The 72,089-nt window shown below is 43.9% G+C and overlaps 3 protein-coding genes, 1 long non-coding RNA gene and 2 other non-coding genes across 9 annotated transcripts in view; 3 read left to right on the top strand and 3 right to left on the bottom strand.

Annotated features, from left to right (window-relative positions):
• Positions 1-3,566: 3,566 nt before the first annotated feature.
• LOC136351586 (uncharacterized) lies at positions 3,567-10,439 on the top strand. Its single transcript, XM_066303768.1, has 6 exons — positions 3,567-3,657; positions 3,829-3,962; positions 4,548-4,853; positions 5,067-6,061; positions 6,245-6,527; positions 10,080-10,439. Exons 1-6 carry the CDS (start codon positions 3,567-3,569, stop codon positions 10,437-10,439), a joined length of 2,169 nt encoding a protein of 722 aa, XP_066159865.1.
• A 16,370-nt stretch (positions 10,440-26,809) lies between these two features.
• Positions 26,810-28,674, bottom strand: LOC136351466 (uncharacterized). Of its 4 annotated transcripts, XR_010734631.1 has the most exons (5): positions 28,313-28,567; positions 27,900-27,982; positions 27,547-27,800; positions 27,285-27,433; positions 26,810-26,978 (listed from the first exon to the last, which is right to left on the bottom strand). It is a non-coding gene; the product is annotated as an uncharacterized lncRNA (long non-coding RNA). The 4 variants fall into 4 exon arrangements; XR_010734629.1 differs by lacking the exon at positions 27,547-27,800 and having other exon boundaries at positions 27,285-27,454; positions 28,313-28,674; XR_010734630.1 differs by lacking the exon at positions 27,547-27,800 and having other exon boundaries at positions 28,313-28,557.
• Positions 28,675-48,567: 19,893 nt separating this feature from the next.
• Positions 48,568-50,862, bottom strand: LOC136351585 (uncharacterized). The gene is made up of 3 exons (XM_066303767.1): positions 50,650-50,862; positions 49,983-50,550; positions 48,568-49,883 (listed from the first exon to the last, which is right to left on the bottom strand). The coding sequence occupies exons 1-3, from the start codon at positions 50,860-50,862 to the stop codon at positions 48,568-48,570; spliced, it is 2,097 nt and encodes a 698-aa protein (XP_066159864.1).
• Positions 50,390-50,496, top strand: LOC112936244 (small nucleolar RNA R71). Its single transcript, XR_003238371.1, has one exon. It is a non-coding gene; the product is annotated as a small nucleolar RNA R71 (small nucleolar RNA).
• Positions 50,863-67,091: 16,229 nt separating the features above from the next.
• Positions 67,092-69,750, top strand: LOC9268342 (uncharacterized). Its single transcript, XR_010734757.1, has 3 exons — positions 67,092-67,281; positions 67,353-67,733; positions 67,815-69,750. It is a non-coding gene; the product is annotated as an uncharacterized protein (transcript).
• A 537-nt stretch (positions 69,751-70,287) lies between these two features.
• Positions 70,288-72,089, bottom strand: part of LOC9272625 (very-long-chain (3R)-3-hydroxyacyl-CoA dehydratase PASTICCINO 2A-like) — a 2,600-nt gene continuing 798 nt past the window's right edge. Inside the window, exons 4-9 of the mRNA XM_015793607.3 lie at positions 72,087-72,089; positions 71,687-71,740; positions 71,383-71,453; positions 71,202-71,283; positions 71,015-71,111; positions 70,288-70,646 (exon numbers count right to left, since the gene is read on the bottom strand). The exon at positions 72,087-72,089 is cut by the window's right edge and continues 86 nt beyond it. Of these exons, the coding sequence (XP_015649093.1) occupies positions 70,576-70,646; positions 71,015-71,111; positions 71,202-71,283; positions 71,383-71,453; positions 71,687-71,740; positions 72,087-72,089 (378 nt within the window). The 3' untranslated portion in view covers positions 70,288-70,575. The remainder of the gene's footprint in view (positions 70,647-71,014; positions 71,112-71,201; positions 71,284-71,382; positions 71,454-71,686; positions 71,741-72,086) is intronic.

Here is a 72,089-nt window from a genome sequence, read left to right as displayed (position 1 = left end):
AATTAAGGACTGGTTCGCGGGATGCCCTAGAAGAACTTATTGTACTTACCACAAACCAGCGTGGGCAACGGCTGGGCTTGTAGTGTAGCTTTCCTCTAGCTGATGTACCCAGGTAAGGGTGGGCGTTATGGAGTTGGGTCGGCCGGGGTGTTCGGTTGATCGGCTTTTAGATTCACCGTGGCACGAGAGAGGGGCTGCCCGTTGCCTGCTGGGGACGGGGGCGAACCCTGAGGTGTGGTGCGATCGGTTAGAGGGGGTTATGCGAAGGGTCATGTCACGGCCTCTTTCCGGTATGTTGTGGTGGCATGTCGGCACACGGAAATGTGTCGTGGGGCTGTGTCTTGTGGGTACAGTTGTACACCTCTAATCAGAGTAAAACTATTCGAATAGCCGTGCCCGCGGTTATGGGCGGTCGACTAGATTCACCGTGATTAGTCCCACCTTAATAAATCAACTCAATGCACCGTAGTTCAGGTGGGTTAGTTGGGCCTGTTCAATGTGGTATAGCGTTGATCAGTGGAGATTTAATATTACCTTAATTACTCTATTGTTTTACTGTTTGCTCAATAAAATGTTTTACAACCGCCTTTATGCAAATAGCCACAAACCGTCCTTGTATTCCCATGCACGTCTGCATCATTGGTGTGGCTTGCTGAGTACGGTGGTTGTACTCAGCCTTGCTATTATTCCCCCTTTTCAGAAGTGTAGTGCTTCTGAGCTGAAGACGAAGTTAGAGGACCAAGGCTCAGACCCCAGTTGAGTTTTGCCTGTGGAGTGGAGCTGAAGCCCCGCTAGGATCGCCTTTTTCCACTGCTGCTGCTTTCGTTTCGGTGTGTGGACTAAGCGCCTCTTCTGTAAGTATTTTACGCTTTATTTACGTTTGGAACTGTATATTACTTATCGTTTTGTGTACCCTGGCTGGTCCTGGACAGAGATTTAGTCTGGAAATTTGGGCTAAATTTCTGGGTGTGACATGGCTCCTTTTGGTGGAAGGATGTTTTCTAATATGATGTCTTATTCAGAGGAATTGCCAAACCTGTCTTGGATTCGGGAAATGACGTGCTTTATTGGGATGATTTATGGGAAGGAGTGATTCGGTCCTCTAAATATCCAAGATTATTTTCCTATGCTAAGCACAAAGATGACTCCGTAGCCCAGCATCTGGCTCGAGATCCACAAGATCAGTTCTTCCTCCCTCTCTCCCAACAAGCCTTTGATGAGTACAATGATATGAAGAGAGAACTCTAGGACTTTTCTCTTCAGGATACAACTGACTCTTGGACTTATATATGGGGATCGGCAAAGTACACTTCAAGACTCTGCTATAAACTCAGTTTCTGGTCTTTATCCCCTCCCATCAATTTTAAATGGATCTAGCAGAGTAAGGTTAATATGAAAATAAAGGTTTTCGGCTGGCTGTTGTTTTTGGACAGAGTGAATACTAGGGATCTGCTGGAGAGGAAACACTGTGCTCCTTTGAATGCCTCAGACATCTGCCCTTCTTGCTCAACCAATGCTAGAGAAAACAGGGAGCACCTGTTTTTTCTTTGCCCTTTCAGCTCAGCCTGTTGGAATAAGTTGGGTTGGTGCTGTGATACTACTCTGCAGTTTCATCAAATGATTCAAGCCCAACTGGCAGTGGTATCGCACCAATGCTTCATGGAATTGTTCTTAATTGCAGCTTGGAATATTTGGAAGGAGAGGAATGGGCTTATCTTTCAGGGTATCCAACCTTCAGTGCGTAACTGGTTAAGAAACTTGAAGGATGACTTGAGTATACATTTAGGTATCCATCCTTCAGTGCGTAACTGGTTAAGAAACTTGAAGGATGACTTGAGTATACATTTAATTAGGCTCATGGATAGAGCAACTGTAATTTTTGTTTAGTTTTCCGTTTTCTTCTTCTCGTTTGTCTTCTATACATATACTCTATGGAAATTAATATACCGTGGGGGCATCCCTCACTGTTTTCTGGTAAAGAAAAATATAATGGATTTTGACTTTTTCTTGCACTGTTAGACCACTCGTCTTATTAAAAAAATTTGGAATTATTATTTATTTTATTTGTGACTTACTTTATTATCCAAAGTACTTTAAGCACAACTTTTCATTTTTTAATATTTGGACAATTTTTTTTAAATAAGACGAGTGGTTAAACAGTGCAAAGCAAAAAATCAAAATCCCTTATATTACGGGATGGAGGGAGCATGTAGGATGGCCATGCCATGTGCACAATGTTCCCTAATATCCCAATTCCTAGGGAACCTTTCTATCCCTAGGATTTTACAGGAGAAAACGTAGGGCACTTTCAATTTCCCCCACATTGTTTTCCCTTGGAATTGTGTTCTCTATGAATCTCTTTAGGACTGTGTGCCTTTTTTCCGACGCCACCCATTCTCAGATAAATCAACTTTGGTAGCAAGTGATGCTGCAGGCCCTGCAGCATGTGTATGAATTTACCATCTATCGTTGCATTTGGTAAAACCTACAATGGGAGGCACGATGGTTGCATGATTTTTGTGCAGTGGATGAACCAGATGAGCGATCATGGATTGCAAAATGAACAAAACCTATCCAGGAAGCATATATAAATAGTGGTTGTGCCCGCGGGGGAGAGGGAGGGGGGGGGGGTGTAAGACGTAGTAAGTACTTTCTTAATAAAATGAAGTCAAAGATGCTGATCGATGACTACAACAACATAGGTCACAGAAAGTAAACTAAACAAGGAGGCCCTAGTACAGATCCTCTCATCTGTGACGGCCCATCACATGCCTGGGCAACGTAGGCCATCAGAACGAAGTCATCCCAATCGGGCCTAAATTTTTGCCGTTGTAGATGTACTCGTCGGGGTGCATATTCCTATAGCTCGTCACCGATGACACTCATCTGTGACAGACTCGAAGTTTGGCCCGATTGAGATGACCTCCACTATCTCAATTGGGCCCAAATACTGAGCCCGTCACAGATGAGTGTCATCGGTGACGGGCTCCAAAGAAGGCCCGATTGAGATGGCCTTAATGCCCGTCACCGATGACTCTTATCGGTGTCGGGCTTCTATTTCTGCCCGTTAGAGATTAGTGTGCGCCCGTTAGAGATGACATTTTTTTGGCCCGATTGTGATATACTTTGCACACTATATATACTCCAGCAGTCTGTTGTCTGTAGTTATCCCACTGTTCACTATTTTGGTGGGAGGTTGAAGGGGTGAATTTTTTTGCAAACAAAAACAGGAAAATCATAAAAGTAAGTAAAAGGGTACTAATCATTTCCTATTAATTTAGTAGTACTTATGTTATGAGATGTTAACTAATATTTTGTTCATTGTTCAACGATGGATAGAAGTTGGATGTACACGACTGGCTTGAGGTGTCAGTACAAGGAGTATAGAGATGGCGTATTAAGTTTTATGAAAGCCGCAGTGGAGGATAGGATAAGAAGAAATGACAAGTACATGTGTTGTCCATGTAACGATTGCAGGAATGAGATTTGGTTGGACGATGAAAAGGAAGTACACGCTCACTTGATACGCCGGGGATTCATGGAGAGATACACATGTTGGGTGAAGCATGGAGAGCAAGATCTGGGTACTGATGGTGCAGCTGCAGACGGAAGTGGTGCAGACAATCATGAAGAAGGACATGAAGAAGAGCATGACATGTTTGTCCCATCTCCATTGGGCGGTGAAATGGTTGATGTGGAACTGATATGCTGCAAGACATATTACGTGACGTTGATGACCCAGCTATGAACGAGAGAGATTCCATGAAGTTCAGCAGGTTGGTCAGTGACTCGGAGACTCAATGAAGTTGAAGCACACCAAATTATCAGCAACATTAGACCTAATGAAGTTGAAGGCTAGTAGTGGATGGTCAGACAAGAGTTTTACAGAACTTTTGGGAATACTGAAGGACATGCTTCCTCAGGAGAACACATTGCCCGAGACGACATATGAAGCAAAACAGGTTCTGTGTCTCCTAGGGTTAGAGGTCCGGAGAATTCACGCATGTCCAAACGATTGCATATTGTACCACAAGCAATAGGCGGACTTAGATGTTTGTCCTGTCTGCAAAGCTTCTCGATACAAGCGAAAAAAGAGCGCGGGGGAGGGAAAGAAGTCAAAGCGGGGTGGTCTGGCGAAGGTTGTGTGGTATCTACCAATCATTGATCGTTTCAAGAGAATATTTGCCAACCCCAATGAAGAAAAGTTAGTACGTTAGCATGCCATAGAGAGAAGGAATGACGGTTTGCTAAGACACCTTGCGGATTCGATCCAATGGAGGAATATTGATCGAAAGCACAAAGACTTTGCTGTCGACCCCAGAAACATGAGGATATGTTTGTGTACGGATGGCATGAATCCTTTCGGAGACATGAGCAGTTCTCACAGCACTTGGCCAGTTCTTATTGCGAACTATAACTTCCCGCCATGGTTGTGCTTCAAAAGGAAATATATTATGTTGTGCTTGTTAATCCAAGGTCCGAGACAACCCGGCAATGATATCGATGTGTTCTTGGAGCCTGTTATTGATGACCTTGAGATTTTGTAGAAAGAGGGTGTGGAAACTTGGGATGCATATGGTCAGGAGAACTTCACGCTACGAGTTCTATTGTTCTGCACCATTAATGATTATCCCGCGCTGGGTAATCTTTCTGGACAAACCGTGAAAGGAAAGAAGGCATGCTCTGACTGTATGGAACATACACGCAGTAGGTGGCTGAAGAAATCAAGAAAGATGGTTTACATGGGTCATAGGAGATGGCTCCCCCTACGGCACGCCTTTAGAAGAACGAAGAAAATTTTCAATGGTAAGAAAGAACTAGGGTCTGCCCCTGCGGATTTGTCCGGAGATCAGGTACACAACATGGTGAAGGACATTACTAATGAGTTTGGGAAGAAAAGAAAACGTAGCAAGGAGGACAAGAAGAGGATGTGGAAGAAAAAATCCATATTTTGGCGGCTACCTCACTAGGAAGTTCTTAAGGTCCGTCATTGCATTGATCTGATCCACGTAGAGAAGAATGTGTGCGATAGCTTGCTGGGGCTATTACTGAATATGCCTGGCAAGACAAAGGACGGGTTGAATGCGCGTCTCGATCTACAGGAGATGAACATTCGCAGTGAACTTCAGCCTGTTACAGATGAGAAGACAGGAAGAGTGTACCTCCCACCAGCTAGCCATACATTGTCGAAGGATGAGAAGATCGCAATGCTATCATGTCTGGTAGATATTAAAGTTCCTTCGGGCTATTGCGCGAGAATAAGTAAGTACGTTAAATTGGAGGATCTAAAGCTGGTTGGAATGAAGTCTCACGATTGCCACGTGCTAATCACACAGATCTTGCCAGTTGCTATCAGAGGCATTCTACCACCACAAGTCCATCACATGATCCAACGGCTTTGTGCCTTCTTCAATACAATTGGTCAGAAGATTATAGATCCAGAAGACCTAGATGGTTTGCAGGCCGATATTGTCAGTACCCTGTGTCACTTGGAGATGTATTTTCCACTGGCTTTCTTCGATATCATGGTTCATCTCACTGTTCACCTAGTGAAGCAAACAAAAATATGTGGGCCAGCTTTTATGAGAGAAATGTGGCCATTCGAGAGGTACATTGGAATTCTGAAGTCCTACGTTCGGAACAGAGCAAAACCAGAGGGGAGCATCATTGAAGGTTACATGACCGAGGAAGCCATTGAGTTCTGTATCGATTACATGGCCGAGACTGATCCTATTGGAGTTCCTTCGTCTCGCCACAAAGGAAGGTTGGCAGGTGTCGGCACAACTGGCAGAAAAAGAATTGTTCTAGATCAAGCTTCCTACGCGCAGGCTCATTTCGCAGTGCTGCAACATATGGCTGAAGTAACCCCATACTTTGAGGAGCATTTAGCGAAGGTCCGACAGGACAATATTGGTCGATCAGATATTTGGATCAACAGAGAACATGGTGCTCGTTTCAACGAATGGTTCAAGGATCGTGTAGTACGGTCGACCGATGGCCCAAGTGAGATATTACAAAGGTTGGCAAGGGGTCCATCTTGGGATGTTGACACATGGCATGGGTACGATATCAATGGATACACATTTTACACCGTCACATAAGATGAGAAAAGCACAGTGCAAAACAGTGGAGTCCGTATAGATGCATATCAGGATCAGGCTGGATCGAGCACATACTACGGCCGCATAGAGCAGATATGGGAGCTGAACTATCTAAACTTCAAAGTCCCTTTGTTTCATTGCAGTTGGGTGAATATCCGCACAGGTGTCAAGGTCGACAAGGAAGGCTTCACATTAGTGGACCTGGCCAAGGTTGGATACGCAGACGAACCATTCGTACTAACGAAGCAGGTTGAACAAATTTTCTACATAAAAGACCCCGCAAACAAGAAGATGCACATCGTTAGGGATGGCAAGAGAAGAATTGTGGGGGTGGACAACATCGTCGATGAAGAAGAATACAACAAGAATCTTCATGTCAGACCTCAAATCGACCTTGACGATGATCCCAAAGACGAAGTGGCTTACGTTCGTTCAGACCATTCGGAAGGCATATCACTGTGAATGATGTATTTAATTTGTATTGGAGCCTTAATGAATGAATTGCATATGTTTCATGCCATTCTAGTTAAAACTCTTTGAAGAAATGGATTTGTTAATTATATGGTTTTAAAAAATTATACTTGTTATTTTAAACTATATGTGAGAAAGCCAATTGTTAATTGTATGAATTTAAAAAAGTAATATGAATTTTAAACTATATGTGAGAAAGGCATTTGTCAATTAGATGATTTTAAAAAATTAATAGGAATTTTAAACTATATGTGAGAAAGGCAATTGTAGATTATATGATTTTAAAAAATTAATAGGAATTTTAAACTATGTAAATAAGACATTTGTTAATTATATGTGATAAATAAAATGTAATAGAAATTTTAAATCGGGTAGAAGTTAATTATAAATGATTTTTATAACTTAAAAATATTTTAATAAGTCATCTGTGATGGGCTTTAGTACTATGCCCGATAGAGATTATTCCATCTCTATCGGGCTTAGTGCTAATGCCCGTCACAGATGACTTTCATCCTTATCGGGCAGAGTACTAACGCCCGTCACGGATGAGTGTCATCCGCATCGGGCATAGTAGTCTGCCCGATAGAGATGAGGATTGACTAGGGTTTATTTAGTCAATCCTCATCCCGACGCCGCCTCTCACTCTCTCACACTCTCACTCTCTCAGATCCACCGCCGTCGGCGCCTCCCTCCACGCCTCCCGGTTCAAGATCCACCGCCGCCTCCTCCTCCTCGACGCCGCCACCTCCTCCCGGTTCAACATCCACCGCTGCCTCCTCCCTCGTCGTGGATACCGCCTCCCCGACTGCCGCCGCCGTCTCCCGGTTCAAGATCTGGCCTCCCCGACCGCCAGCGCCTCCTCCGCACCCAAGACCGCCGCCGCCGCCGGCCTCTTCTCCAAGTCCGTGTCCTCCATGCCCAAGATCCCGCCGCCGGCTTCCTCTCCGCCTAGTCCTCAAGACCGACGCCGTGGCCGTTTCACCGACCGCCGCCGCCTCCTCGTCCTCAACGCTGCCGCCTCCTCCTCCCTCGAAGATCCGGCCTCACTGACCACGGCCGCCTCATATCCTCCTCTCTAGATCTACGCCCAGCGGCCGTCGACCTCGTCCTAGCCGCCGCGTCGACCTCCTTCACGCCGCTGCCTCCCTCTACTGATTGCCGACCGCCGCCGTTGCGCAAGACCGCCGTTCCCGAGGCCGGGGCCGCTCAAGATCCGGCCTCCCCGACGGCCACCGCCTCCCTCCACGCCGTCCCCGAGCCCGGCACCGCCCAAGACCAGCGTCCCCGAGCCCGACGCCTCCCTCCACGGCGTCCCTGAGCCCGGCGCCGCCCAAGACCGCCGTCCCCAAGCGAGGTAGGTACTCCTCACCGATGATGATGCATAATGTGATGATTTGCTGTGTACATGTTATATGTGATGATTTGATGATTCGATGATAATGTTTAAATTCGATAATGTGATAGTGCGATTATTTGTTGATTCAATGTTTAGATGCTAATGTCTACATATGAATTGTGCTAGTGATGAATTTTTGTATGGCTGTGATGACTTGTGCATTTTTATATGTGTTAGCTAATGATGAATTTTTATATGGCTGTGATGACTTGTGCATTTTTATATGTGTTAGCTAGTGGTGAATTTTTATATGGCTGTGATGACTTGTGCATTTTTATATGTGTTAGCTAGTGATGAATTTTTATATGGCTGTGATGGATGAATTTGGGGGAGAATGGGATGTTGGGAAAAATGTTTAGATGTGGGCTGTGATGATGAAATATTGTGGGCTATGATGGATGAATGGCCAGTGATGATTGCTCAAGAACATACCATTTTTGGGATGAATTGTTGTGGGCTGTTTTTCTATGTCTATTTTTTTACTGCATAAGGACAGACTTGTTCTTATATAGTTGTTTGCAAAATATTTAGGGTATTTTGGGTCCAATGGGATGGATGAATTGATGTGGGCTATGATGGTTGAATTATTTTGGGGGAAATGTGAGTTTTGGTATGTGACCTGTGTTTTTTATGGCTGTTTTTATATGGCTGTTTTTTTTTGCATGACAGACCCTCTACACTTGTTCTTATATGGTTGTTTGCAAAATTTTTGGGATATTTTGGGTCTAATGGGATGGATGAATTGGTGTGGGCTGTGATGGTTGACTTATTTTGGGGGAAATGTGAATTTTGGTATGTGACCTGTGTTTTTTATGGCTATTTTTATATGACTGTTTTTTTTTTCATAAGAACAGACCCTCTAGACTTGTTCTTATATAGTTCTTTGCAAAATTTTTGGGATATTTTGGGTCCAATGGGATGGATGAATTGATGTCGGCTGTGATGGTTGAATTATTATGGCTGTTTTTATATGGATGTTTCTTTTTTGCATGAGGATAGACCATCTACAATTGTTCTTAATTTCTTTTGGGGGTGGGGGCAGTTGCAAATGATGGTAATTGATGCATAATTTCTTAGCAAAACTGAGGCCAAACTTATTATATGTCATGACTTTTGTTTTTTTAGGTACAAAAAATAATATATATGTGACTTGTGTAGTATGGGCTGTTTTGGGTGATTTTGAGGGAAATGGGATGGATATGCATAGAAATCTGTTATCAAATGAAGTTACTGAAATTATGGCATTTAGGAGAATACGAAGTGTCCCAGTTGCCAAATCTGGTTTGGTCGGGTTACTGCCTGCACGGTACTGACCAAGACAAATTGGTAAACAGAACATTTCATTCAAATACAACATTTCTAGAAATCTGTTATCGTTACCAATATCCTAGATTGCTTTCAAGGTCATTTCTTTAGGAAACCCCATTCCCATAAATTCAGTATCCAAAGATGGTTGTTGTATCTATGGGAATAAGGGTTCCCTAACGAAATGATCTTGGACGCAATCTAGGAGTTTGCTGATAATAACGTTAGGGATCTTGGATAGGAAAGGTTTTGGTTGCCTGTGTATTCTATCTGCGTCCGCCTCGTCAGCAGATATGTAGCATCCATGTTCCTTAGGGCCGGACCAGACGGGATCTCGACCTGGACATCCATATCCCACTAGAACTTGCTACCGTTGCCACTATCTTATGGTAGTGACATTGATAGCAAGTTCGAGTGGGATACTGATGTCGAGGTCGAGTTTTCGGCTGCTCCGGCCTTATTGAGCATGGATGCTATGGTTCCGTCGACGAGGCGAACACAGGTAGGAGATAGAGGTATATCAAACCATCAGAGAATGTGTGTAGATGCAATTTTGTGTTTAAAAAGTACTTTCTCCCCGTACAACAGTGACATAGGACATGTTGTAGCAAGGCGAACCAATGTCGACGACCACTACTGGGACTACTTCGAGCCGGAATCCTAGGACCCAGAATAAGATTCCTAAGGAAGTCTACACCATAACAGAGGTGGATGATGTTTGATATCCGACGGCTCCGACGAAAGCTGTCAAAAAGTTCCCTACGATATGCGGAGTCCTAGGGAGGCGAAACTTCACTATTCTGAAGGACCACATCGATCTGGTCCCTCAAGAAGAAGAAGAAGAGGCCTGGAGGCAGTTCAAGGAAAGCTTCCGATACCCTACAGAGGCCGAGGCAGGACTCAAGCGGCAGACTATCCGCAAGATGGGGAATTGTTGGAAAAATTTCAAGACAACGTTGGTCATGGAGTACGTCCTCAACCCCGCCCAGCCAAAACCATTTGGGAAATACCCATTCATCACCCGACCCATGTGGGATGAGTTCCATGCCTCCAAATCAACGAAAGAGTCTCGGGCAAAAAGCCAGGCCTACCGTGATCTGCAGGCAAGGAACCTTCACCCGCACCGGCTTGGCACCGGAGGCTACGCGGGGAAACAGTCTGAATAGGACAAGGAGGATGAAGCTGCAGCGGAATCTAACACCCCGCAAGTGCTTGCTGATATCCCGGTCCAGCGGGCAAGGAACTGGGCAAGGGCATGGGTGAAGAAGAATAGTGACGAAACTCTTTCGTTCCCAAATCCCGAAGATCAAGCGGTGTACCAGAAAATTGTAAGTTGAACACATAGAATAAGTTTCATTATGTTGTATCGTATTCTTCGTTTAACGCGTCCTAACTGTACCGCAGGTCGAACTGAATGCTGAGAGACAGGCCTCCCAAGAGGTCTGCTCACAAAAACGCGAGGATGACATCTTCACGAAAGCGTTGGGAAACGAAGAACACCGTGGACGAACAAGGGGCATTGGCTCCAATGTTCCATGAAAGTTTGGGTTTCCCCAATACGTGTGGCAGTACAAGAAGCACAAGCTTTCCAAGGCGTAGAAAGCTGCACGCATTAAGGCCCAACTTCGGGAGGAGCTTAAAGAAGAGCTTAGAGAAGAGCTCACTGCCGAGCTGTTAGGTATGGAGGCTCGGATGGAGGCACGCATCAGGGATAGGTCGACCGATGCCACTCCCGGTCCCATAGTACAAGTGAGCCCCACGCAGAGGCGTAGCAGCTGCACATCAACTGAGGCTCCTGCAGAACAGCTTGAAGGCCCTGCCGCGGTGGTCCACATAATGGTAAAAACAACTTAATAACGCATATACTGTATTAGCACCACAATACATTGCAACATATACTAAGGACACTAATGAATCTATCGCAGGAACCCACATCGTGTACCCTAGTCATTAGGATGACACCAGGATTTGCAATTCCTGCCGCAGAGGGTCAAGCATTCAAGCCTACCCCGGAGACCTGAGTGCATGGGGCGCAGCTGCTAGCCAGCAATGCCGAAGTTCAGGTGGACTTAGTGAAGCCCAATTGGGTTGGCTACACTATCCCACACCCACCTAATGATGAGATTCTGACCCTTGGGGCTGCACGTGGGACCTTTATTCAATGGCCCAAGCACAACATTGAGATCAATATAACTCCAAGCAAGAGGGCGAAATCTTCTCCACCCAAGCTTGACACACGCAGAAAAGCTGCTGGAACGGGGAGAGGAAAAGTAAAGGTGCCATTAGCCCCAAATAAGCTTGATCTTGGCAAGGCGTCAGGAGCTCCTCCAAAGCCTCCAGCCGAATTCACATTGGGCATGCCATTGGTCGGAGACGATGCCTTATTCTAGATGGGCCTTTCATGCAAGGAGTTGCATGGGTACTACATGGAGAAGTCCAACGCAAGGAGGAATAATAGAGAGACCTCCATGGTAGGCCAGCACGGTGGTCAGCCGTTCCTCAGGCCTACTGCCTTCATCGCCGTAGACTTCAAAGATCTATGAGACCTCTATAGGGTGCGAGCGATCGATACCAACCTCCTTAAGTGCTACTCCTTGTAAGTATTTCTTGGTACGCGATATGGTAGTGACTGTCCATAAATTACACTTACCGTGACTCTTGTCTTGCTCGTAGGTTAACCTGGAAGCATGTCCATCGTAAAGCACCCCATGTTGCCTTACTCGATCCAGCTGTCATCAATGAGACAACGCTGAAAAACGATCGAGCAAACATAGTGGGCTATATCAAGGACTGCTTATTTGCCCATCAAGACAAGGACTTCACTATGTGTGCCTACAATCAACAGTAAGCGTGTACCGTACTTATACTCAAATACTCGACGCGTACAACTGTAGTATGTAACTGGCAATTTAATAATTTCGCAGGCAATATTGGATTCTTCTGGTAATAACGCCGAAGTGGAGTTTGATACACTAGCTTAACTCCAATATCAAGCCAGAAATATACGATTGGTCGGCCATCGAATCTACCTTGAATGAGGCATGGGACCAATACGTGGCAAGAGGCGGGAGGCATAAGGATGGGCATCCCAAACTCGGTCACAAGAAAGACTTCCCAATACGCCAACAAGTTGGCGACCAGTGCGGGTTTCATGTCTGCCATAACATGAGGAGCTTTGCAGACAAAGTGACATTGCTCGACCCTGAGGTGTGTAATTCAATTGTTTATACACACATAGGATGACAAATTTACAAGTATGTAGACTAACTTGGCGCTGAACATTCAGGAATTTATTTCAAGGATTTCGGAAATCAACATCGAAATCATTAGAGAGGAGATAGCACAATTCATACTAGATGATATCTTGTCACCGAAAGGGATGTTTAGAGTGAAGTCCTAGGTAGCTCGTCTCGGAATGGCAGAACATTTGCAATGCATATGCGACAAACATTTGATTTTTGTAAATATTCTTTGTAATACGATTATATTCTTTAGAGTAATGTCCTAGGTAGCTCGTCTCTGTATATACTTGCATTTCTACTTACATATAAAATTGTTCCAATTTATAACTTAGTTTTGCAGGTTTTGATGCATGTCGGCGGTTTGGAGAGAAAAATGGATGTGAATGACATATATATGTGAATGGGTTGTGGATGTGAATGTATATGTGTTTGATTTTGTGAATTGGCTATGCTGTGATGGAATATGAATGTGAATTGGCTGATGTGATGCTGGGAATGGATCTATATGAATTGGCTGTGAATTGGCTGTGATGGTATATGTGAATTGATGCTGGGAATGGGGTTGCTGGGAATGGGACTATGTATATATATGCTTCTGTCATTTTTGCAGCGGGCATGGCTAGCAAAGGCCTGAGGCTAGCCAAAAAGACAAATTTTATTTATTTTTTGGTTCTAAACTCATCCCTGACGGGCATTTAGCTAATGCCCGAAAGAGATAACTCATCCGTGACGGGCTATAGAGTCAAGCCTGTTAGAGATTAGTCATCCGTGACGGGCTTTTAGAATACACCCGATAGAGATAAGTCATCCGAACCGGGACTAGTTTGACTCAACACGTAGGGTCAAACCTATCGGTGACGAGCTCTGGCTAAATGCCCGATGGAGATGACTACTTATCCGTGACGGGCTTAGTGGTGTGCCCGATTGAGATTAGTTATCCATGACGGGTTCCTAACTATGGTGGTTTGACTGGTCATACTCATCTATGACGGGCTTGGTTGTCAGCCCGATTGAGATAGCATCCATCCGTGACGGGCTTTAGCCCGATTGAGATATTTTCTCACATCAGTGACCTGTGCCCACTGACGGGGGCCTTACCCGATAGTGATGAGGCTTTCAGCCCGTTAGAGATAAGCGATCCCGTTCTAGTGAGGTTGGATTTCCTTACGTTTCCCTCGTTTGAACTTACAAATGTACAACCCAACTCGTATGCAATATATAAACTTGAAATACAAAAGTTGTCTCGTTCAGTTTTTTGTTCCATTTATAATTTGCTGTCTTTGTGAGTTCACACATATATGTTTATACTTAAACATTGTTATCCTTTTATGCTTATAATACTTGGGGTTTCCGTTAGCCCGTAGTACCAAATGCCTAGTGGCACTACTACAAAAAAAGCTCATAGAGATCGGCACTGTAGGTGCCGGACCAGCTAAAACCGGCACCTATAATGCTTTTCCCTCCTCTATAGACTGAAAATACATAAAACCGACACCTTTAAACAACAATAGGTGCCCGTTCTAAAGAAGAACCTACACCTATAATATAAGTGCCAGTTTTCTTTAATATAATATAGGTGCCGGTTTTTTAAAGAAAACCGACACCTATACCATAGGTATCGGTTCTTCTTTAGAACCAACACCTATAATAAGTTATAGGTTTCGACTTATTTAAAAAAAAGGCACCTTTCTAAACCAAGCCGAGCCGAGCCGAGCCAATCCATGCCGACGCCCTATATGAGTCAAACTTATCGGCCTCATCTCTATCTCCCTCTCTCTCGCCTTCTCTCGCCTCCTCTCTTGGTTCTCGTCTCTCTCTCGTCTTCTCTCTGCGGCGGGCGACGGGCTTCGGCGGCGGCGTGATGGAAGGCGGCGGGCAACGGCCGGCGGCGTGATGGGAGGCGGCGGGCGGTGGCAGCGCCCTCCCCTCCACAGGATCTAGCCAGAGGGGAGGCGGCGGGCGGCGGCGTGATGGGAGGCACCGGGCGATGGCCGGCAGCGGCGCCCTCCCCTCCGCCGGATCTGGCGGGAGGGAGGCGGCGGGCAGCGGCAGCGCCCTTCCCTCCACCGGATCTGGCCGGAGGGGAGGCGGCGGGCGGCGGCACAAGAGGGGCCCACCGGCGGCCAGCCCCTCTTCCTCCCTCATCTCTTCTTTGTAGATTTTTGATTAGATGTTTTGATCAATTTTGGTGACGGTTTGTGAATGATTATATGTGATGTCAATCAATTTTGGTGACGATTTGTGGATAATTTGGGGATTTGGGTTTGGGCACATGGCTACGGTGCTCAGTGAGTTCGGCTCGATTCGAGCCGGCTCTTTTTTTTTTCTCGAGCAAAGCTAAAGGTGCCGGTTTATATTATTGGTGCCGACCAATAGGTGCCGGTTGGAAAACCGGTACTTATAGTCGATTCCCAACCGGCCCCAATAACCCTTTTTGTAGTAGTGTGGACAACACTTTAAATTGCCGGGGAGCAATGAACTACCTCCGGCGAAAACTCACACGAGAGCATGCACACAAGAAATAAATTTTGAGGATTATTAACACACAACGGGATATGATGACAAACACCAGCCACGCACACTTTTTCTTATTGCAATTCACACACTTGGTGACAACCAAGTGATACACGGCGGCTTAAGGTTGCGTTCGTTTGTGCCGGTTGAGAGTTTATCCCTCCGGCATAAAAAACGGAACAGCTTATTAGCACATAATTAATTAAGGATTAGCTAAAATTAACTTAAAAAATGGATTAATATGATTTTTTAAACAACTTTCCTATATAATGTTTTTTTTACAAAAAGCAAAACGTTTATTAGTTTGAAAAGCGTGTACGTGGAAAACGAAGGAGAGGGGTTGGAAACAAAGGGTGCCGAACAAAGCCTAAGTAGCCTCGTGTACATGCATTCTGCAGCTTCAACGACTTGGCTAACTCATACGAATGCATCAGCCATCCTCGCAAGTCATGCTACGTGCTCCACTCATATATATGCATGCAGCTACGGATTCTACTGCACCACTTGCTGATCCTATATATAATCTAGCTATAACAGCCTGAGACTTACTCCTACTAACACATACAGCACACGCACGTGCAGTTACTAATTGAGCCATCTACACTTGCACGCTAGTCCAGTACATGACATACATGAATCCTATTAGATGTCTAATACGTGAACACCCATAACATATATCTAGCTAACATAAACCTTGTCAAGATTAGTGCTAACAGATCATGGACACTATGGACTGGGGCATGGTGTATATGTGGTGTACTCGAATCTTAGACGATGGTCCTATCTTGTTCAACCTTGGCTTCTAGTTTTCTCCTTTACAAGTTTGAATTCATGTGAGCTTAGTAGTGATGCTGCTCACGCCTGTTTGTGTTGGAAACACGCTCGCAGGCCTGTGTTTTTCCTGCTTCGTCGTGCCGTGCTCGTCGATCGTGACCTGAACGTCTGTGGGACGGCACGGATAGTGATGACCATGACACGTGTTTAGGGTGGCTTGACCACATCATGATAATGTGTTTCGGATTTGTAAGCATGCAGCGAGAGAATCTCGGAGAAGAGCGCTGCGATGTTTTTGGCAGCACACCAACTTGATGTGTCGTCCATTTTGGAGTTTCACGTGTGTGTTGAATTCGACCAGGAGAGCTGATTTAATACAACTTGGAAGAGATCGAGCTTTCCGCGGTTCAAGTTGCGCCGATATGTTAGCGTTGGAGAAGGATGCATAGAATGCATACAAAATCTTGTAAAATCGAGAAACTTGGAGGAATGGATGCTATTTTTTTCAATTGAGAATGTTCCATTGGAATCAAATCCATGTCTAATTTCCTGCAAAACACACTACCAATTTTCATCCAAGTGCACAAACTGGGATCGCTGGGGTAGAAAATGTTTAAGCAGACTATCCGTATCCCTGTCTCCATGGCTGTATGCTTGAGCTTTGGAAGCCCTACTAAACCCATGATGCATCCACATGGAAAAACCAGCCCTTATATATCTGAATAAGAATCATGTCTGAACTCTGACGAGAGGATCGATGATGAAAAAAGAAGTACATAAGTAACCACGTACGCGAAAATTTAATTCATGATTCAGCCATGTCTCTGTGGAAGGCAACAACTAGCTAGCTAGCTGCACTCTCAGTCCAAGGGCTTGGGCCCAACCACCTCCATCGTCGCACAAATAATCCATGGCTGCCTGACACAGTGAGCCCAGGGCCCTAGCCCGAAGCCCAGGGTCGTCAGACATTGGCTCCGACGCTTGCTAGAGTAACGTAAGAGGTAGGCAGATCATGCAGTATGTTTCTTTTCCAATGCCATCCATTCTCAAGTAAACTGATGTAACAGTGTTGCTGTAGTACGTGTATATGTTACAAACACGAACAGTGCTAAATAGAAAGCATTACCTATCACTTGCCAGGGATAGATCTAGAGTCTGGACAGACGTACGACAGGAGGAAAATCACTTACTTGGATGGGATGATAGTTTGCTTCCTGCAAAGGATGAAGTAGATGGATAGAAAGGATGAAGTAGATGGATAGAAAAAGCTTATGAATACGAGAGTGGAAGTAGCCACGGGACATATAAGAAGAATCAATACTCGGTTGGTGGTTGTAGTAAGTATACTCCCTTCAGACTGATAATACTTGTCATTTTAGATAAGGGTGAGGTCAAACTTTACAATCTTTGATTATGAATCATTTTTAAAATATTTATCTTTCATATATGGTGATTACATGTATAGATTAGTCTTAAAAAGTACTTTAATAAAATCATATATTTTTTAACATTCTTATACATATTATAATGAAAAATAATGGTCAAAGTTGTTTTTTTGAGACCATGCTCTTGTCCAAAATGACAAGAATTATCAACCCGGAGGGAGTACTTTCTTAACTTTGAAGAAAGCACGGCTAGAAAAGCAAATTTCCAGACGATGACATTTTTTTCAGGTAGGTAGGCCTCTCCGAGCTAAATGACCACCTGCGAAAATGACAACCGTGAGGTGAAATCGTTGTCCACCTGCAAAAATACACTTAAGTTGATCAGAAGTTGATAACTATATATACCATGTAGGCCATATAAAGGAAACTGAACGAGATGGTCTTTGTTTTTTTTTAACGAATCGCACTAGAGAGTGTAAAGTTCTACTGATAGAGTAGGAAAAAATAACAAAATTACAACCCTTGAAGATGGTAACCAGGAAAAAGAAAAAAAAAGTATACTACCACTCACACACCCACAACGCCAACACATAGACTCAGGAGAAGGCTAGCATCAGACCAGCCACCGCTAAGTGTAACCGACAGCCACTAAGCCGTACAACGGAACACAGCCGACATCGCCCAAAACCCGACCATTACAACTGACACAAAACACAGCTCTATCTAAATCTTTGGGATTGAGGGTGAGAGGGTGAGAGAGAAGAATGCAGCCATTCTCCCCCTAAGCCCTCCAACGTGGCCAACTTGCGGAAGCTAGGATGCCGACATAAGAGAATATGAATTAGAGAGAGCTTGCACCAATTGCTTGGGAGATTTTGGCAAGGGGGTGCCTACACGGCATCTCTAACGAGAGGAGCGATGGATACACCGCCGCCGTTGTCCGTCAAGGCCTCAAGAGGGCCAAGACTGGGTTTTCACCCGATAGCCCCACTGGAGGTGAAGGGGCGGCACGACAACGCCCTCAAGAAGGGTAAAGACGTTCGAAAATGCCGTCGTTGCTAGCCCGGCCAAGGCCAAGGCCGGGCTAGGTTTTTACCCGTCGCCTACCGCCTGCGAGTCTACAAATGATGCCCCGTTGCTCCACCACCGTCAAGCCTCCACAGGCGCGTGGGCTTCACTGCACCGGCTCTCCCCACCGGTTAGCCTTTGCGTGCCGCGCCAGCCTCCACCACCTGCCGACCGCGCCTCGACGTGCTGCGCCGGCCTCCGTTGCCACCGGTGGCATCTCCTCGCGCCGTGTCGGCCTCCATCGCCATCGTCCGCGCCTCCTCGCGCCGTGTCAGCCTCCGGCCTTGCTCCGCAGCCATCAAACTGCTCACGCCGTCGCTGTCGCCCACAACCCACCATGCCCGCATGCGGCCGTCGCTCTCCTTCTTCCCCATTGCCGGTCACCTCCTTCCTCGCCTCCTCTCTGGCTATCGCCGTCGTCGACACGCCAGTCCACCGCATCCTCCTCCCGTGCGCCGGCCGTGTCCCATCTCCCTGCATGCCAGCGCAGCTCCAGCCGGCTTCGCGCCCGCCGCTGCTAGCAGCCACCGTCGCTGCCGCCAGCACCACTGGTCGCCGCCACCAAAACCACTCAAGCCCGGCTGCCATCGCCAGCCGCCATCCCCGCCAGATCCGACCGGCGCAGCGCGGATCTGGTCGGGGTGCTCTGCCGCCGCCGCTGCCACCACTCAGCCCAACCGCCAGCCTCCACCCCACGAGATCCGGCCAGAATGGCGCGGATCTGGACGGTTGCCACCACCGCCGCCCCGAGCAATTGCCCCGACCACCGGACGCACGCTGGGCGCAGCCCCGCCGCCGCCGTCCTTGCGGCCACGCGGCTTTGCCTACGCCCGCTCAGGCGGCGGCGAGGCAGAGAAGGAAGAAGGGGGAGGAGGGAGTTGGCGGTGGCGTCACCTCTCGTGTTGCCCATGTGGAGAGCGACACGAGATCTTATGGTCTTTCTATTACATCCACAAATGTTTTCTTTTCAAGTAATGTTAATTACTGATCTTTCCTCCAATTTTTTTTTCACTCACTAACATATATATGCACGTAGAATATGTAGTTTATACTTGTAGCACATATTATTAGTGATTTTCTCTTACCACTTTGTTTCTTTTTTGTCACCAAGAGATCATCTCTAAAGCTTTGTGGTCTGTATGGAGTCGTCAAGTACCTTCATTTTGAGAAGATACTAATCATTTCTCATGTTTACTAGTCCCAAAAAAAAAAGTACGATCGTTACGGCAGATCGGAATTGTATCACTGTTTGCATGCACAGTTGCCCTTCACTCGCAAGCTCGTAAGAGAATCCCAGCGCATTCTTGTCATCAACGCATGCCCAAGTTAGGGACTTGGCTATCTACCAGCTTCGGGGACAAAATTGTACTGCCAGCTACACACTGAGCCAAATTCAGTCACTGAGATCAAGAGAGAGGTCCACGATATTTCATCCTTTTGCCTTAATTCCAACTCAATGAGCTCAGTGTCCCGACTCCCGAGCCACCGCCCGGGATCGCCAGCTGGTGGTTCTGCTGGTGCATGAACTGTCATGCATCCTAAAGTGAACATCCAGTCCTCTTCTTCTCCAATGCTACCCGTTCTTAAAATGAAATCTTTTAGCAAGCTCTTTACAAGGTACATGTTTCAGAACTAAAAAATTACATGTAAATAGCATGAGTTGTTTTATATGGCAGACTGATATATATGAGTTGATTTTTTTTTTTTTGCACGCGAGAGCATGTACCCACAGTTACACCATGTATATATACACCTTGCACGAATCCTAGGGCAGTTACATTAAGGTGCTAACAAAATATACCTCGCATGATGTTTCCTTTATACTATATTTTTTCAAATGTAAAACATCTTGTTTATGTGTTTTTTTTATTTCTTGTATTTTATATGGTTGCCCTATTAATTTTATATGTTTAATTGCTTGAGATGTTTTTCCTTAATATGTTTGATGAACTGTAAAACATGGTAGCATATATATATCATTTCGGGAGTATCATTTTTGTAAGATGTTAACCTGGTGAAAAATATATTATGCAATTTTTCATGCGACGCTTCTGTTGTATATATATGATTCGTACCTGGGACCCATCTGTCGACGTGTAACATCCTTTCTGTATGAAAATAATATTATTCTGATGTCTCACTATAAAAAACAGGTAATTCATATTTGGCATTGTAGATATAACTTCAAATGAAAAAAAAAGCATTAACTATAATGTTGTAGATATTGCCGGGCAGTCCAAATTTCATATATAGCTTTTCCCCATACGACGTCATTTGAAAATTTTAAACATTCTTCCGTGGAAATAGATCCCAACACTTTGAACATCTAAATAAAAAAAATACATGGTTCAATCTTTCGTTTTCGGTATTTGTATTAGGGGTGCCGATATGGTGATATTTCCGAAATTTTGGTCCGAAATTTCAAACAAAATTTAGTTAAATTTAAACAAATATTGCTAAAATTCATGAGAATTTTTTTTAAAAAATAAAATCGTATCGGTGGGGGTGGGGTCCGATATGACCAAATCTTTTGAAATTTCGTTCGGAAATTTTGAACCCTGACACAAATGGATCCAAGGAAGTTGTAGAACTCGTCGAACTCTACGATTTTGCCATAAAGTTTTTCATAAAAGGAAAAAACTATCATTTGAATATGTCGGCCTTTTCCAATATTCAATGGATAGGTCCGAACTGTCCGGTCAATTGAGTATAAATGCTGGTTCATGTTATGAAGAACCAGTGATGCTTGTTTCCTATCACTGCCGATTTATAACAAGAACAACTAGCAGTGATACAATAGTAATGGTTCATAACAAGAACCAAGAGTGATATTCAAGTATCACTGCTGGTTCAGAGTAGTATCAGTGACTGTTCTAAGGAACCAACAATCATGGGCCGGTTTGATTTATTTGAAATGATAAAGTATGTCCTAGAAAGAAAACTAAACTGGAAGATGGAATCTGTCAACAAATTTATTTTCTCGATATACAGGAGAACTACATAGATGCATTAAGAATTGTCAGTAAAATACAATAGCTGCTTTTACTTCCTGCCTACTATACTTTTATGGTGGTGTTTACTAGTAGTAGAAATGATTGACAATTGATCTCTCTTTTATTTAGTAAACCATATCAATTTAATAACAAATATTATAGTGAACAGGATATAGTTGTGCAATAAAGCAAGAGCCTCATAACCAATGCCACGAATCGTTTCTACTTGCGGTAAAGACCATTATAAAAGTGGCCATAATGGAATACATATGGATTCAAAATAGAAATCAACATATTTTTCTTTTATAGTCATACTGACAACCTACTTAAAGTCGAGCTATTGACGAACCCGTATTCTTCATGGAGAGCTCATGTGAATAATTAACCAAAATGTATATATGGGGTGTGTCTGCAAATTTTCAACTGCCGATCGTTACTGCGTGGCTCTTGTGGCAGCCATCACATACAGAGCACAATTCAAAAAAGCACACCCTTAAACAAAGTTATGCTTATTTGCCATATGCAGAACTCACGCAAATTAAACCTTATCCAGTATTGTGCTCATGCTCGGACGCAGGCACCTCCACTCCATGGATTTGATCATCGCTCTGATACTGGCTTCAGTACTAGTGCACATAATGACCTGAAAGTACATAATGACTTGAAGGGTGCATTATGCTCCTTTCCCGATGCCACACATTCTGAAATGATGATTCAACTCGATCCATCAGGTAAGGGCAAGTGCTATAATAGATGTGACTACCACCTCTAAATTTATCTATTTTATTCACTCATAAAATAAGAGACAACCTATACAATGTATCACCTCTAGTACTAAAAATACCAATATATCTAATACTCTCACACTCTTCTTGAAATTTGTGTAGAGGTTACCTCTTGATTTAGGGGTGGCTCATCATCTCTCTCCTCACTTCTCTCCTCCATCTCATCATTCAATCCAATGTGACACTCTTAGAGGCAATATATGAAGTATTATATTACTTGCCCTAGCTAGCTGAGCAAAGGAGCAGGAAGCGGCGGTGCGCGCGTGCATCCAAGACGCAAAGCAGGCGCTGCACCGGCCCCCTTGACATAGCAGCTGCACTGTGAATCTCTGCTACTTTAAAAGCCAGCGGTGATGGTAGTGTCTGCCTCCACCACTTATAGTTTAATATAATATATGTTAGTACAACAAATTAGAATGAAAGAAATGAGAGAATAGGATAGTAGTATAATATGGATAATTTTGATCCATTCTTCGTGTATATTATAATATACGCTTTACAATATATAATTAAGTTATCTTTCTTTAACTTACGTACGATTGCAAGGTATGGACATTTAATTAGCTAGTTTGAATAAATGTCAATATCTACAGTTTTTTCACTGGCTTATTGCTAAGTGCTAAGTTTCTTTTAGATAATGGATAATATCTGAGCTTTACTTTAACGGAAGCTACAACCACATATATAGTTCTTAGCTGAAAACCAAGTATAATAATTTTTAATAAAGGATAAAGAAACGATACAATAATAAATGCCACGGTAAAAAAAGAGAGACACTTATTCAAGAACAATCCTATTGTTAAATCTCCATCCAAAGTTAACAAAAATTTGCATAGCGGTTGTCTCCAATTTTCGACATACAGCGTGAATAACCACCAATGTCCTCTTCACACCTTTGTAGTTGGGTCAAAACCGAACCAGTATATTGCTCTGATGAGTACATGCATATAAACTTTAGTTGGTATTTTATTAAAAACCATATCATTCCTATTTAACCATATAGCCAACATAAAAGGCAGATGCTCTAATTGAAATATGTTTTTTGGTCTTTGAGTAAATCCCAATCAGCCAATTATAAAACATATGAGTATTGTAAACCAAATTAAAAGACATAAAAATGGTTCTAAAAAAATTAGCCATTTGACAATCAAAGAATAGATGTTGGACATAAAAAACAACATCTAGTACTACCATTCTAATTTCTTCTTACTAAATTATCATTGATTAATTAGAACTACCCTTTAGCTAGATAACACATGAAAATCTTAAGTTTGATAGGAATCTTCAATTTCCGTAACACTTTATTCCTATCAATATACCCACTGTTGATCATAGCAAGATACATGGATCAAACAGAAAAGATACCATTTTGATGAAGGTTCCACCTAAACATATATTTATTATCATTAAGGTTAATACGTACAATTCGAGCAACAAAATTTTGCCAATTAACTATATTCTGGCCCACTAGTTCCCTATGGAAAGAAACATTCAAAGGAACTGTATTCATGATAGTTGCAACTGACGCACTTTTCCGACGCACAATATTATATAAAGATAGATACCACCCTTTAAAAGAAGAGTTTCCAATCCACTTGTCCTCCCAAAATCTACATTGAGGACAAAAGATTCAAAACCTAGAAATTTATTTTTAACTTTTATTAGACCCGGCTAGAAATGAGAGTCACCTGTTTTTTTAACCACTTGAGTAATTGTCTAATTATGTAGTTATTTCCTTCAGAGCATTTACTGCCAAACACCATCCTCATTAATCAATTTAGACAAGCATTTACTAAGAAAATATTGTACCTTTTGCTCTTGTTTTGTGGGTGCAGAACTGCATAGTATTTGAAGACCAAATTTAGCCATGGTCCAGTGGTAGATAGTGATATTTTTTGAATGCTTGCTTCTTCTTATGCATGTTTACAAATGGGTTGTTAAATATTGACTTGTTGAGTCTAATTACTAAACTATAATATCAATATCAATGCCATTAAAGATAACTCATTTTAAATTTGCAAGCATGGCCATGGGCCATTTGGCCACACCTCATTATCTTTTCGTCATCTGTCTCTGGTTTCATGTGATGGATGAACTAGATGACCTATCATAGAAGACCTATCTACGAAGTATATAAATAGGGTGAGGTTATGCGAGATTGAAAAATATTATGGCAATCTAGGTCTTCGGAGAATTAAAGCTAAAAGGAAGAGATGGCATTTGTGTCCTAAGATACAATGAATGTTTTTTTAATACCTTGCCTCTAAAAACTGTGTTGCAATGTATGAAATAAGTAAATAGATCGTGGATCAATATTTATGGATGAGAATCTTACATTTAGGAGAGGTAAAGGGATCTTCTTAAACAAAGGGAAGACGCGGGGCGGGGAGCGGACATAGTAGGTGCACTAGTATTATTATCTAGTACTCTCTTAACCAACTATGAAAGCTAAAACAGAGGTTGACACTCCCATCATTCACAAATGAAAGGAAATTAAGTGCATGTTTAAAAGTAAAGATGATTGCTATCTCTAATTTAGTGTACATCATCTACTTATCCAATAAAAGGTAACATATACAATAGACTACCTCTAATACACAAGCTCCAAAATATAATAAATCTTCATTTATTCATTTCCATCTAATCCACTACTATGTTGATTTTAACTCTTTTGGAGTTATATACAGGTTGGCGCTCCTTTTTCCTCTCCTCCCTTCTCTTCTCCACCAGGGGCGGATCCATCATGTTAGCTATGGTGTCAGCTGACACCAATACCTTTTGGTCCATCCCATCACTACAAGATAATTGAGCTATTCCCCCCAAATTATTACAACAAAAAATAATTCGTAGCAATATATTATACTATTGCAATGATAATTTTTCTGTGGCAAATAATTATATTTTTTTGCAACAATCTACAATCGTTGTTTTATTTAGTATTTTTGTTGCAATAAAAAATGAGATATCGCCACAAAAAGTCTTACTGTTGCAAAAAAAAACATGTTCTATCGCCACAATTTTAATTTTTGTGGCAATTTACATAGTACATGGTACTTTTCACTATTTTTTGTTGCCACGATCAACAAATTCGTTGCAATAAAAAAATTATCGTCTCATAATTTAACTTATTTTTTTCATATGGACACAAATTGAGACAAATTTTATATGGGAATTATAGCTGTCGATGAGATCTACAATTTTATAGGTGACAACATTTTCATTTGAAATCTTTTAGATATTTAAATCTATGATTCAAATCTCAGTTAGGTAAGGTTCAAATGGAACGATATGTATTTTCCAAAAGAATTGATGCGTGTGTGAGTTGGTAAAGGAAAGCACGCGTGAAGAATAGATCTTGGGTTCGAATCCTAGCCAAGACACAATATCAAAAAAATAAATAGATAGGATGATAAATTAATATTTGAACCTTTAATTTGGTACGTAGAACTAATGCCAAATATGGAGTGGTGGCAATAGCTTTTATTATAACGATGTGAAGTGTTGCAATATGATTTTTTGTTACATCCATTCCGTGGCAACATCGAAATTTATTACCACTAAATAAAAATCGTTGCAATAACCTATTACCACGCTATTTATTACAACGGCTAGCAACAATTTTAAAATTGTGGTAACATATATCTATTGCCATAATTTTAGTATTGATACCATGATTTTTTTCGTGGTAACAAATAATTTTTCTAGTAGTGCATGTAACCTGTTCTAGTCTACGATGAGTGACACCAGTGCACCTTACCAATTAACGCCATACTCACACGAAAACAGCAGTAACCACTAATTGAGCACCATTTGTTCTGCCCATAAATTACCCTTACTAATTTAGTTGGCCACATGCCCACATCGGCAGGCGGCCGCAGCTAGCAGTTCTACTGTTTGCAACTGCCAGCCAAGGCCCTGAGCTTCTAATTTTCTTCCATGCATCAGGTTCAGTAAAACAAATTAGTGGCGGTGCTATTATTTACATGTGTATCTAATAAATTTAGTTCATAGTAGTATAATTTAATTTCACCAATTGGACATGCGGTATATATAGAAACTGTTGTTGAAAATATTTTTTTAAACATGGTATTTAGATATAAATTGATATAAAATATTCATTTATCTATTTTTAGGCTACTACTTCTCATGTTTGACGTCAACTTTGAATTGCATGTAGACATATGATTGCTAAATTATCTCTCTATTGCTTGATTTCTAGATTAATAGGTGGGTTCATCTCATTTCTCTATTGTTTACCATTAATTTTAAACTTTTCATATGTATTATTGACTGTACTTAGAAACCAAGCTTCTTAGTAGAGTTGATGATGACACACCATCGATCAAAAATCCTGGATCCCCCCCTGTTCTCCGCCTCACATAATCTAGCTTGTGTGACATCACTACTAGAGAAATCATTATTAACGACAGAAAATATGGTCGTTGAAAGTCCAAATGTGGTCGTTAAAGGTCATTAACGACCATATTTTTTGTGATCGTCAGTGGTCGTTAAAGGCTCCGTCGTTAATAATATTAACGAGCACGCTAACTTTTTTTCTGTCGTTATTGTACTAACGACGGAGTTTCTCTGCCATCGTCATTTCTTTAACGACTGTGACATTGTGACATCGTTATATTCATTAACGACCATGATTTGTGTCGTTATTTTTTTTTAACGATGACAACACTGTGTGGTCTTTATTTTATTAATGACGATATCACATTTTTTACTAGTAATGGTAATGTATTTAGATTAACGAGATGTTAATAGACCAATAAACGAAATTATTGACCACTCTTTATTAATCAAATGCAAATAATTTAATTCGTTCATTACATATAATTTGGAAATGTACGTCCATAATGTACTATACATCTACAACTACATGAAAGGTCTTCAACCCAGTCGTAGAACTCTTGGCTTGTTTCATCCATGTTGTGAACACTGCAAAATCCAAGGTTTAAACCAATCAATACACAAATGAATTGTAATAGCGATATGTGGAGTTATAGGAGAACATATAATTCAGCCTGTATAATAGAGCAGTCTGAATGCTTATGTTATGAACTAGATACTACTTTTACACCAAGCTATGGTAAGTGTAAACCTAACAATATCTAAGTTAGGGTCAACATTAATAGTCCATTAGTCTGTTGATTATTCTTATTGATTTCTCCAAAGCATTACAAGTTGGGGATGTATGCTATCTTATTGAACTTGGAAAAAAAAAGGAAGTGGCAAGCCATATACCAGACTATCAGTGCATATCATATTGATGTTGATCAAATCCAAGAATGTTGATCAACATATATAAATCATCCTGCAGGAACCATTGGAAATAATAACATCTGGGCACACAAAATAAGTTTCTTTGCACTTTAGCTATGTCACACTGGAATCTGTCCATGAAGAGAAGGGAGCTGTAATATGAGAAACTAAACACATTTTAATAAATCCAAATGGAAGCAAGTGTGCTCTGCTACTGATAACATAGAGCAGGGCAAATTCATACCAATAAGTAGAATATGTTAAATAAACTATCAACTGCCTGCAAGAAGCCATGAATTGCAGTACGGGAAGATAAATGATTGATTGAAAATGAAATTATCGTTTTGTCAGCGGTATCAGGGCCATGCTATATCTTGTTACTGAACTGTAAACATTAAACAATATGCCAAGATGCCTCCACAAATTTGCGTGTTCACAGAAGAAGAATCCCGTAATTTTAGATAAATAAACCAATCATTGTATATTGACTAGATTATCCTGCAAGAAAAATTGACTTTCCTCTCAAGTATTATGATCAAACTCAAAATCATTCAGAAAGAAAAAAGAAGTTATGCGCCATGTTGAAAAAAAATATACCTTGTTGAGACTTCATGGATGAATGGACATGAGAGCATGAATGGAGGTCACACTGCCATCTATAACAAATTCTAAGTTCAAATCTACAAGAGTAGTACAAATCACAAGCTCACTCAGTATAACTGGTAAATTAAACTGCAATGGGCAATTGGGCATAGTTACAAATTGTTCCTTTGAAAAACTAGCCTGACAGATCAGCAAGAAAAAATGGCTATGTACTACAGGTCTTATATATTCCTTCATCTCATGGAAGGAACATATCATAATCCTCAAGTTAAACAATTAAACCCAGCCGTAATTTGGAAAATAGAATTACAGGACGACAAGGGATATCATGGAACGAACATATCATAATCCTCAAGCCACAACGCTAAAACAAGGCAGAGAAAAAGTTACAAGGGATATCATCTGACCTAGTTCTGCCGTTCACGCCTCGCCGCTGTTCCATGCCCAACTGCTAAGCCGCCGTTTTCGGCGAGTCAGAGCTGCCCCAACTGGGCAGGCGCTAGGGCTTGGGGCTTATTGGCGGCCAAATCTTGTCCTCGGGAAAAGCCTGGAGCGGGAGCAGGCGCGCAGGGATGGCCGGCGACCGCTGGGTGCAGCGGCAGTGGTGACCATGTAGGGGGCGTCGGTGCTGGTGCACCAGTGCAGCGGATCTAAGCCGGCGGGGAAGGGGATCGGTCCACCAATTTCGTTATCTATAGAAAATTCTGAACTGACGCCTTATTAGCGACCACATACACGCACGTAGTAACGACCAGCGATTACATGGCCGTCGGAGGGCCTACCGCGGCTTCTTTGACTATCAACGATCAGATGTTTGTTAAGGTTGGTCGTGAATAATCTAAGTTCTAGCAGTGCATCTGGGCGTGACCGATGTATATTTAGCTAACTATGACCCATGGAGCAAACAAAAAAAAGAGAGGAAGGATTGTCGAATCGAAGCAGTATGTTCCTTCACGTACGAATAGCCAGATTTGTTCCAAGGCATGCAACGGCATCATTGTCCGCACAATTGCCCTTGCACTCAGGCAAGCTAGCGAAATTCTGCGGGCATTCGTGTCATCCGCACATGCCCAAGTTTGGGATTATGCTTTCGACTGATCATGGTCAAGGATCATTCCGTAGATCGCTTTCTCCACACACCAGCTTCAGGCACAAAATGCTAGTGGCTGCACACTGGGCCAAATTTGGTGCTAGACCATGCGAAATGTCAGTGTCAAAGACATGCCCTAGCCCCTTTCCATCCCTTGACCTCAATTGCAACTCAATCATTCCATGGCTGCATTCTGATGAGCTCATTGTCTCGAGCCACTGATCGGGTTCACAGATAGTGGGTCAGTTGTTCCGTGGATTGGTGAATTGATGTGCATGATAGTGTGTATATCTGCTGTGCTACTTTTCCGACGCCACCCATTCTTAAAATAAAAATCTTCTAACATGCTCTGTGTAGCGTACATGCAGACATGCTACATAACTGTAAGAATCGTAGAGATAGTTGTATTGTTTTATATGGTAGAGAGATATAGGAATCAACCCCTGCTTATTGATCAACATAAATATATATAAGATGAGAAGAGAGGTGAAGTATATGAAAACAAGGTTTGGTGGTTGTAGTAAAGTATATACAGAGGTATAAAATGGACACAGATAACTAGACCAGACAAAGTAGATCCTAGAAAGAAAACAAAATTAACTAGAAGATGAAATTTGTCAAGTAAAATGCAACCGCTCCTACGTCTTGCGTACTAACACCGATATGGAATAATAGCTTTTATGGTGGTATTTAGTAATAGTAAATGTAGAGTTCCTATTTTTTAATTAACCATATCTATTTACACTACCAAATCAATTACTTATAATAGAACGAAGGGAGTACAGTTGTCTAATAAGGTAGAAAGTGTTAGATCAAGGTGTTTTGATTCTTATTCTGTGATGAACAATTAGCATCGGTGATTATTAGTTTTGATATTTGGAATTAATCTTCGAAGTGGTTTTGGAGATGTTTGGATTTACAAGTGTTGCTGGATATGTGGTCCGGTCAGACCGGCGGTATCCGTGCAGTCAGACCGGCCGACGCTGTGTCGGTTTCGGTTTCGGTTTCGGGTTGTTTCTTTGGATATCCGAGTTTGTTTCATATTTATGACTTCTAGATGGATACTATACGTATGTGATACTGTTGTTTGCTAACAATGAGTCAAGTTGGTGATAGCTTGGTCTCGGAATATGATTTCTTTTTTGGTTCATGTGTAGGTGACTCGACGCCTCGGGATAGTATTTTGCGGTGATGGACCGGGAGTCGGCTTGGTGGTAAGACGATGTCCGTGGTGGTTAGAGATCATGCGGGATACTCAGGCTAGAGTTGATGCATGTGGTTGGTGAAGATTCCATATGGCATACGATGGAGGTATTGTGTGCGTATGGGATGCGGAGTCGAATTTGGATGGAGTCCAAATTTGGTATGATTGGTTATGTTAAGTTTGTTTTTTGTACTAGAAGGTTTCCTAGGTGGATTAGGACATCTAGTATGAGTTTGGTTCGTGGCTTTGGGCTGCTTACCTCATGTATAAATAGAGGGGGAGCGTGAGGCTTCCTGGTATCTCTTTTGTGTTGCTTTTCATAGCGCTGTGTTTTAGGGTTTCGAGTTTAGTCGAGATTTTGTAAGGAGTGCTGTTGTTGCACTTTGTAAACAAAGAGAGAAGTAATAAAGTTGTCATCTACTTCGAGAGTTCTTCGATTTGTGTTTCATCGGCAAGGCGGCGGTCAGACCGGCGGAGCGACAACGGTCAGACTGGCGGCGTCAGGCAGGCGCGGCAGGCAATCTCGGCGGTTCGACTGGAGCTTCTACCTCGGTCAGACCGGAGGCATCTCGACGGTCAGACCGGTACAACATCTTCGGTCAAACCGCGATCCATCGATTCGAGGGTAACTTTTATTTTCCGCTAAAAGTTTTTGGGTCTTTGGGTATACCAACCATTCACCCCCCCTCTGGTTAGCTTAGTTCTTGTGATTCGGTCCTACAAAAAGTTGTTACAAAATCATTCTTACCGGTAGTGTATATAAGACCATATTATAAAGTAGTGATAATAAAATATGTATGTCATATAATGAGGATCAGCGTTATTCTTATGATAAGAAATGGTTCATTACTTCAATAAACTGAGAATTATGTCACATTTCAAAATCTATGAAGTTCATGTAACGGAAATTCGTTTATCACCTAAAATGCGTCCCTAATCATGTTTTGTACCGAAAATGTATTTTTCTCATCATTAATTTAGTGATGATCCTTCTTTCGTTATTAACTTTATGATGCTCATCTTTTCTTCCAATATAATTGGTATCCATTAAAGATCATTTAGTGCTATAAAGCTCAAATTCTGTGAAGCTACGTCATCCACTAAAAATCAACCGTTAGATCATTCGAGGGAGTTATTCTCAACCATCTGATCATCTCCAATATGCTCCTTTCCGTGGCCCATTCACTTGATTAGGAGCATTGGAAATTCTTCTCAGCCCACCAGGCAATGAGGCATGGAGACCTTCAACCTTCCCCTGCAGACGTCACCAAGTCATGCGGAACCCTTCCAATCGTCTGCTGCGTCATCTCCGTATTAGAGGAACGGCTGCCATCTAACACGGCATACGAATCGACGGCAATAGCTATTTGTATGCTGAGTAAATCGCTCATTCTTTTTCACGCTAATTAACTTTCCATCTGTTACATCACCTTTTGCTAAACACCACGATGGGAGCTGAAGCAGCCCGCGGCGGATGCATACACACCGCTGGCTATGGCGAAACCTCAGCGAACATGTCTTGGCTTCAGGAACTGACGGAGCTGCTGTTGCAGCAACACAGTAAGTAATAGAGAGATTGATCAATCTTTTTTCTTTATGACTTTTGCCTAATTGGTCGCAGCTGTGGCGGTTCTAGGGACTGAATGCAAGCTTTATAGATTGTAGACTCATTCTATTCAATCCACGGTACATCGCTGAAATATGAATTTCTGTCTTGGAATTAATGTTTGGCTTATTTTTGTTTTTGATGGCGAAATATATGGTTGATTTAACCTTACAGCACGCAGGAAAATATTATTGGTAGAAATGATTTTGTTTTTTCAATTCATATTCAGGGTATCACATAACTCTGGCTTCTTGACATATACAAGTCTCTAGCGGAGTGTGTTCTCGATATATCAGCACAGTTAGTCTATCCTTACTTCTTTTTAGAAAAATCTTATTGCTTTAATTGTTTGATTTGATATTCGTGCTTCCAAATAACTGTCTACGAAACATGTCTATAGAAATCGAATGGACTGCAAAAATTAAGTTCCTCCGCTCTCTTTTTTTTTTTGCTGTTTAGTTTATCTTTTACAATGTCAGAGGAATTTTATTATTAAAGAATGTAAGACCAGGCATGGAAATATGCGTGTATTCGGTAAAAGAACAATGATCACTAGCATCATTTTCCATTACATTACAAGATATTGTGCCTAAGGTTCAGCGCTGTGGGTCTTGCTACCTGAGTGGCAGTGCACTGGACATCTGACCAACCCTACTTGAGTCTTTTTTTTCCTTTCTATTTACTTAGTTATTTTTTTACTAAGACTTACAACTGCTATATATTAAAATATATAGTAATATGTACATGAATATCCCGCAGCAACGCGCGGGGTGTCATCTAGTTTCATCATTATCTAAGACAAAGAATATCCCAAAATGGCTTATGGCCTATCAAGGTCCCTATAGTGAGCAACTTGTTTATGGGCTAAGCCCAATTATATGCAGGCCTGGCTCATTTAAGGAGTAGCACTTTACTCATGATTTTCAGCTCAATTGTATTATATCTATTTGTATTAGTATGAAATAACAAAAGGGCCAAGCCCCTCGCGCAGGCTCCATCATGCTAAAATATGCTTAATAAACATTGATGTGCTTATTTATTAAGATCTTGTATAGGATCGCATCTATTCCCCTTGAAACCTGTTTGGCATGTTTATGCAACTTCTGATTTCTTATAGTAAATAAATAAGTTTATAGGCAAAAATAAAATGATTTATAATCATCTAGTTTTAGACTTGTGTTAACAGTATCGCACGCTTATACAACCATAGAATATGATATATCCTCAGGTCCAACTTCTCGATTTTAACGTATCCCAACCCCAAATTATGCAAAAATGGGCACTATATGGATAAGAACCATCTTCATACAGAATAGTGCACAAGTCCTCCGCTTCGGTCAAGTATTTACTATGTTTCGAGTTAATATGCCAAGGGGGCAATGCATGCCATATGTTACAGATTTAGGCCCCATTAATTGCAAACTAGACTGTATGAATTTTAGAACACTTTTTTTTAGGAATTAGTTTAGTTTGCACAAAATTTACCAAGAATTCTCTCCATTGAAATAAGGCCTCGCATGTTGGGAAAACAATTTGCAGTTAAGTCTATGGAATGTCCTATATTGCATCGGCTATATGTCAACAACTCCAGTCAGGCCCAATACTATGCTCGTACCCTGCTAGAGCTACCTAATTTCATGCAGGTCATGGCAGCCTGACAGCCTATCGATCTGCAGTGATGTAGTGAGTACGCGCTGCTTGGCGGCACCCCAGGGTCGTCGGTCCATGCCTCTACCTTTGGGTTGCCTGGAATTCTCGCGTAATCCGCTGGATAGCATGGAGGTGAACCACGTTTCTTTTCCGGTATTGCCTATTCTCATTTCTCAAATGAATGAACTCTAGTAACATGTGATGCTACATCCTCCCTTTATAAAAAAAACGACGAATCTTGTGTCATCCAATCCTAGATTAGCTTTTTTTTTTTTAAGAACGGAGAGAGTACCTGTAGAAGTTAATAAACATGAAAATGCAAGAGGGGAAGAGATAGAAAGAAGATATTGTTTTATATTTTATTTGGCAAGCAGATGGACGCTGACAGATTGCTTGGATAGGGAGGACAGTTACATGGTTTCATGCAATTGACGAATGACTGATCATGGCCTTGGTAGACAAAAATGAAAGAACACAGCATATAAATAAGGGAGGCTGGAGGAAAAGGGTACGAAGAATCCTTGTAAGTTTTTTCATTTTCTAACTTATACTTATAAGTTAAAGGCATGCAACATAAATAAAAAAAAAAGCTACGATTACTATATGTCTGTTCTCAGCGGTTCAAAACTAATACTAAAAATATAAAAGCCATCTGTCGAAACATGAATTCGGCAATAATAAAAGGGGGTAGCGCACGAGACCTAAAAGTGGATGGATACGGAGACAAAAGATTTCGACAGGTTTAGGCCCTCTCAATGAGAGGTAATACCCTACTCCTGTTTGGGGATTTGAATCCGCCGGGTGTATTATAGATCTGACGATCTGATTGTGTCTCATGCCCCCTAGAGGGCCTCCTGCCCACCTTATATAGGATGGGGGCCAGGATTACAAGATAGAAACCTTAACCAATACGATATCGGTTTCCTAAATCTACTTTATAATTTTATCAACCCAGGACTTTAGGCCGTTCCATAATATACATGGAAACGTAATAACCAAGTCATGATCTGTTACAAATTCTATAGATATAAGCTATCCCTTATAACAGTCGGATAACCATGCCGTGTGGGTATGGGGTACCCATAATCTCCACAGTAGCCCCTGAGACCTTCGCAGTTGAAAAGATAATCTTCTCTCGAACTAGATTACTCCAAAGCCGAGTGCTTCAATCATCTTCTTCATGGTCCCCCGAGTACTTTTACCAAATCTGAAGACTACGGAGGGCTGAACAAAAATTGAATGTAGACTTAGGTGCATCGACTAGATGCACCTAATAGGTGTAGCTCCCGACTATGTGGTTAGTTGAACAAACCAAGCATATAGTCAAGGAATAAATAATCCAACCAACAGAGTGGTTTTCGATAATTATAGTCAACCAAGTGACTTGATATCAATATACAGCATATGCGGTGTGAATCTCCAAATAACATGATCCGAGTGATATACCGACAGCTTTGTAAAATATAATGCGTGCAACCTAAAGCTGACAACATCATTGAAAAGTCATATAGCAAAACAGCTATAAAAAAGCTTGAATGCTGTGAATAAAGAAATTTCCAAAGTATTGGACATACGCCATGTGCACACTGCTTTAACAGATGTGCTTAAGTCCCTAAAAGACACATGGTTTCACCACACCCAGAAATATACGGCATACGTGGTGTAAAATCCGAGTAAATAAACTCATAAAGAATTTACCAACCGCCTGAAAAATGACCAAGATATATAATCAGCCTAAGCCATAATATTGGTCAATAAAAATGCACAGTTACGTGGCAAAAAGCAATGATATTGTATCCAATAAATTGCTTGATAAACCCAAACAGTGCCTTGACTATATATAAAAAAGTCAGCGGAGCAGCTATATAAAGCTTTACTGTTTGACACCTTTTAAGATGCATTGTACCAACTCCTAAAAAGTTGAGTAACTGCGGTATAAAAGGATTTTGAGGTATTGGGCACTTGATCACGCGCACTTTGGCCTAAGCAAAAAGTGCCTAAGTCCCTAAAAGAACGTGACAGGCCACACCTGATAATATGGGCTGCAGACATATTAGGCCTAGGGCAAAAAATATGCCTTCGACACCCTTTAAAGGGTGACGCATGTAACATGCTCCCGAGTAATAAATCTTCCGGGTGATATAGACCAAGTGTAGCTCATATGAATAGCTTCTGATCTGAGTGATTATCCTTTATGGGATACTCCAAAATAGATATAACAATTAAATCCTGATTGGTGCAAGTATTCAGTTGATAGCCCTTACGGGGAATAATGAGTGGTCCAGTAGTTGAGCAGGATAAATCAACTCATGACCATGAATCCATGTTGAATGTATCCGGAACAAGTCCAAATTGAAGGTATGATACTTGTGTTTGAGCTAGTAGGCCCCTGAGCATATAGCGTGTCCTTTTGTCGTAGTCACAATTGTCCATTGATGGTAGCTGACGCAGTTGGCATAGAGACAAGACAACCAATATAGAGAGAATATTGCCCACTAGAGGTGGCAAAAATATTGGTGGTAGTGAAAATAGTGATACCAATCAAAAGTGATGAAGTTGCACAACCGTGAAGGCAAAGAAACCAGTCGGCAGCAGTCAGGTCAGCCAGCAATGAAGATGAAGGCGCCCAGCAATAAAGTTGTGTAGCCATGGCAGCGAAATAATTAGTCGGTGACAGACAAGGCAGCTGGTGAAGAAGATGAAGATGCCTACTAGTGGCGACATAATAAGCCATCCGTGAAGGCGACGATACCAGTCGGTGGTGACGAAAGCAAGCCGACGGTGAAGATATAGACACGCATCAAAGACGATGACGAAGTCCACCAATCATGAAGATGAAGAAAATAGTCGGCGACGACAAATGCAACCGATGGTAATGACGATTGGCAGCAATAGAGATGATCAAATATGATAACGAAGTTGCGCATCAAACAACAGTAGAATAGGCTATGTTGAAGAGGTTTGACAGGATGTTGATGAAGATGACGATGTCGGTGATCCAGTCAATAGCGTTGTAGCAGCCGACGATAATGATGAGATCCTCTATCGGTAGTTGCGTAGTAGGCCAACCATGAAGGCGAAATAACAAGTCGGCAATGACGAAAGCAACCAGAGGCGAAGACGTAGTCACCCATTAGCAACAACGGAGACATCAAGGCTGATGAAATATAGGTGCTGGTGATGATGTCAGTGACAATAATCCATCAAACTGTTGAGAAGATATTGAAGCTCGAGTAGTTTCCTTGATGCGAGCGTGTGCATAACGAAGACTGATGCAATGCCCCTTGATTTATAAAGACGTCAGTAGAACTTGGTGTTATAGTTGTTGCAGATGCTCCACTTAGAGGAAAGTATATGCTATTGTTCAACTCATTGAATCTGATCTGAGTTGATTGGTTGATGACTCCAAACTCCCAGACATGTAAATTAAATCTCAAACTTGAGAAATTTGGAATAGATTGTGGCGGCGTGAAGAAGCCAAAATTGCTGGTGTAATAATCGGAGTCGCTGAAATTAGATGTCGGCTCTGAAGCGAAGACGAAGATAATAACTCCCCGAGTTGACTCGTTGATTGATTGATTGCTTCATCTTGACATAAAGCTTGTCGAATTTTGAGAGTCTTGTATTTGTGTAGCCCCCGACTCTTTGGTTAGTTGAGAAACAACTGAACATAGAGTCAAGAACTGTAGCTTCTTGTCGTCGAGTAGTCATTGCTTCAGTGAAGATATATGTTGAAGATGTCCGAGTAGAAATATTGAAGATTGGAACACCACTTGCTGTAATAATATAACACGGCATCATATTTGGTGACGCATGCCGAGATGTCGAAGCTCCTGTAGACGTCGTGGTTGGTGAAGTAGGAAAGCTTGCAAAGTAAAGGCAATAGAGTTTGCTGGTGCTGAAGACAATGAAGATGAAGCCGCTCCACCATGGCGACAAAGTTGCATAGCCGTGATGAAGCGAACACAAGTCGGCGGCAACAGAAACAAACCGGTACCGAAGACGCGCAGCCGTGGAGGCGAACAAGCCAGTCAGCGTCAGATAAGGTGACCAGCAATGAAGGAGATGACGTCCATCAGTAGTGGTAGCGGTATAAATTAGCCGTAGAGGCGAGGGCACTAGTCAGCAGCAGAAGAGACGACTAGCGATGAAGACGATAAGGCCAATCAACACTGGCAAAATCATGCAGCCATGGTAGTGAAGAAACCAGTCGGTAGAACACGTAGACAGCTTGCATTGAAGGTGATGATGCCTATTTGCGGTGGCGGCGACATAGCCAGCCGTGAAGACGATAGCACCAGTTGGCGTCATACGAGGTGGCCGGTCGGAGAAGATGCAGACGTCCTACAATGGCGGCATAATAAGCCAGCCGTGCAGGCGGAAACACCAGTCGACGGCGGACGAGGCGGCCGGTCGGTGAACACATAGATGCCCAACAACAGCGGCATAATAGGCCAGCCGTGCAGGCGGAAACACTAGTCGGCGGCGGTCAAGGCGGCCAGTCGGTGAAGACGTAGACGCCCAACAACGTCGGCATAAAGGCCAGCCGTGCAGGCGGAAACACCAGTCTGCGGCGGACGAGGCGGCCGGTCGGAGAAGACGTAGACGCCCAACAACAACGGCATAATAGGCGACCCGTGCAGGAGGAAACACCAGTCGGCGGCGGACGTGGCGGCCGGTCGGTGAAGATGTAGACGCCCAACAACGGCGGCATAATAGGCCAACCGTGCAGGTGGAAACACCAGTCGGCGGCGGACGAGACGGCCGGTCGGTGAAGATGTAGACGCCCAACAACGGCGGCATAATACGCCAACCGTGCAGGCGGAAACACCAGTCGGCGGCGGACGAGACGGCCGGTGAAGAGGTAGACGCCCAACAACGGCGGCATAATAGGCCAGCCGTGCAGGCGGAAACACCAGTCGGCGGCGGTCGAGGCGGCCAGTCGGTGAAGACGTAGACGCCCAACAACGGCGGCATAAAGGCCAGCCGTGCAGGCGGAAACACCAGTCGGCGGCGGACGAGGCGGCCGGTCGGAGAAGACGTAGACGCCCAACAACTGCGGCATAATAGGCCACCCGTGCAGGCGGAAACACCAGTCGGTGGCGGACGAGGCAGCCGGTCGGTGAAGATGTAGACGCTCAACAACGGCGGCATAATAGGCCAACCGTGCAGGCGGAAACACCAGTCGGCGGCGGATGAGGCGGCCGGTCGGAGAAGACGTAGACTCCCAACAATAGCAGCATAATAGGCCAACCGTGTAGGCGGAAACACCAGTCGGCGGCGGACGAGGCGGCCAGTCGGTGAACACGTAGACGCCCAACAACGGCGGCATAATAGGCCAACCGTGCAGGCGGAAACACCTGTCGGCGGCGGACGAGGCGGCCGGTCGGTGAAGACGTAGACGCCCAACAACGGCGGCATAATAGGCCAACTGTGCAGGCGGAAATACCAGTCGGTGGCGGACGAGACGGCCGGTCGATGAAGATGTAGACGCCCAACAACGGCGGCATAATAGGCCAACCATACAGGCGGAAACACCAGTTGGCGGCGGACGAGACGGCCGGTGAAGAGGTAGACGCCCAACAACGGCGGCATAATAGGCCAGCCGTGCAGGCGGAAACACCAGTCGGCGGCGGACGAGGCGGCCGGTCGGTGAAGACATAGACGCCCAACAACAACGGCATAATAGGCCAATCGTGCAGGCGGAAACACCAGGCGGCAGCGGACGAGGCGGTCGGTCAGTGAAGACGTAGACGCCCAACAACGGCGGCATAATAGGCCAACAGTGCAGGCGGAAATACCAGCCGGCAGCGGACGAGGCGGTCAGTCAGTGAAGAGGTAGACGCCCAACAACGGCTTCATAATAGGCCAACCGTATAGGCGGAAACACCAGTCGGCGGCGGACGAGGCGGCCAGTCGGTGAAGAGGTAGACGCCCAACAATAGCTGCATAATAGGCCAGCCGTGCAGGCGGAAACACCAGTCGGCGGCGGACGAGGCAGCCAGTCGGTGAAGAGGTAGACGCCCAACAACAGCGGCATAATAGGCCAGCCGTGCAGGCGGAAACACCAGTCGGCGGCGGACGAGGCGGCCAGTAAGTGAAGATGTAGACGCCCAACAACAGCGGCATAATAGGCCAGCTGTGCAGGCGGTGACACCAGTCGGCGGCGGCGAAAGCAAACCGGCGGTGAAGATGTAGACGCCTAACAACGGTGTTGTGACCAACCAACTGTATAGGCGAAGACACCAGTCGGCGGCGACGACGGCGAGCCAGTGGTGATGTTCTGACTGATCCATTCGTGGAGCGTAAGAGATAAGCTTAAAGCCATGAATCCCTTTTATGCATATCTGGATTTGGATCCTGCAGAACAAACATATAGGATGAGTAGTATCTGATGTAAATATAATACTCGAGAAAAATTCAAGCATTTTAAAATGTTTATAAATATGTATTTCTTCTCTTGTTAATTTTGATTTCCACGAGCAGATGACTCATTACGTTTAAACACTCTGCCCGACTAGTCATAGCCACCAAGCACTGGGAGTCGGCCTAAGCACTTCCCAAACATGCATATGAGTGACATGAGTTCGTCATTAATGGAACAAAGTTTCACGGATCGGAGTTTACTACTCGGGTACTTTTGCAATTATTAAGAGCAGAAAAATAAATTATCTTATCTCTATGCTTTTGATTTATTCCGAATAATACTTAGCACCTTGCGTTACTCGGTCTATCCAACGAGCCCCCGGGTGCTAGGAATCGGCCCAAAGGCAACTATCCATGACAAACCAAACGGAAAGCATAGGAAGATAGAACTCCATAACTCGATAGACACTTTTGTACTCAGATTATGTCACAAGCAATCAAGATAAATATTATGAAAATTATTGAAAAATATGTTATAACATCTGTAGCCCCCGACTCACTACTCAATGGAGAACCAATTGATGTAGTGAGGCAGAGGAAAAGGAAAATATCATATAAGGAATAAATGATGACTTAGCTTTGTAATATTCCCCTTGGTGATAGCAGAGGTGGCCAATGTGGGAATAAAGTCGTCCATCAATAACAATGAAGACACCAGTCGGCGGCGACGAAGGCGGTCGACGGTGAAAGCGAAGATGCCCACCAACAGCGGCATAATAGGCCAGCCGTGTAGGCAGAGACACCAGTAGGCGGCGGCAAAGGCAGACCGGTCGGTGAAGACGTGGACGCCCATGAACGGTAGTGTGACCAACCAACTGTATAGACGAGGACACTAGTCGGCGGCGACAGAGGCAGGCCGGCGGTGAAGATGACGATTCCCATCAGCAACGGCCAATGGAGAGGCGCAGCCGGGTCAGCGTGAGCTATGAGAGGCGCAGCCGGGTCAGCGTGAGCCATGCAGGGGCGATAGTCGGGCTCGGCAGCGTGGAAGCAGCCAATCGCGAACTTGTTGAGACGGTCGACAGTGTCAGCGGATGTAGCCAACCATGTAGGCGAAGATGCCCGGCAATAGTGAGTGCGGGCTAACACGCCGACAAATCAAGTCGATACTCCGCGGCACGGCGACGGCCTGACCACCACGGCGTCTCAGTAGCACATGCAATCAAACAAATAATTAAATTGATCAGCAGCAGCAAGGAATTAATTAAAGATAAATGCACAAATATCACGTGAGGTGTGATTGGTTGCTGGCTTGATGGGCATGCATGTTGCCGATGCATGGTCCTGTGCATGCTGGTGACGTGTCATCATATCATTTGTTGGCCATGTTGCCATTCACAGCCTTGTTGAATTTGGTTGTTGATGATGTCGCCGGTGGCGAAGACGAGGAGCTTGAGGATGGCGAGAGCGATGTCGCGGTCGTAGCAGGGATCTGTCGACGTCTCGGACTCCTTCGCGTGATGCAACCTGCCCGACTAGTTGACGATGACGGCGCGGCAGCAGCCGGGCAGTCCTCGCCGACTTTGAAGCGGCGGAGGAACAGATCCGCGACTCCAGGAGGACGGCGGGGAGGGAGGCGACGTAGTCGTCGGAGCGGAGGAGGCGGAGGTCGCAGCCGCGCGCAGGCGGCGTAGCTGCGTGCGCGGCCCCGGCGTCGTCGGTGTCCATCAGCTGCAACCGTCTCCTATGCATGCCGATTAGATCGGTTTCGTCATGCCTCGTGTCTGTAGATCCATCTTGCAGCATCATAGCATCTTCGTTGGGGTAGATTGATTGGTTCAGTAGGCTTGGTAGTGGATGACCATCTGATCCATCGGATCGTCGCTGCCCTCGTGCCGATACGAACAGGATCAGGCGGAGGACTGCAACGGCGATTGGTCTCAGGGTTTAGCCATCTCCTTCTTACTTAGATTGAATCTCTCCTGACTGGTTTGGATCCAAGTCAGAGAGTGAAAACTTGTTAAAGTTGTCAGCGGCGATGACAAAGCAAAAATCCCGAAGCGAAGTGAAGACGAAGCCGACGACTCTTTGAGATCGATCTCAGCACATCTCCAGAAATTGATTCCATCGCACTTCTCGATGGAAAGCTCGACGCAGCCCCTACCTGGCGCGCCAACTGTCGAAACATGAATTCGGCAATAATAAAAGGGGATAGCGCACAAGATCTAAAAGTGGATGGATACGGAGACAAAGGATTTAGACAGGTTCAGGCCCTCTCAATGAGAGGTAATACCCTACTCCTGTTTGGGGATTTGAATCCGCCGGGTGTATTATAGATATTATGATCTGATTGTATCTCATGCCCCCTAGAGGGCCTCCTGCCCACCTTATATAGGATGGGGGCCAGGATTACAAGATAGAAATCTTAATCAATACGGTATCGGTTTCCTAAATCTACTTTACAATTTTATCAAACCAGGACTTTAGGCCGTTCCATAATATACATGGAAACGTAATACCCAAGTTATGATCTGTTACAAATTCCATAGATATAAGCTATCCCTTATAACAGTCGGATAACCATGCCGTGTGGGTATGGGGTACCCATAATCTCCACACCATCCACACTTTTGCCGGTAGCATATTAATCCATCCACATAAAAGTCATCCCACTAAAAAATATCTTTCATAAACCAAACGGCCTCTATGTGAAAATTGTGTATGTGACCAGGCTAAAGAGAGAAAAAAAACCACTCGTCTCCGACCCCTCCCCTACATCACTCTCCAAATTAGCTCACCAAATTAGCTCCATCCCTGCATCACTCTCTAGGTTCATAACGGAAAAAGGCAATAGGGACGGAAGTAGTAACATTTCACTTTACTCTGTTGTAGAAATGTAGGGGTAGAATTTATGGGCTATTATTTGTTTTGTGCTCGGGTGGACGATGGAAGTCAATAATCGATCGGGCGTGTTCGGTTATGTTTGTCTGTCCAGCCTGAACTGAAAGCATGCAATGTTGTTTTCCTGAAGGATGCTTGCGGCCTTGCCCCTTGAATTCGCGTGAGCGTCGTGCGGGCTCATCTGTTTGTGCTCGACACATATGCTCTGTTGATGCGGGGTTCTGTGTTTTTCTGCTTCTGGCGCGTTGTTACATGCGTTGTAACCTGGTCCATAGGATATATGGTCGATGTTAATGGACTAATGGTCGTCATGGCGTGCGTTTAGGGCGGCTTATAACCACCACGATATTGTGTTTCAGTTTATTTTTTTTAAGCAATGAAAGAACCACACAAAAGCTACCAAGTTTTGGCAGCACCAACTCGATCGGTTTCTGTTTCTTGCACTGTTTTCTCGCCTATAGGTGTTCGTCCATTCAGTGTTGGTGTGTGTTGGACGTTACTAGCTAGGAGAGCTCATGTTGAACCAACTTATGCTGTGCCCATGAACCACACGTTGAGCGGTGCTATATTTTGTATTTCTTTAAAAATAATTGAACGCGTGCCGGTGCAAGCAAAGATTCAAAGCAATTCGTAACTTAGGGGTGTAAGTGGGCTGTCTCACAAAGCCAATTATGGGCTAAATAAGCAGGTAATTCGTTGGTCAGCCTATAAATTAGTATAGGAATAAGTACATCTGAGTCCCCTTAACTTTACACCGAATCCGATTTTCATCCTTCAACACCAAAACCAGATATAACCGGTCCCTGAACTATCAAAACCGGTGCAAACAAGGTCCCTCTACGGTTTAGAAGGCGGTTTTGGCTGACGTGGCGCCTACTGTTGGTATTTCTTAACGACATTACTAGAAATATAATTCCCAGTAATAGCGCAGAAATACTTCTGGTATATTATGGTTATAGAGTTCATCCGCAAGCGCACGGATATACTATCGTAGCATGTCACCCGAGAGTATTCCAAGGGTATCGTATTTATTTTATCCCGTGGGAAGATCATGTAGAGAGAACTCAACTAATAATTTATATATTACTTGTGATAATTATATTGTAAGCAGGGGTTAAGATAATCCAAGGGTAGAGTGACACACAAGCATTACTACTCATTCTCATAATAAATTATCTAAACTAAATGGAAAGAAAAGAGAAAGAATATATTCCTATACTTCTAATATACATAGTATACATATATTCTAGTTAACTGATATACTAGCTAATACTCTCTATCCAACGCCCTCCTGGTACTTCGAGAAGCCACCCCTGAATGCCGAGTTCCTTATGACAGTCCGTCATGACCATACAACCGGGGCTAAATACGGAGGAATACCCTCCCCAGGAAATTAACTTAGGATTATATATAGGCGCGAAGGAATACCCGTACTGAGCTGTTACCATCAGCGGCCCACCTCTCATCCGCAATATATAACCCCAAATAATGATATCCCGTAATCTAGACATCACGCCTAAACTATCAGATACTACTGTAATATCATCGTCATGACATAGAGTAATTGCATAAGCAAACATTATACCCGCACCAAAGTATCTCCCAGATAAGCTAGCTGTATATTCAGTATAACATGAACATAATGTAAAGTAGGTACTCATATACTCGGAAAGTATTTCAATACCATAAATATATATAGAAGAGTATTCTAATAAAAGTACAAAGCTTACAAAAGAGGAAAGGAAAGTTGCTAGAGCCATACCTGAACTCTTCCGAAGACTTCCGGACTCCTATTCTATTTCTATTCCACCAGCTAGATACTACTAAACTAAACTTGAGAGAAATGAGAGAGCTATTGCTTGAGGTGTGTGTTGAAGTGAAGAGAGTGAGCTCCTTATATAGAGGTAGTTATGACGGTTGTGGAAGGGGAATTGTCCGAAGTGCCCTCCAACCGTCATTGGGATGCAATCCTGGACGTCCACGCCAAAACCTGGTGGCCTCCTCTATTGCTCCACTCCGCAGACTTGAGAATTTTGGCCTAATTCATCATGTTAGTTCTGAGTTCTTGGCCTATTCACACACAAGTCTGGTTCTTGACATCGTTCGATTGATGTATCGTCTGAGTTGATGTCGATTCTCCTCCACTTTAGTGTCATTCCCCGCAAGAGGTTAGTATACCTAATACTAGTGGAGTTTTATTATTCTAACAGATATATGCATTGCAAGCATCACTAGTTCTCCTCTATTTTGGTAATATTGATGGTCGAAACTGATCGATAACGACCGTCAGCAAAACCCCCCAAGCTTGAACCTTTGCTTGTCCCGAGTGAAGGACGAAAGGAAACAATGATCAGAAGTTGCTACTATGCTGCATATCTCAAAGATACAGGTGCAAGGTATATGTACTCTCTCTCAGATTAAATAATCTTTGGCACGGTGGCTTGCTCTTACCCCTGATTCCCACGAGACACTGCTTCTCCTTGCCTCGGGCGGTTGAAAGACAGAACAGCAATTAGAGCACCAATCACCTGATCTTTATTCAACTCTTATTCCGAAAGTTTTCAAATGATTTTGAAAAATAAAGCCAAGTTCCTCAAATAATTCACTCTGTCTCTCTAAGTGTATCAATTTGAATTCCTCACCAAATGATGCCTTTTTAATTCCTACTCTAAGGTTTTGATATGTGGAGCTCGATAGGGATCAAACATACATAATTGCATTCACATTTATTACTAAGTCAAAATCTTAGACTAAAGCAGATAACTAAACATACTCAAGATCAAGGTCGTGTATAATGTGTGTGTGGTATATAGTGGAAACGGTATATGAGGAAAAATAAAAGAAAAATGCTTCTCCTTTGTGTGTACTTTCTTCTCCCAAAATCCTTCTTTTATTGATTAGGAGAGGGCATGGCTACATTTTTTTTAACATCATGCTCATGCTTGATGGAGCATAACTTTATTTTTTTTTATTTTTTCCATAACCATGCCTTTCCCTCCTTCTTTTCTCTTTTTTTTTCAAAAGGACTTTTCCTTTTTAGGAGAAGAAAGCACATGAAAGCATGGAGAATTTATTTTGGTGGTAATATGGAAATGGAATAGAATATTGCTTAGCTCCCAGTGTAGGAGTTTAGCATGTGCATATATGTGGGTGTATGATCTTGATCATAGAGCATGACAAATATCTACACAAGTCACAAGAGTTTGACAAAGTTCAATGGAATGAAAAGCAACAAAAATGTAAATGGTTAAATCATGATAGCATATTTTTGGCTCTGGTAGGAATTTATATCAAATGAGGAACTTTCAATTTATCATTTTGAAAAACAAATCATCCGGAATTCAAGTCAAACTAGTATCAGGATCGTAGCAACTCATATTTACTATCTCATATCTCGCAACAACTTAGACTTAGATCAGCAAGTGCAGCCCATTTACCTCAAGTTCCCGGATAATTGTTGGCTACTTATATTTAATCTTCGTGAGAGCACTTACCAAGAACCCATATATCGAAGATATAAAACAAATCAACTATTCATCATTTCAACAAAGAGAACTAGCTTGTCTTACCTAGCATGACTCACACCTATCCTATCTTTTTTTTGGGTATTTTCTATTTTGCAAATTTTTATGTTGTTTTCATTTTTTATAGGGTGCAATTTGAAAGCAAATATGCAATTAGAAAGGGAAATATGCAATGTGATACAAGTTACCTCAGTGGGGGGAGCGATGTCTCCCCCCAAGCTTGGCTTTCGCTCAGGGTCCTTGATAAGGATTGAAGCCCTGAAATCGAAAGTACGCCTAAAGGTTATCATGCTGTTGCTGCATCATGTTGTTGATGTTGGCGAACTGAGCATCAGCAGATTGTTGCCATTCTTGCGTTTGAGCCATGTGTTCCGTGAGGTTGTACTGGATCTCCCCCGTCTGCACATCAAGGGTGTCCATTCTCCTAGTGATTTCACCCAAGTCCCAACGAGAGGAACTTGAGCGCCATTCACTTGGAGATGAAGACACATCACTTGATCTGGGAGGTTGATTGTCCCCCCTTTGGATGTCATGAGGCGCATGCCACCGGTCCTCACTGGCGCTTGCCCAGGTTGAGACTCCGATGCTGCGGCGTGGAGCTTGGGTCCATCCGGGTGCATCCCCAGTTGGTGTCCAACCTGCCTCATACATCTGCACGGGTGTCGAGGATAATGAAATTTCTCGTTCGTTCCTTGTCATGTTGTGCATCTCCCTGAATGTTCCACCTGCACGAGATTCTTCTATGGTCTGTAGGGGAATGGTTAGTTCGTGGCAGTTGTACAAATGATACCCCGCATTTGGCAACGGGATTTCATTTGTACAACCAGGGAAAAAGTATATCAAAGATCCATCTGCTCCATGTTTCAAAATATGCGCTAGCACTAGATAAGCCTCATCAATACGCGGACGAGCGGCTAAGATAAAAGCAATTTGGTCGCTAACGACCCCTAGCCCTTTTGCTATTCAAGTAATCAGAGAAGTGCACTCAACAGGAGCAGAGAACCTTATACTTTCTAACCATTGCCTTATCATACATTTCACAGTAGCAATTTTGATTTTTCTAACCATGGCAAACATGATAATTAATTCATCTCCCTTAATGGGTCTCAGATCACCTCTAGGAAACAAAGTCATAGCAATCCATTTGTGCATGAGCCTAAGTGTAGGATTAAGGATATCATTCGTTCTTGGTTTCTTGCAAATTGGAGCACCAGAAATGTCTTCCCAAAACCTATTTTTCTCGAACCCAGAAATTCCTTTCTGGAGATCGATTTTGCAGGAATCGTGAAAACCAAGAAATGTACTTAAGCCTTTCCATGTAAATGTAAACTCTTCATGGAAAAAGCGAAAAGAAATACCATCTTCTATTTCTTTCAAAGTGCACAGAAATTGCAAAGTAAGCAAACGAGAACCAGGCTCATCTACCACAGCAAATCTCTACCAACCAATAGCTTTCCAAATAGAGCGAAATTCAACATCCATACCTATCTTTTTCAGCAAATCCGGTGAGTATTCTCGCGTGTGAGCATACTCCCGGTCATTCAGCATGTAGTAGGCTTGCCTCTCCCGATCACTGACAAGGTCAAGGTCAGTGTCGCTCAGGAGTTGTCACGTAGCTTCGGCATCTTCTATTGAGACATCGGCTGATGAACAAGTACTAGACTCGTCATGACGACTTGATGAAGAGCCGGTCCCCTTGAATGGACGAGACAATCGCCTCCTCATTCTGCACAATGAAGCAAGAACGGACTAACTCGGCGGGGGTTAGAAATGACAAGAATTTCACCCGCCGGTTAATTTCACCAAAGCAACTTGTATATATGCAACTAAAGATTTGAATTTGAGGGAAACTATCAAAGCTTGAATGAACTTGAGAGCAAACTTTGGAGAGGGAATGAAAATGTGTTGAAATGAGGTGGAGTTCCCTCTCCCGGTTGGTTGGCTTAAGTAGTGCACCCACAACGGTCAAAACCGACCTGTGTGGCCCACTAGCCATTGCCTCAAAGGAAGAGGCAGCCGACCGTTGGCCTGGCCGGTTCGGCCGAACCCCTGGTGGGCCCAACCGGCCCCACTTTCGGCCGTTTGATTCCAACGATCAGTGTGGTCGGTGCACAATGAATTTATTTTGGTTTGCTTTGAAAAATTTATTTGAAGAATTCCCTCAAAATTCAAAAATACTAAATGCAATTTTGAAATTCAAACATGTGATGATGCAAAAATTCAAATTGTTGAAAGCAAATATGTGGATACATACCAATTTGCCTGTTGGTGAAGGTCGCGTCATTTAAAGTCCGACGTGCAAGACCGTACCTCCTTCCAATTTAGTGCGCGGATTTTCTACCCGTCTCCGGAGGTGATGGAGCGGGCATCTTTGGCTTTTCCTTCCACACCTTCTTTGGTTTTGGTGCAGAGGGCGGCTTCTTCTGAGCCGGCTGCTCTAACTTCTTGGCCGATACAGGTGATTTTACCGGCGTCCTCCAATAACGGTTCCTGGGTATTGTTGTTTCCTTCTCCAGGAAGTTTTGCATGAATTTCACTAGGCTGTCCGTCTTGGGCGGCTCCACTTTGACCTCTTGAATATTCTGCGGGTTTGGCCCGTATTTGATTCTGACCATGGAGCATTGTTCCGTCCTCGGTTGAAACTCAAACTTTTCCTCCTTCCCGTTGATATGGAAACAGATACTCCCCATTCCCACGTCAATGTTGGCTCCTGCGGTGCTAAGGAATGGACGCCCCAGGATGAGCGGCGTCTTCTTCCCCGTGTCCATGTCTAGCACCACAAAATCAACCGGGATGAAGGAATCCCGTATCTTGTCTGGCACATCCTCCGCTATCCCTGCCGGGTAACGGACTGACGAGTCAACTAGTTGGAGGCGCATCGGCGTCGGTTCCAACATCGTGAAGTTGAGCTTGTCAAAGACGTCTTTTGGCATGACGCTGACGCTAGCTCCAAGGTCGCACAAGGCCTGGTCGAATTGTTGTGCCCCGATCAAGCAGGTGATCGTGGCACACCCCGGATCTTTCTTCTTCTCCAGGAGCATGTGGAGTATGACGTTGCTGCATTGTTCCGTCAGCTTAACCACCTCCGTTGTTGGGAGCGGTCTCTTATTGTTGAGTATGTCCTTGAGATAACGGGCATATGTCGGCACTTGCATAGCGTCCAACAACGGCACGTTGATGTGAATCTTCTGGATTACTTCAACAAAACGAGCGAACTGCTCGTCCACTGACGGTTTCCTACTCCGTTGAGGGAATGGCAGCAACCGTGTGTTGTAGTATTCCAGCGGCACGGTCTTGTTGGGCTGAATCTCCTTGTAAGCCGAGTCATTAGATGGCGCTTCTTTTGACATCCCATTAGTTCCTGCAGGGTTAGGATATGGCGGATCACGAGTGGACTTACCTCCTCTCGTTGTGATCGCTTTGACATTTTCAATAGAAGAGTCGGGTTGCCCCGGAATCCTCCCAGTTTCATTTGCAGGGACTAAAGATGCTAACTGAGCTAACTGGGTTTCTATCATTTTATTAAAGCTCGACTGATTTTGAAAAGCAGAAGCAAAGCCATCTAGTTTGACATTAATGTTCTCTAGGATCTTATCGTTAGCAGCAAGATTTTTGCTTAGTGCATCAGTGGTTTTAGCTTGTGCAAAAATGAGATCCTTCAAGGAGGGCTGGTTAGACAAGTTATCATTATTGTTACCTGCTTGATAATATGGGCGTGGTTCGTTCCACCCCTAACCTTCTTGTGGACGGTACCCGTTGTTGTTGCCCATATACATCGTCTCCTCACGGGTTTCCGGGCAGTCATTCCGAGAATGACCCGTGCCGCCGCAGACCTCACACGTGACGTGTGAATCCATGGCCTTGACGGTGCCCTGTGGCCCTTTCTCGTGGTCGTCCAAGCGTTTCATGACGAGGTCCAGCTTGGCAGCAAGTAACTCCGTCTCCGTGACGGTAAGCATGCCTCGCTGACGGGTCTGGAGTCGTTCCTCGCTCCAACCCATATTGGAGACCATCTTCTCTATTAATTCAACGGCTCCTTGAACCGTTTTAGAGAAGAAAGCACCTCCAGCTGCCGCGTCTAGGTGATCGCGGGACATTGGGGTGAGTCCATTGTAGAAGTTCTGCAGGATCAGCCAGTCGACCATCCCATGATGAGGACAGGCGGCCACATGCTCCTGCAGACGCTCCCATGCTTCCGGAATAGACTCATCCCTTGTCTGCTGGAAACTGGAAATCCTTCCACGGAGGGCATTGGTTTTGCCCATCGGGAAGAACTTTGAGAGGAATGCTGTAGAGTATTTATCCTAGGTGTTGACAACAGCACGGTTGGCATAAAACCACTGCTTCGCTCTCCCAAGGAGGGAGAACGGAAACAGTCGCAGCCTGACGGTGTCGGGTCTGACTCCCTCGATGGTGTATGTGCTACATATCTCTAGGAATTGTTGCAGATGAGCGTTGGCATCCTCATTAGGCTTGCCACAGAACGGGCTAGCCTGCGCCATCGTGATGAGGTTGGATTTCAAGTCGAAATCCACGTCTCCTATGTTGACCTGCGGCCCAATGGCCACATTGTCAGCAGAGGGAGCAGCGAACTCGCGAAGAGTCTTGCTGGCCATTGTCTTGAAGGTCGGTGGCGCTGGTACGACTGGTTTCTCTGTCGGTAGAATTTTCTGCAGAGCAACGACTCACGGCCTGACGGTCCGGAAGAAAGCTTCTGGATTTTCTTTGAAGCTTTCTGGTAGGTTGAAACCAGTCACGCACTACCCTGTTTTCACAACAACAAGTGAAAACAACCAAGGTTAGCCTGCAAAGGAAATGATTACATAGAGGTAAATATAAAGTATTAGTTCAAGCAATCTCTATTATGAATCTTCCCCGGCAACAATGCCAGAAATACTTGTTGGTATTTCTTAAAGACATTACTAGAAATATAATCCCTGGCAACAGCGCCAGAAATGCTTATTGGTATTTCTTAACGACATTACTAGAAATATAATTCCCAGCAATGGCGCAGAAATACTTCTGGTATATTATGGTTACAGAGTTCATCCGCAAGCGCACAGATATACCATTGTAGCATTTCACCTGAGAGTATTCCAAGGGTATCGTATTTATTTTATCCCGTGGGAAGATCATGTAGGGAGAACTCAACTAATAATTTATATATTACTTGTGATAATTATATTGTAAGTAGGGGTTAAGATAATCCAAGGGTAGAGTGACACACAAGCATTACTACTCATTCTCATAATAAATTATCTAAACTAAATGGAAAGAAAAGAGAAAGAATATATTCCTATACTTCTAATATACATAGTATACATATATTCTAGTTACCTAATATACTAGCTAATACCCTCTATCCGATGCCCTCCTGGTACTTCGAGAAGCCACCCCTGACTGCCAAGTTCCTTACGACAGTCCGTCATGACCATACAACCGGGGCTAAATACGGAGAAATACCCTCCCCAGGAAATTAACTTAGGATTATATATAGGCGCGGAGGAATACCCGTACTGAACTGTCACCATCAGCGGCCCACCACTCATCCGCAATATATAACCCCAAATAATGATATCCCGTAATCTAGATACCACGCCTAAACTACCAGATATTACTCTAATATCATCGTCATGACATAGAGTAATTGCATAAGCAAACATTATACCCGCACCAAAGCATCTCCCAGATAAGCTAGCCGTATATTCAGTATAACATGAACATAATGTAAAGTAGGTACTCATATACTCGGAAAGTATTTCAATACCATAAATATATATAGAAGAGTATTCTAATAAAAGTACAAAGCTTACAAAAGAGGAAAGGAAAGTTGCTAGAGCCATATCTGAACTCTTCCGAAGACTTCCGGACTCCTATTCTATTTCTATTCCACCAGCTAGATACTACTAAACTAAACTTGAGAGAAATGAGAGAGCTATTGCTTGAGGTGTGTGTTGAAGTGAAGAGAGTGAGCTCCTTATATAGAGGTAGTTATGACGGTTGTGGAAGGGGAATTGTCCGAAGTGTCCTCCAACCGTCATTGGGATGCAATCCTGGACGTCCACGCCAAAACCTGGATCCAACGACGCCAGGATTGGTTCGGCCGAACCACCAGGTTCGACCGAACCTGGGGCTGGCCCAATCCAGCCCAATTTTGGCTGGTGGCCTCCTCTATTGCTCCACTCTGCAGACTTGTAAATTTTGGCCCAATTCATCGTTTTAGTTCTGAGTTCTTGGCCTATTCACACACAAGTCTGGTTCTCGACATCGTCCGATTGATTTATCGTCTGAGTTGATGTCGATTCTCCTCCACTTTAGTGTCATTCCCTGCAAGAGGTTAGTATACCTAATACTAGTGGAATTTTATTATTCTAAGATATATATGCATTGCAAGCATCACTAGTTCTCCTCTATTTTGGTAATATTGACGGTTGAAACTGATCGATAATGACCGTCAACACCTACGTGGCTTGTTTGACTAGGTCTTCGTTCCATGTGGCATTGACGTGGCGCTTATGTGGCAATTCTATCGCGGAAAAATAATAAAAACCATGGGCCCACATGTCAGTTACAAAAAAATTATTTAAAATGGTGGGGCCCACGTGGCCCGACATGTCAGCCTCACTCATTTCATCCCTCTCCCTTCCATCTCCCCTCACTCCCTTTCATCACTTATTTCTTCCTCTCCCTTTCATCCCTCTCCATTCCATCTCCCCTCACTCCCTTCCATCTCCCTTTCATCACTCATTTCTTCCTCATCCTCACTCCTCTCTTCTTCCGTCTCCCCTCTCTCTCTCTTCTTCCTGTTGAGCGCCGGAGCGGACAGGCGGGTGGACGGCGGAGCAGGCGAGCGAGGAGGGCTGTCCGAGCTCCAGTGGCGGCGGCTGCTCGCCGTGCGCCGCAACAGGGATCCCCAAGATGGTGGACAATGGCACCAGCGACAGGAGCCTCGACCGGCGGAGAGGAGGCGCCGCAGTGGCCGGAGCTGAGGCGGTGGGCGCCGTGGTGGGGGCCGAGGTGGCGGGGGTGGTCGGCACTGCAGCGGGTAAGGTGGTGGTAAGTGCAACGGCGGGCGCGGGGTGTTGGGCCCCACGGCCGAGTGGCGGGGGTGGTCGGCGCAGCGGTGGGTGCAGGCGTCTTGTTGGAGGAGACTGGCGGCGTGGTGGTCGGCGCTTGTTGGTATTTCTTAACGACATTCCTAGAAATATAATTCCCAACAATGGCGCATAAATACTTCTGGTATATTATGGTTACAGAGTTCATTTGCAAGCGCACGGATATACTATTGTAGCATATCACCCGAGAGTATTCCAAGGGTATCGTATTTATTTTATCCTGTGGGAAGATCATGTAGAGAGAACTCAACTAATAATTTATATATCACTTGTGATAATCATATTCTAAGTAGGGGTTAAGATAATCCAAGGGTAGAGTGACACACAACCATTACTACTCATCCTCATAATAAATAATCTAAGCTAGGTAGAAAGAAAAGAGAAAGAGAATCTATTCCTATACTTCTAATATACATAGTATACATACATTCTAGTTAACTGGTATACTAGCTAATACCCTCTATCCGATGCCCTCCTGATACTTCGAGAAGCCACCCCTGACTGTCGAGTTCCTTACGACAGCCCGTCATGACCATCCAACCGGGGCTAAATACGGAGGAATACCCGTACTGAGCTGTCACCATCAGCGGCCCACCTATCATCCGCAATATATAACCCCAAATAATGGTATCCCGTAATCTAGACACCACGTCTAAACTGCCAGATACTACTCTAATATCATCGTCATGACATAGAGTAATTGCATAGGCAAAGACTATACCCGCACCAAAGCATCTCACAGATAAGCTAGCAGTATATTCAGCATAACATGAACATAATGTAAAGTAGGTACTCATATACTCGGAAAGTATTTCAATACCAGAAATGTATATAGAAGAGTATTCTAATAAAAGTACAAAGCTTACAAAAGAGGAAAGGAAAGCTACTAGAGCCATACCCGAACTCTTCCGAACGCTTCCGGACTCCTGATTCCTATTCTAATTCTATTCTACCAGCTAGATACTACTAAACTAAACTTGAGAGGAATGAGAGAGCTCTTGCTTGAGGTGTGTGTTGAAGTGAAGAGAGTGAAGTCCTTTTATAGCTCAGCTATGACGGTTGGAATAGTCGGTAATACCTCCAACCGTCATTGCGGCTTCATCTCCACCGTCCATCCAAAACCTGGATCCAACGGAGGCGAGGGAGGTTCGGCCGAACCTGGGGCTGGCCCAATCCAGCCCAATTTCGGCTAGCGGCCTCCTCTGTTGCTTCACTTCGTAGACTTGTGAATTTTGGCCTGATTCATCGTGTCAAGTCTGCGTTCTTGGCCCATCATACACAAGTCTGGTTCTCGACATCGTCCGATTGATTTATCGTCTGTGTTGATGTCGATTCTCCTCTACTTTATTGTCATTCTCTGCAAAAGGTTAGTATATCTAAAACTAGTGGAATATTATTATTCTAACAGATATATGCATCGCAAGCATCACTAGTTCTCGCCTGTTTTAATAATATTGACGGTCGAAACTGATCGATAACGACTGTCAATAGCGCTGCCGCGGGGTCCTGCGCTGGCCACATCCCCGCCCTCAGTACCACCGCCGTCGCCGTAGAATGCCATCTCCTTCTCGAGCCTGACGGCGATGGAGGGCGGTGCCTTCTTGGCGCACGCGGTGGCGATGGCACCGGAGTGGTCGTCCTCGTCGTCGGAGCCCGCGGTTGAGCGTTCCGACCAGCCCCACCACCCCGGCCCCTGCCACGGTGCCCACCACCTGGGAGTTGTGCTGTACCATTTGTAGTTCTCGATCTCGTTGGGATTGGAGAAGTCCTTCTTGCGGAAGTAGGGGATGACGCCTAGCTCGTTGCTGTGGTCGCTCAGCCAGATGCCGGCGAGGAGGGAGACGAGGGTGCAGAGGAGAGTGAGCACGATGGTCTCGCGGTTCGTGTGGGTCTCCAGGCGGCTGCACTTGACCTTGGTGTCCCGCACGGTGTAGACCGCGACGCCGATGGCCCAGGTCGTTATCTTGAGCTCGCAGTTGCGGAGCATGATGTTGGAGGTGCTGAGGGAGACGGCGCGGTGGCCGTCGACGTCGACGGTGGCGAGGAAGCCGTAGATGTTGGAGGTGCCGAGGAAGACGACGCGGCGACCGTCGAGGTCGACGATGGCGAGGAAGCCGAGGGAGAGGGATAAAGGGTGGAGTGAGGCTAACATGTGGGGCCCACGTGGGCCCCACCATTTTGAAATTATTTTATGTGTGAAACTGACATGTGGGTCCCGCGGGTTTTATTATTTTTCCAGATCGAATTGTCACGTAAGCGCTACGTGAATGCCACGTCAGTTGAAGACCGAGTCAAATTAGCCACATAGGCGCCACATCAGCCAAAACCGCCATCTAAACCGCTGAGGGACTTCATCTGCACTGGTTTTGATAGTTCAAGGACCCGTTGTATCTGATTTTCCGGTTGAAGGACGAAAATCGGATTCGTTGACAAATTAAGGGATCTCAGATGAACTTATTCCATTAGTCTATAAGGGAATTCGTGGGTTAGCCCACTTACACCACTACGTCCATTTGTTGCACGAGCGACCTTTTCTCATTCAATATAATGCATACACCGGGATTAATTGCTAGAGCAGCAGATGTCGCCTCCTCCTTGCTATGCTCGGTGAGAGAGAGAGGATGATAAGAGTAGAGAGAGAGGTGAGAGGGGAAAGAGGTAGAGAGAGGGAGAGTATGACATGCAGGGCCCACCAATTTTTTAATAAAATAATTGCTGATTGGACTACCATATAGGATTGAAACCACTTCAGATTAAGTTAGGGGGTTATTTGTCCTGTTTATATACTTTAGGGTGTAAAATATCTCTTTTTTAGCTTGGGGGTGGGGGTAATTCGATCGACTGTGATAGTTCAAGAGGGTATTCATACTCTTTTTTTTATCCACGATAACTATCTATTTCTTGGACTGCATGAAGTAGATATATAAGTTATCGTGGATAAAAAGTTGACAGGCCTACCAGGGAAGCTTATGAAACGAAAATCAAACCTATTTGATTTTTTTACCTGATGGAATGATTAATAATCCATATCGACTTATACGATTAACTCATATTACTTTCAACTGGATATAATTATCGATAACCACATAGTTAAATCAGTAGCCACTACTACGGACAACATTTTTCCATACAGGTATTTCGATTTTTTCGTGCGATTGTCCGGCCCGTCTCCAGCCAATCGTATGGGAAAATTAATATTTTCGCGGGCGGACGACCCAACCGGGCGGGCAGGCGGTCGGATTAAGTGGACCACACGGAATAATCGGTCAAATTATACCGCCCGCACGGAACCCAAAAAAAGCGAAAATAAAAAAAACGAAAATCAGGACCGGGCGCCGCCGCCCTACTCGCGCGCCAACCCGCTCGCTGCCGCCCTGCTGTGGCAACGTATCGTCGTCATCGTCGGAGCCGGCAACGTCGTCGTCGTCACCGTCGAGCGGGGGAGGGCGGGAGAGGGGCGCCGCCGCCGGATCCGGGCGCCGGCCGCCTCGCTCCGCACCGCCCGCGACTCCGTGCGCGCCGGCCATCGAGCCATGCTGAGGAGCGCGCCCGTGCGCCTGCCGCCGCGCGTGCCGGTGCTGCTAGGGCTCGCCGCCTCCGTCTCCGCCGCGTCGGCGATGTCGTCGTCATCGTCGTCCAGGCGGAGGCCGGCGCGTCCGGAGCTAGGGCTCGCTGCCGCGTCCAGAGCTAGGGCTCGCCGCCCCCTTCTCCGCCGCCGCCGGGATCGGCCTCGCCTCCGCCGTGCCCCCCTCGCTCGGCAAGCACATCCTGCAGGAGAGGAGAGAGAGAGGGGTGGGTGGTGAGAAGAATAAGGATGAGGTGGTGATAAGGATAAGGACGAAGGGGAGGAGAGAGAGAGTTGAGAGGATGAAATTTTTTTTGAAATTTCGAGAGGGAGAGGCCAGGAGAGAGAGAAAGGGATAGGGGAAGTTTTTTTTTCGTGCGAGTGAGTTAAGCCGCCCACACGGGACAATATATTTTCTCGTGTGAGTGACAGCCTAACACTGGTTTCTCTATTTTTCTATATGGTTGCATTTACGAACCGCATAGAAATAAAATAAGGCGTCGTCCAGGAAAATCTATTACATAATAGTGGGCATAAATAAAGACCATTAAGAAGTAGTGATAATGAAATATGAATGCTATAGAGGGAAGATGAGTGTTATTCTTCGTCCTAAAACTGACACAACTGAAATTTACTCAAACAACGCATATACTCCCTCCATCTCAAAATATTTGACGCCGTTGACTTTTTAAAAAATGTTTGACTGTTCGTTTTATTCAAAAAATTTAAGTAATTATTAATTCTTTTTCTATCATTTGATTTATTGTTAAATATACTTTTATGTATACATATAGTTTTATACATTTCACAAAAGTTTTTCAATAAGACGAATGGTCAAACATGTTTAAAAAAGTCAACGGCGTCAAACATTTAGGGAAGGAGGGAGTAATTAACAAATTCATACTATTCAAGAAGTTGTCAAGTGACTAATTGCAAAAATAAAAAAGTGTCCATGCAAAATTCTCAGCTGGCGTTGGCTCTTGGTGGCACCCCTCGCCCAGAACTACTAACAGCAGCGCCCAACATTCCTACAGGTGGGTGCAGCCGCAACGATCGCGCAGAAGCCGAACAGAAAAGAGGAGACGTGTGATCGCGCAGTGAAGCCGAAACAAAAGAGAGAAGGACACGAGCGAGATTGCCGGCTAGATCTTCCAATTAACGCTATGTTGTTTCACGTCAAAATTAAAAATTAAAAGTTTAAAGAAATTAGAACGATGTGACGAAAAAATTAGAAGTTTATGTGTAGGAAAGTTCGATGTGATAAAAAAGTTAAAAGTTTGAAGAAAAAAGTTAAAATCGAAACAGGACCTAATTAACCTATTAGGGCCCCATTGAATCCAAGTCAAAGGGGCCCTTAATGTCTCATGTCCGAGTAGAAGGACGCGAGAGTAGATACAGTGTCAGTCGGAGCTGGTCCTGAAATTTTGGTAGCCCAGGACGAGGCAAAAATAAAGAGCCTTGTAACATTAGTACATATGTATGTATGACAAATAATTTATATTTCAAATAGAAAGTAATGTTTAACTTTTAGACATCATTAAGCACAAACTATTGTTAGGTGATAGTTGAATAGCATACCTAAATACTATAAAAAGACATCAAATTAAAATTATTCAAGTTTATATTATGTCTCCATAAAAAAATACTATCTGTTAGTGCAGAGCTACAAGAGAAATGAATCAACCAATCGAGAGAAGTAATAAACCCGGGCCCAAACCTGTTCATTCAAGCTCCTATCTCTAGCTATAAAACAATAGGAAATCAGCAAAATTCTATCTGATTTTTATGTTCAAGATGTTATTAATCATAGACCATAGGCTAAAGATATGATAAGATTAGTTCATGGTTGCCAAGAGAGACCAATTGCTTAGGAATGCCAACTAGTACTGATAGATGTTTGTATCGAGAGGAGAGAGTAGATGCCTTCGAGAGGAACGAGATGGTTTCAACGGCGGGCGATTCCTGAGTAGGGGCGCAAGTACCGATGAGCTTCCGGGTTTTTGATAACGTTAACGTGCTTGTGCTAGCACATAATCAGTGATTTACTACTTTACGTGTAATGGCCGTGCAAGCTAGGCAGACATATTGTGCAAGGCTGGTGTTTGCTTGAGGTAACGGGAACAAAGGGCGGTTGCACTGCTCGCCCTGCCCCAGGATCGGCCCTAGGTTCAGATGACTTATAGTCATGGTCGGTCCTGACATTTGAGAGGTCCTAGATGAACTTGACACAATAGGTCTTTAAGAAGTTGAGGCTAAATATTTTTATTTTTAATATATATACTATATAAAGCACATATACGTCACTATATAGTGACACAAATAAACATTTCTAACATGGTAAATAATAATAGTTTACAAGTTGCAATATTGTAATTTATTATTGATAAATAATATTGATAGTATAATTGGCAAGAAAAAAACACCATAGAAACAAAGTAATATGAATACTTAATAGGAGACCACAAATATCCTATCTCCCTTATAAAAAAGGGCTTCTTCGCACATTTCTTGAAGCGAAATCATTTCTTTTGTGAACCTATTAATTGATCTTCATGTTTTTTTTTCTTTTCTAAGCACCCAACAAATGTTTTTGGATAACATTGTAACACCTGAAATAGTAAATATATTGTAAAGTAAATTATACAGCAATAATCATGAAAATTATAGCCTAATTAATCTAATTTTTCGAGTGGAAATATCGTACAATGATGCAAGCAACAAACCTCGGTTTATTGTTTGTCTAATTAACCTAATTACTTCCTCCGTTTCATAATGTAAGACTTTTTAGTATTGCTCACATTCATTTAGATGTTAATAAATCTAGACATATGTATGTGTTTAGATACATTAACATCTATATGTAGGTAATGCTAGAAAGTTGAAACGGAGGGAGTACCTAACTAACCTCAGTTTGCCGAGGGCTTATGGCCGGCAACACCACAACAGGAGACTACTAGACTGGAGATGGGGAGTCGGGAAGAGGCGTGAGGCTCAGAGGCTCGGGCGCTCAGGTGTTGGCGATTAGAGGATAGAAGCGGCCCTGGCATGGCGGCGTGCCGGCGGCCAGTCGGCCACTCGGCCAGGCGCCCGGCAATCTGGCGCCGTCAGCGCGGAGAGCCGGAGATGAGACGCGTCGCGGTCGCGGAGTTGGAGAGTTACTCGCGGAAACGGAATCGCGATTCGCGAGGAGAAAAGGAGAAAACGAAGCGAACTACTCCCTCTGTCCTAAAATACAACAACTCTTAGCTCTCAAGATTTGTCTCAAAATAAAACAACTTCTCCACCAACATTCTCTTCCCACCTACCTCCACTACTCAGCCAATCACAATCCTTCATCATTTACTTATACCAACGTTCTTAATAACCATGTCCAACTCTAAAAAATGCTTATATTCCGGGACGACGGAGGTAGTAGCGATTAACGAACCGGCATTGTGGCCTTCTGTATCCCTCCCTCCTGTCTTGCGCGTGGGCTGATGGCTGGGCTGGGCTCCCGGGGGAGTGGTGATGGGCCCCTCACCGGCCTGGGCCCTAGGCGGTCGCACAACCGGCCTAGACCCAGGGCCGGCCCTGATAACAGTGTACTTGATATCAAGAATATCATGTATGTTCTTTATCTGATGTCGCTCATTCTCAAATAAAATATTCTATTATGTGTGTTGTGCACTTCGTGCATATTTTGACATACAAATATAAATATCTCTCAAAGAAAAAGTATGTACTACCTCCGTTTCAGGTTATAAGACTTTCTATCATTACCCACATTCATATAGATGTTCATGAATCTAGGTACATATATATGTCTAGATTCATTAACATATATATGAATGTGGGTAATGCTAAAAGTCTTATAATATGAAACGGAGGAAATAGTGTTCATCTGGTAGGCAAGCAGAAAGAGGAGGCAGAAACCCTATTGGAAACCACGATGGTTGGTTTCAAGCCATGGACGAGAAGAGCATGTGGATTAAAAAAGAGGCATATCCTAGTAGATTGGAATTGAAGGGAGATGTGGGGTACAAAGATATATCTGTGTACTTTACTTTCGTACTTCCAATGGATCCAAGAATTTGTTGAACACACTTCAGATTGTGTGCCGCAAACAGGCCTTTTACATAACTATCACGACTAGATAAAAATATAGCTTGATGTAAATAAGAATCATTTCCAATGCGCATTGGCGAATAAATCATTTTTATGGACTTGGTTGAAATGACAAGTGGGTCATGCATGCAACAGGGCATAGATTTAGTACTCCTTTGAAAACAGAAATGTAGAAATTTTGTATGAATTTCACACGAAGCAATTTAATTGTTACAAAAATTATATAAAAATCCCTGGCTACAGATTAATCCTCACATATTGGTAGGAGATCCCTCCTTACGCAAGCCCCCCTCAAACAGTCCTCCGCATGCGAGGTCGCCTCAAGTATCTAGCGTAGAATAGAAGTGCTCTGTAGTTTTTTTATTTAATTGCCCACTAGCAAGGATTTGAACTCGAGGCGTCTAACTCTAGTTCCATACAAAGTTATATGCATCGACTAGCTCAACCTATCAACTTAACTAATAAGAAAATACGGAGTAATTCACTTCATATTACAACAAATGCTACGACCTAGGAACAAGTAGTCCACGTATACTTCGCTGGTCCATGATCAACAGGTGGTGAGGCCGTGTCTCTGGGACTCTTCCCAGTCTTTGGACCGTGGTTCAGACCTTAGCTTCACTAACATACATCACAACTGGATGGTCCAATATGCTTCTTTCCGGATGCCACACATTCCGAAATGACTTGAACAATACTAGAGTTATATTAGATTTGTATAGCCTAGATATCTATTCTATCTGTATAGATCTCTTATTTAAGAGTTTGTTGTAATCTCTAATGCATTGGCTATATAAATACAATCCCCTCATGTTGGGTTATGTGGTGTCTCATAATTCTCTACATGGTATCAAATACTGGTTTCCTTCTCCTACCCAAATTCGCCGCTTCTTCCGCGCATGCGTCGTGATCTCACGTCCTCTCACTACTACAAAACATTAATTAGGTGTCGCCACTATAGGTGCCGAAAGTACTAAAACCGGCACCTATAAGATTTTTCCCACCTCCGCGGGTTGAAATCGTATAAAACCAAACCGACACCTATATAGAATATATATTCTATAGGTGCCAGTTTTTTTAATAAAAACCAGCACCTTTAATATATTATAGGTGTCGGTTGATTAAAAACCGACACATATAATATATTATACGTGCCGGTTTTTTAAAGAAAGAACCGACAACCAAATAAATCGAGCAGAGCTGAGCCGACCCGACCCCCGGCCTGCACATCAATCTTATCCATTCATCTCCTCTCCTCTCCTTTCCTTATGCATTCCCTCCCTCTCTCTCTCTCTCTCAACTCTCTCTTTCTCCACCGATCGAATCGGCTCTCTCTCTCTCTCTCCCTCAGCTGAATCGGCGTGCACGGTGGGAGGGGATGCTGCGGCGGCGGTGGGTCGGCGGCCGGTCGGTGGTGGGAGGGGATACTGTGGCCCAGCGGCGGCGCCCTCCCCTCCGCCAGATCTGGTGGGAGGGGAGGTGGCGTCGGCGGCGCGACGGCAAAAGGGGGTGCGGCGGCGACAGGTCGGCGGCGTGAGGGGAGGCGACGGCGGTCCGACGGCCCGGCGGCGGGTCCCTCCCCTCCACCAGATCTAGCGGGAGGGAGATGGCGGTGGCGGCCCGGCGGCAGAAGGGGATACGGCAGCGGCGGCCCGGCGACAGCGACAGCGGTGCTGCGGCAGCGGCGCCCTCCTCTCCATCCGATGACGGTGGCAGCGGTGGAGACGTTAGTGGCGGTAGTGGCGGTGGTGGTGAAGGCAATATGATGAGTGTTCTTGATTCTCGATGAGTGTTCTGGATGAATGTGTTTGAATATGATGTTGATGTGTTCTTGATGAGTGTTTTTAATGAATGTGATGATGTTGACGAGTGTTCTTGATGAATGTGATTTTTGAGGATTTGAGGAAATTTTGAGATTTAGGTATTAGATGGGATTGGCTTGACGGCTCAATGCATCGGCTCGATGCATCTAGCCGATTTATTTTTGGCTCATGGGCGCCTCAAAGGTGCTGTTTTTGGAACCGACACCTTTCACCCTAGCTAATCAGTGCTGCCATACGGGTGCTGGTTGGAAAAACCGGCACCGAAGGGGCTTTCCCACCTGGCACCCTTTACATCTTCTGTAGTAGTGTCTTCCGCTGCCTTCGCGATTTTTTGGCCGCACCGTGCCACGCCCTCGACCACACCGCGCCGCCGATCTAGCCGCGCCTCCCGCGTCGCCGCACACTTTGCAGACAAATAGGGGAAGTAACCCTTATCTAGTGAAGAATAATGTAAACTGGAGGAGGAATGGATGGTGGAAGTGTCAAAATTGCGTAGGTGGCCATACAGTTAATTTTTTTGAAAGAAAAAAAAGTGGAGAGGTGAAAAGGATGTACATAATAAGTATGCACGTAGGTATGCACGTAGGTCAAGGAGAAAACATAACTAGGAGTAGTCAGTTGTTTTTCACACCTTTTTGTATGATCTTCTTAGGCCATTACTTACCCATGATACTATACATAGTTTCGATAAACTCCACATCATCAAGAAACTAGTACTAGACACTACTTTTCCAATGCAAACACCACTATTCCATACTTCAATTTAATGCTATTTATCTCACATGATGTCTTGGATGTTACGTAGAAACCATGTTTCATGCAAGACATGGTTTCTTCTCTTTACTCATTTATTCACTTGCCACATCATTTTTTATTCTCGGTGGCAGCTTATTTAATGCTATAGACACCATCCAGTTATTGGGTTGGGAATGGCCTTAATAGCTTTTAGTGTTTGTCGCATGTCCGAAATCTTTCTTAAGGTCAAATTTACTTACTTCTCAATCGTCCTCGATTACACACAGAAAGTCATGAAATTGCTCACTAAGGGGCCATAAAAATTCACTCTGGTTAAGCAGACTGTGGTGATGGAGTTGTTGAGATGCTTGACTATCTATCATTTTTATTTTGATGTCTACATATGTTTTCACACACATGGTTGTGTTTTCGTGGGAAAATGCATTTACCAACACTGTGGTAAAAGTGCCAATTGTAAATTTTCTGCAACTTCGATAAAACATATATGAAATTTTTCAAAATTAACTACTTAGTTTTTAGTAAATTGGACATGTGGATCATGCATGCAGGCCATGCATCTTTAGTTACAAATTTGTCTGATATAAAGGATCCAAAGTCACAGATATGGTACAGTGTGGTCGTGCCCAGGTTGGCTAGTCGTTGCTTCTTTGCCTCTTGCGAGATTCGACGCCTGTTCAACTTTGTGTTCAACTTTGTGTTCTTGATATCTCCGACGATTAATATCCCTGGCCGGCTCCCAGGAAAAGCAGGCAGTGTCCCTGTCCTTTTTCATTGGCTTCCTAACATGATATCCTCAAAAAAGCAATGTGCTTATTTCCTCATGCCACCTATTCCCAAATGAAGGGTACTCCTGTTAAGCAGTAGGTACTGTTTCATTTATCAGATAGACATTCAGTAAGAGACGAGATAGACCATGTATTGACCAAAAAAAAAAAACAGAGGCTATCTGGAAACACAGAAATGGAAGAGAGGAAGGAGACATAGGAAGCATCAATATATGGGATATTGTCGGTGGTAATAAGTGATGTTAAAGATATTGATATAAATAATTCTCAGTCTCTGCACCGAGTATTCCAGAGTAAGAATTCACAAGGCCATCTTTAATTTTAGGTGTCATTTGAATTTATCTCGACTAAAATGAGTCCCACAACTTTGGCTGTGTACATCCGTTTGGATGTAGAGGCCGGTTTAATCCATTATGTAAAAAAAACGAGTCCCACAACTATAACTCCATAACTTCATCAAGACGATGATATTTGTTTTACACGTCCCAACTCTTAGGGATTATTTTCTTTCAGGTATTACTAATTATTGGTCTTCTAAATTCTTTTCACTCCCCTGAACTTACAAATGCATGGCCCACCTAACTTGTAATAAAATGCAATATAAAGTTACAGTACACTTCATGGGAGCTTTCTTGGAACTATTTTAATTAATTTGTACGATTCTCACATGCACAAACTACCAAAACCCCTGCTCCCATCTTATTTGTCCGATTTATTCATGGAGCTAAATTAAATCACAGCGTCCAGTTACCTACCGTACATCTAGTACTAAAATCCAACATCATCAATCTGCAAACTTCTTGCGAGCATCAGCAAGACTGAAAGTGATACTGCCGGCTGCAGTCTCTGTTTGAGGAGTTGGGCACAGCAACCTCCATGAACGTGCAGCTGGTCTGTTCCCCGATGGCCATACGCCGGAGAGAGAGAGAAGGAGAAGACGGGGAGAGGTGGGGCGGCCACGGGAGAGCGCGGGAGGGGGCTAAAACTGGAGAACGGAAGGAGGGGGTTCCATTTTATAGGCGCGGGGAGGGAGCCGGCAACGAGAGAGGCCGGAACAGAGGCGGGAATGGCGGCCGGGGTTGGCGCGTCCGTTCCCGGCGATTGGGGGCACGATTCAAGGGGGAAAACGGGGGAAATCAAAGAGGAATCAATGGAGATTAATTCCCCCTATTTAATTTGGAAAGAGCCGGCTTGAATGGGGTGGATTTGGAGGAGGAACAACGCTAAGGTTCACGGGAGAGAGAGGAAGGAGGCCGGCAGCTGGAGGTCGGGGACGGCCTGACAGGCGGGACCCACGCGGGAGGCGCGCGGTCAACGTGCGGCAACGGCGCGCACGCGCGCGCACGTGCGCGGCACGGGTGGGAGGCGCGGCTCGGCTTGGGCCGGGCGAAGCCGAGGCGGCCCAGGAGGAGAAGAGGAGGGAGTAGGCCGGGAGGGGAAGGGGAGGCCGAAGAGAAGGAGGGAGAGACGGAGAGGGAGAGAAAGAGAGAGAGGACTTTGGGCCAAACTTGGCCCAAAGGGAGGAGGGGGATTAATTTTAGGTTTTTCTTTTTAAGTAAACTTTGATCATAGTTGTTGTTGCTTAATAAATATTTCCGGTGCTCTGAAAATTTAAGTAAAATTTGAGGGCTCTTTTTAGACCAAGGAGAATTTAACAAAAATTCTCCGGGCTACATTTGAATTTTTCTTGTACGTATTTTAGTGTTTGCCAATTTCTTTTAGAATTTTAATTAATTCTATTATTCCTTTTAGAAAATGATTTTTATTTCGGGATGAATTTATTAGGACGTGACACGTTGTAGGTTCTCTGCTCAGATCTGCCTCTGACCTGCAATGCTTCGCCCTCAGAGGACGACGCATCAGACTGAACCATACCTTTCATCTTCTCCCTGTTTTGGAGCGCTTCATAAACTTCCGCTAGGGTTAGTTCATCACGACTTAAAAGTATGGTGTCACGAAAATTTGCATATGGAATAGGCAGTGAGCATAACAGTAAAAGACCTAAATCTTCATCATCAAACTGTACCTCCATCGACACTAGGTCGGCAACGATCTCCTGCAACTTGTGCGAGAACAACTTCATCTTGATATGCATCTTACTGGTTAGATTTTTAGACATGCAGATCGATTCCAGTTTGAGCCAAAGTTCTGCAGCAGTCTTTTCCTGCAACACTTTTTGCAAAATATCATTAGATAGATGAAGTTGGATCAGCGACGGAGCCTTACGATATTTCCGCTTCTCCTCAGCGGTCCACTCAGTCGTTTTCTTCTTCCCGAAGCTCTCCAGCGCCTCATCTAGATCCGAAGTTTGCGCCAGAACAGCCCGCATCTTGACTTGCCACAGCGAGAATCTCATCTTGTAGTCTAGCAGCGATAGATCATACTTCATCGACGCCATCGCGAAACCCTAATATGAGAACAAGCTTTGATACCACTTGTTAGGGAACGATAGGCGAACAAACGATGAAGAACAATAGATCAATCACAGAAGACACGAGATTTAATGTGGAAAACCCTCTCAGAACAGGAGAGAAAAAACCACAGGCGCCAGCCAGCAAAATTATCTTCACTATATGTGAGGTGAGGTTATATCGCCGCACGGCGGCTTACAACAGGTATATATATATATGTGGTGGAACCCTAAAAGGGATGATGATCCACTCCGCTACGGCAGAAGCTGGCCTTTATTAAGTACAAATGAATTTGGATCGCAACTAACATTCTTCTTCTTCCCCTTGCGACGGCGTCGAGGCCGGTGCCGTTGTCCCCCTCCCCTTCCCCTTACGGTGTCGTCGGGACGCGTGGCGCGTCGGATTCGACGTCGATGTCCCTCTCCGTCTTCTTCTTCCTCACCTCGCGGCGGTGGCTGCCGGCGGCGCCGGAGCTGGTACCCCTCTTCCTTAGTTATTTGCTAATTTAACAAATTTTTTTTTTGAAAAAAAATGTGTTGTTTTGCAGAGCGGTGAGCACGCCGAAGCTGCAGCCGTATCGATGCGGCGGCGGCAGCGGTGGGAAGACGGTGGGGAGGTGGCTGAAGGAGGGAATGAGAAGAAGACGGGAGGAGACGCGTGCGCACAACGCGCAGGTCCACGCCGCCGTGTCGGTGGCAGCGGTGGCCACCACCACCGCGTCCTCCAGCAGTGGCAGGGACGACCGCACTGCGCGCACCAACATGACCATTCCGTCCGCGGCGAAGCTGTTCCCCGCCCAGTGCGTCGAGGCCGCCGAGTCCCTCGGTGCCGAGCGCGACCACCTCACCGCCGCCGTCGCCTTCACTGTCAGCGTCCGCCTCCCGGCGACATCGTCACCATCACCGCCGCCGCTGCCAATGGGGCAACGGTTCGCCCTCGCTGTTCCACCCATTCACATCATCTCCATCGAGGCACCGTGATTGATCTTGTTCTTGATATCTGAACGCAGCATTGAGAGGCGTGGCGACGGTCAAGGCGAGGGCGTTCAGGGACGTGTGGAACGTGGCCGCTGTGATCCCCGTCGAGAAGAACGCCATCGCTGCCATCAACCATCACCAACACTACAAACACAACGCCCAGAAGCAGCAGCATCACCACCGCCACCGTGGCAACGGCAGCAACACGAGCAACAGCTTCGGCGACGACGACGACGACAACAACTTCCTCACCATCTGCAGCCAAGAACTCCTCGCCCGTGGCACCGACTCCTCAAGCGCACCCGCAAAGGTAACCTACCCAAACACCATTGATCATTTGCTATTCGATTCAACAAAATCATTTCGAGTCAGCCGAAGCGCTTGGTCAACATGCCACATTCGAAGGTTTTCACTCTGTTCGATTGGCTCATGATTTTGTTTCATTTCCATTTTTGTTTCCCATTCGAAGGTTTTCATTTTGTTTTGTGGAATTTGTTGTTTCGAATCCTGTCTGCTTGCCCCTAGATCTCGAGCTGCAAAGTTTGTGCGGCCAGGAGCAGGTACACATCGGGAGTGACCGATTTACTCCTTTTGCATTTTTTTTCATGGGATGGCGGATGGATGGAGCAATGGATCTCGGCGCCCCTGACCCGAACTGAATCTAGCACACAGCAGCTCAAAAGCGATCTGCATCCCGTGGTCCAAGCTCTGATCTATGCGTGGGTGATGAGCCCCATCGAGCTTCTGTTATTCGGACTCGAAGCTCTGAATTATTTAGGGAGGTTTGAACCGCCTTTTTGCTATTTGCTGCAACCTGCAAGTTCTATAAATTTGTGTTCAGTCATATTCTTGTTCTTGACCACTTGAGTCTTCTTATGCAGTAAAGTAGCACAAATCTGTCCATGATAATCTTTTTAGTGAGTTTTCCGTTCAGGAGCTTTGATATCCTGCTCTGTTCAACAAAGCAACTAAAAATGTGCTGCTCTATTCATAATGAATCCATCCTAGGAATTTTGGGGCTCTAGATTTCCACTATGTTGTTCTGAAAAAATGTTGGTGTGCTTGTTGCTTCTCATTCCCTCCGTCATTTATACCATATTAGTAAGTTTTGTCAGAAACATTTGATGGAGTAGCAGGTTTTTGAAAATTTCTGGTTCGACAGGGCAACTCAAATGTTTTCTTGTGTTGATTTTGTTTTTGCCATATAAGAGTAGCAATCTTTTCAAGTATTATTTGCAGGATGGTTATATGAGAATCAATCAATTGTTTTTTTTTACTGAAACGCCAAACTCTTCCCTTCAGCCCATCTGAACGAATTTTGCTCGTATATGGCCTTTCTGACGATATGTACGTGGTATTTTTTTTTACTGCATGTCTATAAATTTTTAGATACCCACGAGTGTATACGGTGTACCCCTGATATATCTGTGATATTACCCTAGAAAAAATAAAGAGATATCTGTGATATGTCCTGATTTTGTTGAAGAAAATGATGTAGCAAATGAAGAGCACCGGGTGATCGAGTTCGAGTGCAGCATCCATAGAGAGCATTGACATGTGAACCAAAGGGCATCGCTAGCCTCCTCGCCACCGTCGCCTGCCGTCGCAACCGCTTCGCCTGACCAACGCCGCCCGTCACCGGCATTGCCTGCAAGGCTGTTGTGATTTTGGCAGAAGAGGGGGCATGGATCATGTCACTCTTCACTGTAGCTGTTATTAGGAGCAGAAAACTGAACAAGATTCAGAGATGGTTTGTAGATGTGTGTGGTGTTTATTCCTCTTTTCTTTTTTTTTTGTTTTATGTGTCATGTAAGAAGTGTCGTTTTGTATCTTCTTATCTTTTCCGTTGTCTCTGATTTAACTTGAGGGGTTTGGGCAATGGGAATACAGACGGACAAGCATCATCTACATTTGTAATATGTGGTGTCTGCAGGGAATCATAACTTCGTAAGTGATTTTGCTCTTCCAGTAATCATGGTTTCACTCTATTATTGACAAAAACATGGGGCGAATTCTTACAGATTTTGCCTAAAAATTGAATTCAGCATTTTTTTTCTCAAACCTGGTTATTTTGCTGAGCGGTTTCTTGATTTCTACAGGCTTGATAAAGCCTATAACTGCGGTAACTTAGCTACTCCCTCTGTTAACTAAGTCAAACGCTTTGATCATTAATTTTTTAAAAACCTTGTTTAATTTAAGTAAGATGTGAATTATATATTGTAAAAGTATTGTTCATGGTGAATCTAAAACATAGATCTTACGATTTTTAATTAAGTTGATTTTTAGGAATTGATGATAGAATATACAAGTGTTTTATTTAGAAAAAGTTAAAACAACAAGTAATTTGAAACAGACAAAAGACTTTGTTAGCATGTGAACTTATTTAAATGTTCTTGTGTTTTTATTGTCATTACCAATAGTCTGTTTTATGTCTATTGTGTTCAATGATACCACAAGTGCAGCGCGGCGTGAGCCGCGCCAGCCCATCTAGTATGAATCAAATGGTGATAGTTACCTTCTTCATCCTTAAAAAGCAGAAAATCTACACATCATTTTTGGGCACAGATATGGAGTACAATTTTATTTACAGAAGGAAAAGCCGATCTTTGGTAGGACACACCATTAGCAAATCATGAAAATGGTACTCGTGTACATTTTTATTTACCAAGGGAAAAGATAGTCTGTATTTCGGCATTTCCATTCTAATACACTTTTACTTATTTGCTCAAGAAACGGTAGCAACCTGAGCTGTAGCCGCGAGCAGAAATCAGAGTAGATAGCTCTTGAGTATAGTTATGTGGTTTTTGCTTTTGCCAAGGCCTTCTTCCGCTGGGCGATCAAGTAGCGAAACAAGCGTGGATATACTGCACTCATCCAAATGAAACAACAACGCAGTGTGTTATCAAATCCTAATTGTTTTCATTTCAGAAATTCCTACAACTACCTTAAAAAAAATACTCCCTCCGTCCTTTAATATATGACGTCATTGACTTTTTACATTATATTTGGTCATTTGTCTTATTCAAAAAATTTAAGTAAATATTTTTCTTGATTTAACACTAAATGAAATTTAAGCATTATTTATATTTTTAAGATTTACACAAAATTTTTGAATAAAACGAATGATCAAAACTTGTAACAAAAATCAACGGCGTCATATATTAAAGGACCGAGGGAGTACTAGGTTGTAGCATCAATTACTAAATGAAGTACAATCCCATGGAAACACTACCTGGGGCATACAAAACCATGAAAAAGATAGAGGCATAGAAGTAGTTGAAGGAGAAATTCCATTTGTTGGGCATCCTAAGGCAGTATTTCCCAGATGCCTGATATTGCTCATGCAAAAGAAGAGCATTTAAACAAGATTTGTTATGAAATGGAGGCAGAGATCTTCCTTTCTAAGTTATTTAAGTTACCTTCATGAAAGGAAGAACAATGTAGATTAGGCCAACCTCACTAACCGTACCAACAGGAAGGCATACTATGAAGGTGCTGTACCTGCAAAGTAATTAGTATGGAAGTAACAGCAGCATATTTTTAAGAGAATTCGCTGAAGTTTATGCTACATATTATGATTTGTTTACGACTAGAGCCAACCTAAGCCATAAGAGCCAGGAAGGTGTAAATCCAAATGACTCCTTCATGCCATAGAAACAATATCTGGTAACCTGCAAGGAATTAGTAATTTTTTGTCTACAAAGTCATGCTCTGAAGTGAAGAAAATTTCATAATATTTGTTCAACTAAGCTCAACACAGGAACTTTCAAAGCTTGGGATTTTCTTTCAGGAACTTCAACAACTACTGTCATTTCAAGAAGCAGAACTATAATAAAATTGCATCCGAAATCCATGATCTTCCAAGTGAGTAATTTGGTGAGAAGTTTTAGGAAGTAACATATACCTCAGTGATGCACCAGCTTATGAGCAAGGAGGTAACAAAAATATGAGTGTGTGTCTGCAAAACATGTGGACAGTGATTCACCGATATTGTTTATAAATAAAACAATTACTTGATTAGAAGTTAAATACATGAAATAGGAATCTAGGAAAAGAACACTATTTTGTCCTTCTCCATGATGTAATTGCATCCGCTTCATTACTTAAGCAATTTCTGTAGCTTCGGTTTGTCCAATGCCTACTTAGAGTCATTTTGATCATAAATGAAAGTATGGGATATGTTCTAATAGCTGCAACATTACCTAACATCTATGTTTCATCATTCTAAGAAGTGCTTTCTAATCCAAAACTTGTTTTTTAAGATATAAACCTTCTTATAACTTGGAGTAAGGTCCTGATATTACCTC

This window comes from Oryza sativa, chromosome 8 (genome assembly GCF_034140825.1).
Source record: "Oryza sativa Japonica Group chromosome 8, ASM3414082v1".
Classification (NCBI taxonomy): domain Eukaryota; kingdom Viridiplantae; phylum Streptophyta; class Magnoliopsida; order Poales; family Poaceae; genus Oryza; species Oryza sativa.
The sequence above is the reverse complement of the archived record's forward strand: the minus strand, read 5'-3'. Positions and strand labels throughout refer to the sequence as shown.

Coding starts and splice junctions, on each gene's coding strand:
- LOC136351586 (XM_066303768.1), top strand. CDS start 3,567: ATGGAGAGCAAGATCTGGGTACTGATGGTGCAGCTGCAGACGGAAGTG. Junction 4,854..5,066: donor CGGATTTGTCCGGAGATCAG/GTACACAACATG, acceptor ATGCCTGGCAAG/ACAAAGGACGGGTTGAATGC. Junction 6,062..6,244: donor GATGTTGACACATGGCATGG/GTACGATATCAA, acceptor GTTTCATTGCAG/TTGGGTGAATATCCGCACAG.
- LOC136351585 (XM_066303767.1), bottom strand. CDS start 50,862: ATGGCCAGCAAGACTCTTCGCGAGTTCGCTGCTCCCTCTGCTGACAAT. Junction 50,551..50,649: donor GCACATACACCATCGAGGGA/GTCAGACCCGAC, acceptor GTCAACACCTAG/GATAAATACTCTACAGCATT. Junction 49,884..49,982: donor CGGGTACCGTCCACAAGAAG/GTTAGGGGTGGA, acceptor TTTTTGCACAAG/CTAAAACCACTGATGCACTA.